The sequence below is a fragment of the Mesoplodon densirostris genome, chromosome 2, assembly GCF_025265405.1.
Source record: "Mesoplodon densirostris isolate mMesDen1 chromosome 2, mMesDen1 primary haplotype, whole genome shotgun sequence".
NCBI lineage: Eukaryota > Metazoa > Chordata > Mammalia > Artiodactyla > Ziphiidae > Mesoplodon > Mesoplodon densirostris.
In genome coordinates, this window is record NC_082662.1 from 116,507,980 (window position 1) to 116,576,331 (window position 68,352).

Genomic DNA, 68,352 nt, shown 5'->3' on the forward strand with positions numbered 1-68,352 from the left:
CTCTGTGCAGGGAGTGGGAGCACCACAGAAGACAAAACCCAATCAGAGCTTCCTCCAGGGAGGTGGCTAAGGTCATTTGCACCTGATCCTGCCTCCAAAAAAGAGACTCCCTCCCCCATTTATACGTGCGTGTGATGTCTCTCCAGAAGCAAAGCCTCCCTCCCATTCTCCCTTCATCCTTTTCCCTACTGTCTGAGTCCCTCCTCCTCTCCCCTTGACCAACGGGAAGTCCTTCCGACTGTCTAACTTCCATCCCTCCGGCTGCAACATCATCCTCTAGCTCGGCGAGCGCTCCCTGCCCGCCCCTTCTGCCCTCCCTCCCTCCCTCCTCCAAGTCATCGGCTTCTCATCCCCAGGACGCTGTCCTACTTCTCTCGTCCTTGCTCTCGCGGCTGCCGCCTCCGGGAACCGACGCAGAGAAGGCAGCGGGTCCCGTGATCTTCCTGAGCCCCCCGCGTTCCCAGACCGAGGGCGGGGGCAGCCTCAAGGAAGGGCGGGGCGGGGCGGGGCGGGGGCGGGGGCGAGGGGGAAAGAAAGGGGGTTTTGTGAGGCGCCCGGCCGCCCGGCGCCCTCTTTCGAGCGTCCTGCGGGCCCAGCCTCTGCTCGCGCCCGCGCAGTCCCCGCCGCAGTCTCGGCTGCAGCTGCGGGACCGAGCCGTGGACGCGGAGGAGACCCCCGGAGGAGGCAGCAAACTTCGCGGTGCCGCACGCCCACCCCGGTCCTCCGCCTCCCGCCGGTAGGTGAGTGCGACCGCATCCCAGACCTGGGAGGGAGAGAGAAGGGAGCGATCCCCGGCTGCCCTGTGGTCCGCGCCCCCGACCCCTCAGGCCTTGCCTCGCGTGGCGCCGGCGCACCCAACCCGCCGACCCCTGACACCTCGGCGAGGTCCGCTGTCGGCCAGCCCGGAGCGCCTACGGCCCCTGCTGCCGTCCTGCCATCTCCAGCTTTGCCTCCCAGCTCTGCCGCTGGCACCCCCATTGCTGTTTGCAGCCTGACCCGCAGCCCCCTTGAGTCCGCGGGCTAATGGGAACGCCCCTCTGGGTCCTTGCGTCTTCCCTGCTGCTGCGGGCTCCAGTCCCAGCACCACCGCCCGAGATTTCCGACCTTGTCCTGGGCAGGGCGGCGGCGGTTCGAGTCAGCCCCCGACTCTGTACCCACCGTGCAGGCAGCACCGCGGGAAGAGCCGCGGCCGGCCACCCTAGGGGTACCTTCCCGGAGCCCGCAGGACAGCAAACAGGAGCCGCTGTTGTGGGTGGTGCCGGCGCCGACTGGAGCTGGAATCCCAACTCTGCCACTTACTTGCTGTGTGACCTTGGGCAAGTTAGTTCACCTCCCTGAACCTCGGATTCCTCATCGATGTAATGCCTAATCTGTATTTTTCTCAAAGTTGAGGTTATACGTGGGAAGCATTTAGTAAGAGGCCTGGCTCAAGTAGATGGTCAGGAACTGTCAGCTGGAATTCCAGTTACCACTCCTGCTTTCCTTCCTAGCACTGCTGTTGGGCCGGGAACCCCTCTCCCCCCAGGTACTTCCATATCCCCTTCCTATCAGAATAGCTCTGCCCACTTGGTTCTAACAGGACCAAGATTTGCCATCAGTTTTGTTAGCACCATTCATATCTGCATGACTTCTATTCCAGATAATACCAGTGAGATCAAGGGACAATGATCTAACCCATAGAACCACTCCCAGTATCACCAGTGCCTGTATTGTCATGGCTAACTTTGCTGTTGATAACAGCATCATCCACATTTCAGATTTTATACTAGGAGGAGTTACAATAGCTCAGCTGACGATGTTGCTAATCATATTGTTAGTTGTGCTTCCAATAAATAGGACTATTTATATTGTTACCGCAATTACTTCTGCAGGCCCTGCTGAGGCCTCACTGATATCGTGTAGGTTCCTGTTGCCCCTCACACAGCCACTAAGGGGATAGCTGAAAGCTTCCCTCCTGCTGTGACTGAAGCTCTGGGCTCTTGTGCATCCCTGCTCACCCTGCTGAGTGCTGGAGCTCAGATCCCATGGGGCAGACCTTGAACTGCCAGCTGGTGGGCATTCAGCATAGAGATGGTGGGCATTGGGTATGTGTGCATAGGTGCATGCACATGCATGCGTGTGCGCGTGCACACACACACACAGCTTGGTCTTGATTCTCTGTGCGCTGGGTTTTTGAAGGCTGTGAGGGGATAGACATCCATGGTCAGACAGGAATGATAATGTAACAAGAGGGAAGTTTCCTGAACAGCTGGGGAAACTCAAGACAAGGGGAGAAATCCAGAGTCTGTATCAGAGGGATGGTGTGGCATCAGGGAAAGGGACAGGGAGACTGCTGAGCTCTTGAGGATAGAGATGAAGTGGTGGTGTGTCCTGCTCTGGAGGATGAGAAGATGGAGTGGAGGTGGGTGGGTGTGTGCTATGGAGACCAAGGCTTGGATCCTTGAGTCTGAGTCTGGTACCAGAGGAGGGGATGCCTAAGTTTTCTCAGGACTCCTAGCTATACCAGGAAGGGGCTGAGGCCCAAGCTTGGTGTGATTGGTGCGGGGTTGGGAGGTGTGCAGAACTCTGACTGTGAGAACCACACAATCAGGCCCACTCTCTTGGCCCCTCTGGTCAGTGACTCCAAATCTTGGAGGTGAGGGTGGGATACCCTCTATGATTCAGGGCATCCAGGTCCTCATCAGACTCAGACTTTCTCCCTTCATTCCCCCACTTACATAACAGAGGTGAAAGGCGGGGTCTAGAGTGTTGGTCCCAGAGTGGCTCCAACGATATGGGTTTCTGGGCCGCCCATCAGAGAGCTGTGAGTAGCTCCAGCTCCAGCCCAGGGTGAGGGGAGGGAAGGCGCCAGAAAGGGGTCTGGCTTAGGACCTGGCACAGCTCAAATGCATGGCAAACAGTCTCCCAAGCACCCGGCAGGCACTGGCTGTTCATACCAAATGGTCCCCACTCCAACCCCAGAAAGCAGTCCTCTCAAGTGCCCCCATGTCCAGAGTTGGTCTCACACCCTCTGACTGGGCCCCATCAAGAACCTTCTCCCTCTCAAAGGTCGAAGAGAGGCCCTGGGCATCTGGCTTCTGCCACTCCTCCCCCACCTCGGACCTTGAGGGAATGATGCCCAGACACAATGGGGGAAATGGATGTTACCGTGGTGGCGAGGCATCCTTCAGAGGATCTGGGAGAAGAGGGAAATTTCCCATCAGCTCAGGCTCAGAAAAGGGCGGACATGTACGAAGGCAGAGCCTGAGTGGTCAGGGAAGATGGAAGTGGAACAATGGGCCTGAAGTGGGAATGAGTAGACAGCAGGAATAAGCCTGATGTCTAGGAAGCCTTGCCTGCAGTCTAACCTTCATCTCTCTTGCTGTACCATTGGCCTATTCCATGGCAGCCTTGGCTCTCCATGCTCTTTTGAGTCTAAGCCAACCATTAAAGATGACGTTGGCTCTGCAGCCTTCCTTCCTGGGGGCACACTGGCCTGGTGCCTGACTTGGTTTCACTGGGGACTCAGGTTCAATCCCTCTCTGGACCCATTTCTCAATGTCCCACCCCCATCCGTCCATTATGAGAGTGTAAGAGCTTTGAGATCTTCAGAAGAATAGTTCAAGCTCTCAGAGCTTCTGATGGCCAAGGGCAGGAGGGAAATGGTCCTTTTCATTTATTCTCACACACCCCCCTTAGCCCACCCCCCAGCCTGGGGCTGGGGTGGGGGGAGGGAGAGGCTGGAGGGAGGCCAGACTGGCAGAGACAGGAGCTTTGTCCCAGCTGGTTTCTGAGCCAGGAGATCCTGTGGGAAAGCCCGTGCCAGGCAGAAAGGAAAGGCTGGGAGGAAGGAGGGAGAAAGCAGCCAAGGATGAGGGGGTGGAGGATGCTGGGGGGTAAAGAGAAGAGTTTCCTTATAAGTAATGGTGCAGTGGGGGGAGGTCAATGAGGGGTTGGGCTGGAGAGATATTGTTCACTGCCCAGGTTTAGTCTAGAAAGGCTTCCCAGAGGAGGCTAGGTGGGTATGGTACTCAGGAAGGAAGGGACAGGAAGGAAAGGTTGGAGGGGTACTGTGGGAGGAGGAAGGTTCAAAGAAGTCTGGTCCTGGGAGGGGCAGAGGAGACTCAAGCATAATAGCACCCACAATTCATGCTATATGCTGTAAGCATTTATTGAGCTCTTACTGTGCGCAGGGTGCTATACATTTGTACCGGGTTTTTTGTTTGTTTTGCTTTGTTTTAGGATAAAAAGCACCCTCGAAGCCCATAGCCTCACGACAACCTGTGAGGAGGTAGTAATAGTGCTCCTTTACAAGTAAGAAAACAAAGGCTTAAAGAGGGTGAGGAACTTGCCTTAAGTCACACAGTGAGCTGACGGAGGACCCAGGTCTCGGTTCTGAATAAGAATCCCTTGGTGGGGGGACCTCCCTGGTGGCCGCAGTGGTTAAGAATCCTCCTGCCAGTGCAGGGGACACGGGTTCGAGCCCTGGTCCGGGGAGATCCCACATGCTGCGGAGCACCTAAGCCTGAGCGCCACAACTACTGAGCCTACGCTCTGGAGGCCGTGCTCCACAACAAGAGAAGCCACCGCAATGAGAAGCCCGCACACTGCAACCAAGAGTAGCCCCCGCTCGCCACAACTAGAGAAAGCCCACGCTCAGCAACGAAGACCCAAGGCAGCCAAACATAAATAAATAAATAAGAATCCCTTGGGGGGAGACAGAAACAGTGTTAATTAATAGTGAGGTGGGGGCAGTGGGCTTCTGGAGTCAGGATATGTGTGATCCATGTGGACGTGGTAGGGAGTCAGAAGTCCATCCTGAGGTCTAACCCCGTCTTTCCTCCTCCATTCCCCCCACCTCATCCTGCAGCATGGCCCTACCATCTCTGCCCCTGCTGGCAACCCTGGCTCTGGCCTGGGTCCCTGTGGCCTTAGCTGATGCTCTGGAAGGAGACAGCTCAGGTAAGCAACCTCACTCAGGGTCACTGTCAGTCTCCTGCATCTCCCCTGTGGTAGGAAGGAGCCTCTTGTTCAGCCCTAACCAACCTCTGTCAGCCTTGAGGGACCCAGGGAGGAGACAGAATTGGGAGCATTGTGGGGGAGGATCAGGGCAGGGACACCTGAAAATAAGGGATGATTTGTGGGCCGCTGGTAGGGTGGCGGAATCTTGGGAGTAGGGCTGGGGAGGGGCACTAAGTGCATGGCTGCCAGTCTCCAGGGTGGAGGATGGCTGACCCTTGGGGCACGATGAATGGGGCTGGGAGGCAGAACAGAGGTGGAATTGGGAGAAACCGTGAAAGTGACTGAAGGGAACAGACTGGGAAACTTTGAGGACAAGGCTGCACGACCCAGGGGGTGAGGTTAGAAGACCCTGGGGTGGAGGCCAGGGATCCTGGGGTGGTACTGGGAGACTCTGGGGGTGAATTTGACTGGGAGACTTTGTGGACCGGTCTGTAGACCGTGAGGGGTGGGCCTGGGGGACCTAGAGGTGGGTTTGCAGGACTCAGCGGGCCCGAGTCCAGGTTCCTGGGGGCGGGGTTACGAAAACCCCCGGGCAAGGCCCGGGAATCCTAGGGCGGGGCGTCGGGATCCTGGGGCGGGGCTCGGAAACCCTGGGGCGGGTCGCGGCAGATCCACAGCACGAAGTTCCAGCCGGCCCCGCCCGCCCACAGAGGACCGGGCTTTCCGCGTGCGCATAGCGGGTGACGCGCCGCTGCAGGGCGTGCTGGGCGGCGCCCTCACCATCCCGTGCCACGTTCACTACCTGCGGCCTCTGCCAAGCCGCCGGGCCGCGCAGGGCTCCCCCCGGGTCAAGTGGACCTTCCTGTCCGGCGGCCGGGAGGCCGAGGTGCTAGTGGCGCGGGGGCTACGCGTCAAGGTGAGCGAGGCCTACCGGTTCCGCGTGGCACTGCCTGCCTACCCAGCGTCACTCACCGATGTCTCGCTGGTGCTGAGCGAGCTGCGGCCCAACGACTCGGGCATCTACCGCTGCGAGGTCCAGCAGGGCATCGACGACAGCAGCGACGCTGTGGAGGTCAAGGTCAAAGGTGAGAGGGCAGAGATGGAGAGAGGTCCCCGGAGAGAGGGAGGGGAGCCCACAGTCTGAAGCGGAAGCAAACACCTAGACGGCACAGGCTGAGTTGGAAAAGGAGTGGGTAGCTACAGGCCTCTGTTACCTCCTTTCTCTCTTCAGGTGGAGGAAATTCTACCCACAGTCTAACTGAAGCCCCTCATGCTGTAGAGTGGGCGCAATTTGGACTTTACCCTTTGTTTACAGGGGATTGACAAGGAGGGGAAGGGGAAGTCAGTGTGCTGGGTGATCCTGCCTCAGGATCCTCTCTGCCCCTCAGGGGTCGTCTTTCTCTACCGGGAGGGCTCTGCCCGCTATGCTTTCTCCTTCGCTGGGGCCCAGGAGGCCTGTGCCCGCATCGGAGCCCGAATCGCCACTCCGGAGCAACTCTATGCCGCCTATCTTGGGGGCTATGAACAGTGTGATGCTGGCTGGTTGTCCGACCAGACCGTGAGGTGGGCTGGGGCTGGGGCCCAGGAGCTTCTGGCTGTTTCTGAGGTGGGCTGTGGCCTCTGGTTCTGCCAGGGGCTGCCTCAGGCTGCCCATATAGGGCTCCCTGCCTCTGGCGGATGAAGCTGGTGTTTGGAGGGTGGGTTAGGACCCCGCCTTGGTGGGGGGGTGTGCATTTCTGCAGAGCTATAGGAGGACAATTGGCTGCACTGAAAAGCAATGTGATTCAGGAGGGTCACCGTGGGATGGCTCCCTGGTGAAGGCATTTGTACCCCTTCCCCAGGTATCCCATCCAGACTCCACGAGAGGCCTGTTATGGAGACATGGATGGCTTCCCTGGGGTCCGGAACTATGGAGTGGTGGACCCGGATGACCTCTATGATGTCTACTGTTATGCTGAAGAACTAAATGGTGAGTGGGGGTAGGGAGTTCCCAGGGGAAGATCCCTCTCTCCAGTGCTGCCCATAGGTCCTCCTGGGCCTCTGCTGGGCCTTATCGTCCTTTATCGTCCTGTATTTAAGTGGGCAGCCAGCGGTAAGGAAACAGTCAGTGTCTCTCCTTCCAAACAATGTCATAGAGACAAGTTCATGGCCAAAGCCTCAGACAGGTGGTAGGAGACTGAGTTTGACTCTGCTGTTACCTGCTGTGCATCTCTCTACATTTTAGCATCTCTGAGCCTCAGTTTCCTTCTTGGCAGAATTAGGAAGTTGGGCCAGATTCCTTTGAGCAATATTATCCACCCTAAGGTTCTATCAAGACTTCAATCCTATAAAGTAGTGTGATGGACTGCATGTCGCAGATGAGGAGACTGAGGCCCAGAGAAGCTTGCCCAGAGTCTCTGTGGGAGCCCAGGGTGGAAGGAGCTCCCTTCCTGGTAACCCAGCCTCTTCTTCTCCCCAGGAGAGCTGTTCCTGGGTGCCCCTCCAGACAAGCTGACATTGGAGGAGGCACGGGCGTACTGCCAGGAACGGGGTGCTAAGATTGCAACCACGGGCCAGCTGTATGCAGCCTGGGATGGTGGCCTGGACCGCTGCAGCCCAGGCTGGCTGGCTGATGGCAGTGTGCGCTACCCCATCGTCACACCCAGCCAGCGCTGTGGTGGGGGCCTCCCTGGTGTCAAGACTCTCTTCCTCTTCCCCAACCAGACCGGCTTCCCCAACAAGCACAGCCGCTTCAATGTCTACTGCTTCCGAGGTGAGCCCACCTCCCTGCAGAGGCTGAGACCAACCTCAGGGAGACAGAGTCGAGGCCTACGCTCTTACCCCAGCCCCGACCAGTTTCTCTTGGGTCTTTGCCATTTGCCTCAAGGAGCTTTGGGTGGTGCTCAGCTTGTCATTTAGGGTTCTAATTCTGGTTGTGCCCTCTGACTTGGTCTTTATGGCCTCAAGGAGGGCTCACCTCGCTGCATCTCCTCACCTGCCTCCACACCAGTAGTCCCTGCCTTGTCTCTTCCTGTTGCAAAGCTGCCTCTCCCTTACTGGGCTGCCAAATATGTCTCCATCTCTGGTCAGCTCATGAGCAGACCAGAGATGACTGACATTCTCTGAATCCAATGAATGATCTGCTCCAGTTAACTAAATATGCTTCAGAGGGGTTTCCAGAACCTTCAGCTTGAAGGTATCAGATTTTTACCACCAAATATTGAGGGACAGACATAATTCCCCCCACAGGGAGCAGGTCCTTAAAGACAGCTGGGTGTAGAGATGGCTTCCTGCCCACATCTTATATTGGGAGCTGGAGGGGAGGCAGTGCCTGTGACCCCCAGAGGCACAGGGCCCAGGCCAAGGATGACTGACAATCAGGGAGGCATTGCCATGGAGTACTGGAGTCCCTGCCCCAACTGTGAGCCTGCAGTACTGGTACAAGGGCTGGAGGCAGAAATGGAAAGAGAAGACACAGCCTTCTAGGAGCCCTTAGTCTGAAGGAGGAAGACACAGTTTCTGCCACGGGAGCCCCCAGTCTGACCAAAGACGAAATGCTTCACTCCCAGAGCAAGGAAAGACTGAGAGAAAAGTATTACTTCCCCTGGGACAGATCTCCAGATGGCTTTGGCCTGAGGCTGGGAGGGATGGGGAAGGGAAGTCCACAGGAAGACAGGTCCATCTGGAAAGACTTACTTGAACACAGATAATGATGATGATGATGATGATAATTATAATAATAGTAGCTAACACTTCAAGCACTGATTATAATTATGTCCCAAGCACTGTTCTGGAAAGAAATTGAAGGAGGAACTGAATCAGGAGAAGAGGGGAAGGAAGAGGATGACTATGGCTGGGAGCAGGTGGAGGGCAGACGCAGGCAAGGGCACAGGTTTGCTTGTCTGGTATGAGAAAGGCTCACTGAAGCAGGTGACAAAGGCAGGATGTGCTGTCCTGTCTTGTCTGGCTGAACACAGGTGGCCCTCAGGGCTTTTCTTAGCCCAGTACCACCTTTGCTTCACTGGTTTTCTGCTCTTGGTTCCCTTCCCCTGGGACAAGGTAACTCATTCTAAAACTCTGGTTATTTGAAGAGAGCAGATCCTGGAAGGATGGGGTGGCCATTTGCCCTTTTGCCCCAACACCGAGATCATCAGGTAGTGATGGTTGACTGTCCTTTCTGTACTCTACCCTTCAGCTCTCCTGTGGTGATGGCAGCCTGTCCCCTTCCATTTCTAGAGTCTTAGGATGACTGGGATCCCTCACACCTTACCCTAAAACCAGGGTCCCAAGGTGCTGAGGCCATTCTGTCCATCCTTCTGCCTCCGTCTCCTTACTCAAGGGACGACCTCTCTCTTGAGCCTTCCTTTACCATTCTATCTAAAGTAGTACTTCCCATCTCCTTACTAAACTTAATTGTTCTTTATATGGTAACATTATATGCTTATTTGTTTGTCTGTATCTAGAATATAAATTCCCTTGAGGGCAGGAAGCTTGCTGTTTTGCGCTGCACTGTATCCTCAGTGCCCAGGAGAATGCTCGTCATGGCACATAGCAGGCACTTGATTAATGCTTGAGGAATGAGTGATGAAGCCCCGGGGTGCTCCCTGGGCCCCATGGGTGCTCCGTAGGGAAGATGAGAGAGAATTAAGAGAATTCCATGGTCTCTGAGTCTAACCCAGAACCCTCACATGCAGGCCTGTGAGGGCAGAGGCACCTCCTTAACCTCCCATTGGCACTTTCCTCCTGCCACAGACTCTACCCAGCCCTCTGCCATCCCTGAGGCCTCCAACCCAGCCTCTGACCTGGCCTCTGATGCACTGGACGCCATTGTCACAGTGACAGAGACCCTGGAGGAACTGCAGCTGCCACAGGAAGCTGTGGAGAGCGAGTCCCGGGGAGCCATCTACTCCATTCCCATTATGGAGGACGGAGCAGGTGGAAGCTCCTCTCCAGAAGACCCAGCAGAGGCCCCTAGGACCCTCCTAGGTAACTTAAATCTCTTATCCTGGGGATGTCCGCACCTGGGAGAAGTTGGGGCGGACGGGGCAAGCCCAGGCTGAGGCCGGGGCTGTCGCTGCCATGATTCTACCCTGGCCTCTCTCAGCAGCACAGTCGTGCAAAGCGCCTCTCCTGTTCCTCTCCCAACCTTTGCCTTTCCAGCAAATCCCACTCCCACATAGCTGGGTCTGGAGATGCTTGGACTAAGGAGCTGCCCTCTGGGAAGGAGGGATCTCCTTTCTTTGGTCTCTCCTCCCCCTCACCTACCCAAAATAAGCAGAGAATTTTAACAGACTGGGAGAGGGAGATGCAACCACCAGGTTTTCCTGGGCTAATGACAGCTCACAGAGCCTTCTCAAGGCTTGCCTCACTATTGCAGCTCCAGTTGAAATTCTTCTGGTGTGGAGCAAAGACAGTTCCTCCCCAGGGCAGGCTCTTCCCTCTCCCCGAGGGCTCACCCTCCTCAGCCCCGCCTTTCTCCCCTTCCCCTTCCTTCTTCCTGTCCTCTGGTGGGTGCTGTCCCTGGTGCTGAATCATCTGTGCTTTGCCTAGAATTTGAAACCCAATCCATTGTACCTCCCCTGGGGTCCTCAGAAGAGGAAGGCAAGGTGTTGGAGGAAGAAGAGACATACAAGGATGAAGAAGAGAAAGAAGAGGAAGAAGAAGAAGAGGAGGAGGTGGAGGACGAGGCCCTGTGGGCCTGGCCCAGTGAGCTCAGCAGCCTGGACCCAGAGGCCCCTCTCCCCACTGAGCTGGCTCCAGAGGAGTCACTCTCCCAGGCATCCCCACCAGTGAGGGCAGTCCTGCAGCCTGATGCATCACCACCTCCCTATGGAGAGCCAGAGGTTCCCAGGCCTCCAACGGTCCTTGGACCACCCACTGAGACCCTGCCCACTCCCAGGGAGGGGAACCTGGCATCCCCATCACCTTCCACTCCGGTTGGGGCCAGAGAGATAGGGGAGGAGACTGGGGGTCCTGAGCTGTCTGGGGTCCCTCGAGGAGAGAGTGAGGAGACAGGGAGCTCCGAGGATGCCCCTTCCCTGCTTCCAGCCACACGGGTCCCTGAGGGTACCAGGGATCTGGAGACCCCTTCTGAAGAGAATTCTGGAAGAACTGTCCCAGCAGGGACTTCAGTGCATGCCCAGCCGGTGCTGCCCACTGACAGTGCCAGCCGTGGTGGAGTGGCCGTGGCCCCCTCATCAGGTAACTTTGCCCAAGGCTCAGCCTCCCTCTTTATCCTCCTCCTCTTTCTCCCCCTGCAGCTCTGGATCACCTGACCTATAGTCCTTTAACCCACCATTGCCCCAGACTCTCTTGTCCTTTGCCTACCCACCTCTACTTGTGGGCTTCCAATCTTGGATACCCCACCTTGTGACTTCCATTCCAGCTCTCTGAGTCCTCACCCTGTAACCCCCAACTCCATGACTCCCACCCTGTGACCCTATCCCTGTTTCTGAAATCCACACTGTGACCCCCAACCCTACCACCAAACACCTGGAACTTTTTCCTACCCGCGGCTCTCTACCTGTGACTCACATCTCACTGGCCCCACAGAGGACCCTCCTGCCTTGTTCAGTGGGTGCCCTCATTGCCTTTTGAGTTCTTCAAGGCCCAGGCCCATCCTCCACTGCTCCCTCCCCCTCCTGTGTGCCACCTCCCTTCAGCTGCCTCCCACTGATATCAGGGATGCTCGGGATCCCATGCCCACCCCTCAACCTTTGGGGTCCAGGAGAGCCCTATCCCCACAGAGCCTTAAGCAACTACTTCTGTGAAGTACTTTTTTCGACTGTTTCATGGAAACAAGCCTTGGAAATAAATCTCTATTAAACCGCTTTATAACCAAAACTCTGGCACCCTCTGTCTCCACCCCCAGCTGTTTGCCCCTTTCATTCCATGGAGTTGTGTCCTGGGTACCTCTTTGATGGTTCTTTTGGTGCCATCTCTCTCTCTGTGTCTCTCTTTCTCCCCCTGGGTCTTTGTGTGTCTTTGTGCCTCTTCCTTTTCCATCTTCAGCCTGCACCCTTTCCTGTCCTAGCAGTCTAACAGCCCCTGTTGTTCGCTTGTCCTCTCCTCAGGCCTGTCTCCACCTTCCTTCCTGACTGCTGAGATTCCAAATCTGACTGTACACTTTACCCCAGAGAAGTCTTTGTCTGTCAGTCTGCGGGAGTGCTGGGAGTTGTAGTCCCTCGCTCCTGATGGAGAGAAACCTCTGCAGGCCAGAGTGTGTGTGTGTGTGTGTGTGTGTGTGGTGTGTACACGTGTCCCTTTGTATTCATTTCTGATCCATCTTGATGGCTCCCATCTAGAGCCATACATACAGAGGACTGACAGAGAAAGCCCCTCTTAGCATGAAGGCCATTCCCTGGTGTCCAGGTGTCCCAAGGCCCTGTTCCCCTCCCCCACATATCAGCAGGGGAATGGTATCTCGCTTTTATCCCACTGCCCGTGGCTTCCCCCTCCTCCACTAACTCCTGCACTAATGACCACCCTCACCCACTATTTCACCCTTCCTGAACCCAAAGGATCTCAAGGTTCCTATTGCTGGAGAAGAAACAAATCAGGAGGGGAGGATGGAGAGTGTGGAGGGAGGGGGAATGGGGAGTTAGGTTCTGGGGTCTGAGAGAAAGAAGCCCTATCTATTCAGTGAAGGTTGAGCTTCCAAATGGAGATCTCTGGAGAAGGCTGGGACCCTCCTAGTCCCAGGGCCATTCTCCTAGATGGCCCAGGGTGGGCTAGGGGGCTCTGCATCACACCCAGGCTCACTCATTTCAACTACTGGCTCCCTGCCCAGCTGGCCTTGCAAGAGTTCAGTGCTGTGGGGTGAGGAGGGGCTTTGGTGGGAGAGGGACACCATTGGAAGTATGTGCGGTGTCTTAGTTACCCCACCTGGGGGATGAGTGAGAGGTCCTCCAGCCTGCTACTGCAGCAGTAAGTAAGGAAGAACTTTCTGATTGTGTATAGTAGTTGATCCAAAAGGGGGGGAGGTGGAAGAACAGAAAGCCTCAAGAGGAGTTCCTTCACCGCCAACACCCACCCCCCACCATCCTGGTTCAGGTTCTGCCACCCACAGCCAGGGGGAGGGACCTATGGCTTGGGTATGGCCCCAGGGACCAAGTTTGAGAGTCTTTGGCCCCCAGGGTTAGGGGGTTGGACAGAGAGGATCACGGGAGGAGCAGGAGAGTGTGAGGAAAGGAAGGGGGTTCAGGACTCCTACCCTCCATAGGACCTGGTCCTTAAAGGGTTAAATAAAACACTTCCCCTCCTTGCTTTGCCCTAGGAGGTAGAAGTACCAGCTTGAAAGAAACTATTGGCAGAGGGGGTGATGACAGGGGGAGTGGTGGTGGAACAGCTGATTCATTTTACCCAAAACAGCTAGGTCATCCCAGCAAAATTCTTTGAATCACCTCCAGCTTCTCCTCCCCCCACCTCTGCTCTGATCCCCACCAGGCAGTGGGATCTTGGGCCAGAGTAAAGCACTGTGGGCATGGGCCTTGGCTGCTAGGAGTGGATGGCTTGGTCTGAGGGGTCCTGCCCAGGGCTGGGCCGAGAACCCTGACCTGCTCTGTCAGTCTGTGGGGCCATCATCTCCGGGTCATCTGGATCAGAAAGGAGTAGAATCTGACAGCCCCTTCAGCACCTAGGCCCAGTCTAAGGGCAGCCACCCAAGATCATGAGAGAGAGTCCAGAAGAGAAGGCAGATGGCCTAGCCAGACGGAGCTGGATCTAGACAACAGCTTGCAGGCCTTCAGAGTAGTGTGTTAGTCCAAGAAGACTGCCTGGAGGAGAGGGGGCCAGAAGGAAGGAACAAAATGGACTGAAGGGGTTTCTAGGCTGGAGAACCTGCAGGAGGCCCCAAGTGGAGGGGGAAAGGGGAGCCTGGTAATGGGGGGAGAGTCCTGGGAGAGAAGAAGGGGAGGCAAAGAGGTTGGATGCTGTTGACAGAGTGTGTGGAGCCAGTGCTACAGGACAGTGGGAGCTGCTGCAGCTCCATTCCTGGGAAGGGTTGGGGGGGCGAGGGAGTAGGGCATAGAGTGAGGGAAGTGCATTGGATCTTCACTAAGAGCTTCTGGGCCTGGCTCTGCCCAGTGGACAGCAGGAGGAATGGTTAGCTCCCTCCTAGACCACCCCAGTATCAGGTCCCAGAAGCAGTAAATGACAGGCCATACCTCACTGTTGCTATGGTGACTCTCCTCTCCTTCAGTTCCACCCAGCCCACCTAGACTACACAGAACTGTGCTAGGACCTGGCACAATGACAAGGGGTGGTAGACTAAACTCTAGGCCTAGAGAGGTAAAGTGACTGGCTCAATGTACCCGGCAGATCCAGGAGCTAGGTAAGAGTCCAGGACGCGTGACTGACAGCCCAGTATCTTTCCCCTTCGTGGGGTTAAACCCTGAAGGCCTTCCTGGACACTCCTCTCGGACCCTGTTAGACGTGGCCCACACTGGTGGGCATGACAATGACGAGCACTGGGCTGAGCCAGTGCTGAAGTGGGGGACAGTGAGGAGGGGAAAAACCCAGAACTCAGGTCTGGGCTGTGACCAGAGGCAGGCTCCAGGGAGAACATTTAGGGTGCTGTGATAGCCTCCAGGACAAGGGGGTCAGGGTTGGGACCCCTGAACCCTGTGCTGCAGAGCTGTGCTCCCCTGGCCCCCCACCTCACACCTCTCTCCCTCTCAGGTTACTGTGTCCCCAGCCCCTGCCACAATGGTGGGACGTGCTTGGAGGAGGAGGAGGGGGTCCGCTGCCTATGTTTGCCTGGCTATGGGGGGGACCTGTGCGATGTTGGTGAGTGTGCTGAGGGGCTGTGGTGGGGGGAGAGCTGAAGCCTAGACCCTGCCACAACGCGCTAGTTCCAGGGGGGTGGGACGGGACACTGGTTTTGGCCTTGCCATTAATGAATTTCCATTTGTTGTTGTTGTTGGATGCACCCCGCAGCCTGTGGGATCTTAGTTCCCTGACCAGGGACTGAACCTGGGCCTCCTGCAGTGGAAGCACGGGAAAAGAATCCCCATTTCAGACAAATCACATAACTTCTCTGAGCCCTCCCCTCAATTTCCTCATCTGTTAAGTGGAATCAAAAATGACTCTCGGGCTTCCCTGGTGGCGCAGTGGTTGAGAGTCCGCCTGCCGATGCAGGGGACACGGGTTCGTGCCCCAGGCCGGGAAGATCCCACATACCGCGGAGCGGCTGGGCCCGTGAGCCATGGCCGATGAGCCTGCGCGTCCGGAGCCTGTGCTCCGCAACGGGAGAGGCCACAGCAGGGAGAGGCCCGCGTACCGCAAAAAAAAAAAAAAAAAAAAAAAAAAAAAAAAAGACACCCCCCCCCCGCCCCGCCTCCAACCAGGGCCCTTCCAGCTCCTAGCCGCTCCTTCTCTACTCTCTCTTTGGCACCGCCCTCCTACACTTAGTCCCGCCCCCTCGGTCTGAGGTAGTGGGAGGAGCCCAGTCCCTGTCTGGGGACCCAGCCTCTCAGAGTTTCGGGGTCCTCCCGCCTAAGCTGCCTGCCCTTCTGTGTCCTAGGCCTCCGTTTCTGCAGCCCCGGCTGGGACGCCTTCCAGGGCGCCTGCTACAAGCACTTTTCCACACGAAGGAGCTGGGAGGAGGCGGAGAACAAGTGCCGGATGTACGGCGCGCACCTGGCCAGCATCAGCACGCCGGAGGAACAGGACTTCATCAACAGTGGGCTGGGGACAAGGCGGGAGGCAACCCTCGTCACCTGTTCTCTCACTCACTCACTCATCAATCAATCAATCAATTAATGAGTGTGCTAATTAACTCCCTTATACATTAATTGAAGTATTCATTACTTGGTTTACCTCATTCATTCATTCATTCACTTTTCTTTCCTCTCTCCCTCCTTCCCACTCCACACGTGGGTAGTGGGGCTTCAGGCAGGGGAAGGCTGAGATTCGCGCAGGAAATAATCCTGCATCAGCCTGGCGGTGGCTTGGGGGCTTATCTTTAGTCGCTCCCCACCTCCCTGGCTCTCCTGCCTCCGTCTACTCTCCCCGACTCTGACCTTGCTGAAAGTTTTTATTTTTTCCAGAGTTTCCCTTTTCTAGCCCTGGTGATATTTTTCTTCTTCCCTCACCCCCCACGCCCCTGCCTTCCATCCCGCCCTTGTGCAGATGTTGGAGGGATAAGGATACCGGGAAGCGTGGATTTGGGGTTGCGGGAAGGACTTCCCCCCGCGAGCACCCACAGACAGCCCGATGACAGGGAATGGCCGCCATCTGCTGGCAGCGAAGCTCACTGCACACCTTCGTCTCCCCTGCGGTTCTTCCCCAGATCGATACCGGGAGTACCAGTGGATCGGGCTCAATGACAGGACCATCGAAGGCGATTTCCTGTGGTCAGATGGCGTCTCCCTGGTGAGAGGTTCCGGCCGCCCCTCACGCTGTCTAGGTCGCTTCTTCGAAGCATTTCTGCCCTCTACCCCCAATAACCCCCATCCCTCCCTCTCCTTTTACTGGCCCCTTACCTTTCCCTCTTCCTGGCCCTCCTCCATTCCTTGTGTCCCCTTCTCTTCTCTTCTGGTTCCCATTATCCTTCCCCCCAAAGCCCCTGACATCTTTCTCCTCTGGGTCCCCTACTCCCCATCCCTCTAGCCTTCCCTCTCCTGGTGTCCCTCCCCCACCCCCTTCTCCTCAGGTCCTCCAGTTCCATTCCTCCCAGTGCTCCTGGGGCTGGAGCTCCTCACCACCTCCTCCATCCTCCCCCCACCCTCCCAGCTCTATGAGAACTGGAACCCTGGGCAGCCAGACAGCTACTTCCTGTCCGGAGAGAACTGCGTGGTTATGGTGTGGCACGATCAGGGACAATGGAGTGATGTGCCCTGCAACTACCACCTGTCCTACACCTGCAAGATGGGGCTGGGTGAGGGCGGGTGAGGGGGAGGAGGGGTGGGGGCTAGAGAATCCTGGAACTGATGTGTGTGCCGAAGGAGGGTGCAAAGCTACACAGAGAAATCAGAAATGTGTCCTGGGCCGTGGGCATGGGTGGGATAACAAAGTGACAGGTCCATTTGGAACCCCTACTCTTATTTATTTATTTATTTGGTTGCACCAGGTCTTAGTTGCGGCCGGTGGGCTCCTTAGTTGTGGCATGCGATCTCTTAGTTGCAGCATGTATATGGGATCTAGTTCCCTGACCAGGGATTGAACCTGGGCTCCCTGCATTGGGAGCTCGGAGTCCCAACCACTGCGCCACCAGGGAAGTCCCTGGAACCCCTACTCTTTTTGTGTGTCAGGTTATGGCCTACTCCTCTCCTCCTTCATCCCAATTCTGGGAACTGTTACCCCCAGAGCCCGGCTCCCAGTTCCTGACTGTGTCCCCCCTGCAGTGTCCTGTGGCCCCCCACCAGAGCTGCCCCTGGCTCGAGTATTTGGCCGTCCACGGCTGCGCTATGAAGTAGACACAGTGCTTCGTTACCGGTGCCAGGAGGGGCTGGCCCAGCGCAACCTACCACTGATCCGCTGCCAGGAGAATGGTCGCTGGGAGCCCCCCCAGATCTCCTGTGTGCCCCGCAGGCCTGTGAGTGCCAGGAGGAGGCAGGTGGGGGGCACTAGCCAACACAACCCTGGGCTCCAGTCCTAGCTCTGTCCATCACTGGCTGTGTAATCTTGGAGTTATCACTACCCCTCTCTGGGGCAAAGAGGAGGTGGGCTGAATGCTCCGGGGTCCCCTTCAGTGCTGCTCTCTGAGAATATGCAGCCACACTCTGGGCTCTTAAGGGCTGAGCCAGGGAAAGTGTTTTGATGAGGTCAGAGGTCAAGGAGCAAGAACACCAGAGGGCAGGCTCTGAGAAGAGAGAGGAGGAGGAGCCCAAGGGTGGAGGGTGAGTGTGTGTGTCTTTCCCAGGCTCGAGCTCTGCGCCCAATAAAAGCCCCAAAAGGACATCAGAGGAGGCTCCTGGGGAGCTGGAAGGCACGGTTGACACCCCCTCCCAATCCCGCTCCAGGTCCCTAAGGGTCAAGGCCCCCAGCACTGCGCTCTGCCCCCAACCCTCCCTCGAACCCATGCTTTTCCCATCACAGGGAGTGACAAGAGAGGGGTGGAGCTGAAGTCCAGGTGATAGTGCCTGGAGGGGCTTCTGTGAAATACCTGGGTAGCTCCAACCCTGCCTTACGCTCTCTCACCCCTATCCTGGGCATCAGGTTTTTCCCTCAGGGCCTTGAGTAGGTCCCTAAGTGCCTCAACTGCCCTCTCCTTGCCAGCCATTCTGTCCTCTCCATTCCCCTGGGGGGGGCACTGTGCCCACTCATTCTTGGTTTTCCAAGAGAATGGGTTCGCAGGATGGAGTACCTGTAAAACCAGCAGGAAATAAAGCTGCATTTGAGCCCAAACAAGTTTGATGCCTCTGTGTGTGTGAGAGAGAAAAGTGGAGTTGGGCCGGGCCTCACAGGATAAATAGACCTTCTGTGTTTATGAGCTTCTGAAGGTCAGAGAAGTCCTCAAGATGTCAGTGCCTGATATAAGAGTGCCTGGCACAGAATAGCTGCCCAGTAAGTATTTATGGAATGAATACGCCCACGGGGGTTGGGGAACAGCATAAGGATATTTAGAAGAAGCTGGAGTGCCCAGAGTGTCCAGTCAAGCAGACCTGGAGAAGTTCAGTCTGGGAAGGAAGAGGGGCTGAGAGCCCAGAGAGGAAGGCAGAGAGGTGGGTGCTTTGGTGTCCCCATTCCGAGGTTCCAGAGGGGGATTCTCCCAGGGGGTGTGAGGGTGAAGGGAACGCAGAGGGTTAGGCTTCAAGAAGGCTTACTTTCAGCAGAAGAAGCAGAGATGCAGGAACAAGGAAACAAGGGCAGCGGAGAGACCCGCAGCCCGGCCGCGGGCAGGGATCTGGGGAACGACCTGTGAGGCCCGTAGGCTGTGGTCAGCAGAGGGCGCTGCGGCTGCAAGCACGTCAGCCTGAGAGTGCCGTGTGCGCGTGCGTGAGTGGAGCCGAACTGGAGGAGTCCCAGGACACCGCCAGGGAGCGCTGGGGTCTGTCTTTCTGAGGAGCCCAGGGAAGGGAAGCGGGTTGCGGCCTGTGGGGCGGGAGGAAGGTAGGACTTCCGGCCAGGCTGAGCTGGCCCTGGGGTCTGTGAGTCAGCGGAGATTGAGATGATGAGGTCACTCTCTGAATACTGGAGAGAGAATGATCAGCTGCGCGCGCGCGCGCGCGCGCGCGGGATGTGTGTGTGTGTGTGTGTGTGTGAGTGTGTGTGTGTGTGAGTGTGTGTGTGTGTGAGTGTGTGTGTGTGTGAGTGTGTGTGTGTGTACCTCATCGCAGTCACTGAATTGTGCCTTCTTGTGCCTCCTGGTAAAGTGTTTTGTCAACATGCTGTCTGTCTTCTTGATGGGGGTGAATCTTACTGCTGCAGATCCTCACACTTAACCACACTGGTTCACACACATGCACACACGTGTGCACACTGTCATGTGTACACACCTGCTTGTGCCCACGGTTACAACACATTCACGCACATGGGCAGTTCTTCTTTTTGTAGAAGTCAGTAAAACCTAACAAAACTAAGGGATAGGGAGATCCAGAGGAGCAAAAAGCTTAGAGAGGGCAATGTGAAGAGACCCGGACAAGTGAGACAGGACAGAGAAGGACAGGTGATTGCTGGGGGGAGCTGGGGGCTCTCCCAGGCCACCCCTGCCCAGGCCCATCCTGGGCCTTCTCCAGGTATGTAAACCCCAAACCAGCTGGTCTCTGAGACACCAACACTGACCTCCCAGACCCAGCTCCCAGCCGATCACCAACCACCACATTCCTCTCTTCGCCCCAGGCTCTCCTGTCCCACCTTCTGCCTGGCCCACACTCCACATGACACAGCCTAGCATGGCTAGGGAGTGGGACTGTTTCTTAAGCAGCTGCAAAGAAGAAGATGATCCTGGGGCCAGAGCAGAACCCCACTTTATCCTGTATTACCCTGCAATTGCCCACTCATTGCACTTTTAGGGATGTCAGAGCATTAAGCTAGAATTGTAAGTGGATCAAGACCAAAGTGGGCCTTTGAAGGTGGGCTCTGAAGAGGAGAAGGCTGAGGAGGGGGCAGTGTCTGTCCCTGGGTTCTTTTTTTAAATTTTTAAATTAAGTTATTTATTATTTATTTTTGGTTGCATTGGGTCTGTATTGTGCGCGGGCTTTCTCTAGCTGCGGCGAGCGGGGGCTACTCTTCCTTGCGGTGCGTGGGCTTCTCATTGTGGTGGCTTCTCTTGTGGAGTATGGACTCTAGGTGCGCGGGCTTCAGTAGTTGTGGCACGTGGGCTCAGTAGTTGTGGCTCACGGGCTCTAGAGCACAGGCTCAGTAGTTGTGGCACACGGGCATAGTTGCTCCGTAGCATGTGGGATCTTCCCGGAGCAGGGTTTGAGCCCGTGTCCCCTGCATTGGCAGGCAGCTTCTTAACCACTGCGCCACCAGGGAAGCCCTGTCCTTGGGTTCTTAAGGGAGGTTGTCTGAGAAACATATCCTCACAGAGATGGAGTTTAGGTAGCAGATTGGATTTCCTGGAGAGACTCTGGTGGTAAGCTGGAAGGGGCTTTGGTTTCCCAGCCTTGTCATCAGCTTTCTCACTGAATCTCCCTGCAGCAGTAGGCAGGGATCTACCATCATTGATCTGTGGATGAGGAGAGTTCCAGAAGAACTAGAATCCCCCCTGTTCCCCTGACACCTGCTGAGCTGCTTGGGCAGGGCTGCCAGAAACGGAAGCCTTCTCCTGGCTTTGTTGGGCTTCCTGGGGAAGGGAAAGCTGGTCCAGTGATGACTCAGCACCCTGCACAGAATCTAACCCCTGGGCCAGTGTGTGTGTGTGTGTGTGTGTGTGTGTGTGTGTGTGTGTGTGGCCTCTCTTGGCCTGAATAGGGGGAATCGGCCCCTCATGGAGTGTCATCCCTATCTCTTTGGACAGCTGGAGTAGGGGCACAGCTGTATCTACCTCTGCCTCCAGGACACAACAGAGTGCCCTGGGTATATAGTTAAGCTCCCAGCCTCCTTCCCACATATCTAAAATGGGGGTCCCCCCCTCTATGTGGAGAGAGGAGGCCCAGCTTGGGTTAGGGGCTTGGGCATTGAAAAGGGGACTGAGAGCCCAGGGAGATGGGCCTTCCAGAGGTCCTCCACCTGCCAGGGTCCCCAGCTTTTCCCAGGCTGCTCTTACCCCCATCCCACCTCCCCATTCCTCCCCCACTCCCCACCCCCCCACCCATAACTCCCACACACTGCCCTGACCTCACTGAAGCCTTTGTCCTAGCCTGTCTGTGGGCCTGTCTCCTGGGCAGGGAGAGAAAGGGCCCCATTGTCCTGGCTGCCTTCTGCAACACAGTAGCTCCCAAAGACTTCCAAAAATGCTCAGCCTGTCAGACCCCCGAGGGTGGGAGGGCTTTCCTTAGGGGCTGCAGTCAGATCCTGCCTGGAGTGAGGATCCAGGTGCTGTCCCTCCCAGCAGTATAAAGGTTCCTCTGTTCCCCAGGCTAAAGGTCCTTCCTGAGATCTAACTTCCCGTCTGCCTCCTGCAAAGCAGCCTTCTTCCTCCTGGGAAGGGAGAACTGAAAGATTCAGGGACAGAGCAGGAGAAAAGGACTGGGAAGGAGAGGAGAGAAAAGAAAAGAGGAAAATGGAAGAAAAATGTGAGGAAATTCCCCACTGAAAGACTCTAGACTCCTGTTAATCGTCTGAGTGTGTAGATCCTGTGGCCTCTGTGTTTATTTCCTGATGATTCTTCCTTGGCCTTTAGAAGTTGTTAACAGAGGGAAGGCTATTGGTTGACCACTTTGGACTGGAGCCCTTAAGAGGAACAGCCCACAGACCCCTGGTCCATGTTCTATGGACCCCGAGTGGCATCTAAGGATTCTTAGTATCGTTGGCAAGAATGTCTGTCTGTGCCTTTATCCCCATCAAGGTGAAGTGAAGTTCTCTTTTGACACAGAATTTCCTGGCAAACGAGGTGAATAGAAAGAGAGGGAATCCAGGAGAGACCAAGAGATTCAGGAGTTGGGAAGGGGCCAGGGAGGAGGGAAGAAAGGAAGTGGAAGAGTGGAAGACAGAAGAGAGGTGAAAAGGGGGAGACGAGGAAGGAGAGTGGGTCTGTGAGTGGTGAGTGAGGCTGACAGGGAGCGGGTGTCTCTCCTTAGCAGGGAGGATGGAGGAGGGAGCCAGAGCCAGCGAGACGTCTCCCCACCCCCAAAATTGAAGTCTCCCAGCCACCCCTCCTGGGACCCTGGGGCTCCACTTGTCAGCAGTTGAGCCCACAGCTGCTGGGAGGTGCTTCCTCGACAGTGGCCCCCTGGCACCTGCCTCGGTTTATTTCTGGTGCCACAGCTGAGTCATGGGGCGGGGAGAGTGAATAAAGGCTGGGGGAAGGGGAGCTTATGACTGGAAGAGGAGAAGGCTGAAGGAGGCTTTAGGACCTGGGACTCTGGGGCCCAGGGTCTGCCCCTTTGGGAAAGAGGGGCGGGAGGCAACAGCATGAGAAACAGGAGTTAGGTTACAGGAGGGATGTCCTCATTGGAGACCCCGGATTAATGGGGTTGGGGCAAAAGGGTGGGAGTGGGAGGCAGAGTCTACTGCTTCTGAATTGTTGGAGAAGAGACATGATCCAGGTGTGCTAGTGCTGCATTAGAAAGAGTGGGGAGAGGGGCCCCCAGGGTGGATGGAGACGTGGATATGGGATCTTCGGATCGTGAGAGTGGAAACGGAGAGGACCGTGTTTTCCTCTGCTTCTGGTCGCAGACTCCGTGGACCCTCACCTGAGGCCATTCTGTCCCTCTTCCTGCCCCTGAGCTAAAAAGTCCCTTCCCTGGTGGCTCACTTGAGACTCTCCTTTGTCTTTTTAAGGTGGGCCTGAGGACACGGGAAGGGGAACGGGTCCCTGGGTCTTTTCCTTATCTACTGGAGCTGCATTCACATGACACCTTCTCTTTTCCCACCTCCTAGGAAGACCCTGTGTCTAACTTCCATCCATCCTGCTGCAGCACTGTCCTGGAACTTACCATCCCCTGTGGGGTGGGGTGGCCTCACAGGGACCCAGGGGCCTGTTGCCAAGCCCAGAGCCCTCTTGGGTTTCTTGGGCTTAGGTGGGCTTAGTCTCCATTCCCTCCCCTTTCTAGGGGCAGCCCCAGAGGGCACATTCCAGCTGAAATTAAATCACATTCCTCCATCCCTGCCTGACAAGGATGGCATTTCTGACAGCAGCTGTGACACCACAGGGTCAAGTGGCAGCAGCTGGTCCCCCAAGGAGGGGCCGAGAGGGGGAAACTAGGGGAGCTGAGGGGCCAGGGCCTTTGGAAGCAATGAATGAACTCTGAGTCTTTGATCTCAAGAGGCCAGAGCAAGAAGCATAGACCCTGCAGTGGGAGGGATACAGGTTAGATGGCAGCGTCTCCTAGCTGCATGGAGCAGCAGGGAATGATCCAGTCCGAGCAGTATTGTGCAGATGGGAAAACCGAGGCCCCCGGCATCACCTTCTGAGAGGACCCTGGAAGAACACCCTCTCCCAGCCCCGGACTGGGCTCCCGCATAGACGTGAGGCTGACGGGGCCCTTTAAGAGGCCACACTCTGAGCTCCTTGGCCAGAACCCAAAGCCAAGGCCTTTGATTTCCTCTGAGCCTCTGGCGGCAGCAGCAGCAACAGGGACAGCATCAGGCTGGGCTGGATGGAGAGCTCAGCCCCTGACCTCACCCTCCCAGGCGCCTCGGCCTGCACAGCCTTATAAGGAAGTGCCCCAAGCAAACTGAGGAAGTCACCTCCAGCCCCCCCACCCAACCCCCCCCCGCCCCGTTCAGAGGCTATATTTACCCAGAGGAGGTCCCAGAATAACCTCCCACTTGCCTCATGCTGGGAGGGGGGGGACGTGGCGGGGGCTGCCTCCTCAGTCCCTCCCCCGGGACTCCACCCTCCCAAGTGCTTCCTGTTGTCTGATCTCATCACAGTCGTTCATTCATTCATTTATTCATGGATTCAGTCCGTGTTTACTGAGCACCCTTGGGGCCCCAGACCCCTCCAATCCTCTTCTCCAGCCTGGTCCTCTCTCCTGAGCTCCACAAATCCACCCTCTCCCGGGGCAGCTCCTCCTAGAGGTCACAATTCCCTGCTGGGTTCTCCAGCTCAGAAGATGGGACCACCGACTCCGAGCCGCCCCTACTGCCACACTCACACTCCATCTCCCACAGTGGGTCACCAAGGCCTGAGACTGTGCTTCCCTTACCTGCCTCCTCTCCATCCCGCCGCCACCCTTGTCCCCCACCTGGACCACTGCAGTAGCCTCCCTAAAGCCCACCTACCTACCCCATTCCACTCTCACACAGCAGCCAGAAGGTTCTATTTAAAATGCAAACCTGGTCATGTCATCTCACTACTTACAACCCTTCAAAGCTCCTCATTTCCCTTAGGACGAAATCCATATTTCTTGGCTGCCTGGCGACGCCTTGGCCCACTGGCCCCCAACTCCTTTTAGTCTTCTTGTGGACATTTTACCCCTCATTCTCCACCTTCTGGCCACACAAGCCTACTTTCTGTTCCTCAAATGCCCAGACTTCTCTTCCCGCCCCAGGATTTTGCACCTGCTGTTCCCTCTGACTAGAATCCTTTCCTCCGCCTCCTCCTCCCTCCTCCTCCCCCCTCTTCTTCCCTCCTCCTCCCTCCTCTTCCCTCCTCCCCCCTCTTCTTCCCTCCTCCTCCCTCCTCTTCCCTCCTCCCCCCTCTTCTTCCCTCCTCCTCCCTCCTCTTCCCTCCTCCCCCCTCTTCTTCCCTCCTCCTCCCTCCTCTTCCCTCCTCCCCCCTCTTCTTCCCTCCTCCTCCCTCCTCTTCCCCACGCGGGTCAGCTCCTGCTCATGCTTCAGGAGCCTTCCCTGACCTCCTCCTCCCAGCCTTCCCCAGCCCAGATCAGGTGGGACCCCTGCTCTATGCTCCCATAACCTCCTGCCCTTCTCTGTTTTCAAATATGATTTCCACTCAGAAGCCCTTGTTCGGTTAGCAGGTAGAGCTCTTGGGGCCAGGAACCTTGGACTCCCAGCACCTGCATGGTCCATGGCGCATAGGAGATGCCCTGTAAACATCTGACAGTCCCTGTTACTGTCCAACCCTCATTTCTCTTGCTGCACGGATGGACTACCATTGCCAAAGAGAACACACCACCCACCATATATGTCTTTTAGAAAGTCTTCACTTCTGTCTGACTGATGTCCCTCCACCTGTTTGGGACTGTTGGCAGAAATGGCTAGTTTGGGTAATTCTGCAGGGGACGAGGGATCTTGGTGTGGGGGGCAGGATGGGCACCAGACACAGGGAAGGACTGCTTGGCTTGGCCTCTGTCCTTGGTCCCTCGTCCAGGCGGGGTTGCCCGAGGGCCTAGGGAGATCAAGCACAGGTCTCCTCTGTCCCATTAGAGGAGCAGGGAGTGGGCCTTACTTGCCCAGATGCCAGTGTGCTGGCCCCCAGCCTGGCAGCCTGGCGGGAGCCGACATGGCCTTGTTAGCAGTGAGTACAGGAAGGATTATGGAGGCTTAGGCTGCCAGGAGGGCTGCCAGCATCCTGGACCCCAAGGGCAGAAGAGGGGGCCTGGGTACCTAATGCAAAGACTCTTAGGTGGAGGAGAAAGGCATGGGCAGAGAAACAGACAGTGAGTTTCTGTCAGGGGGCCTCCTGTCCACCCTTCCTTGTCCAGAGGATGAGTTGAGGTCAGAGGGCTTGAGACTTCATCTTCTCATCTTCCCCAGCCCTCAGCCTTGGGCCCGAGGAAAGGAAGGGCCTGCCCCTGGCCTTGGGACTGTCCCCAGACGTGGAACATTTGTCTGTCAGCCCCTGCCCCACCCCCACCCAGGATATTTAGAGGTGTCGCCAGCTCTTTCCTTCCCTGCAGAGCTGAGCTGGGGAGTGGTTTCTATTTGGGTATCCTGACTTCAAGGTCTTCAAGCCCCGCCTAATGCAGGAACCCCTGGTGTCACCCTGCCCTACACAGGGACCCAGAGAACTCCTGGGAAGGGGTGTACTCTTGGGAAGAAGCTGTGCCTGGGTGCACCCCCGATCTAACCCGTTATCAGCACACCCCCTCGCTCTTTTGTTTCACCCCTGACAGCTTCAGTCTATACCGGCCTCACCTCCACTTTCCTGTCTTCTCTGTCTCCTGCTTTAGCATGGAAGGGAAGTCCTACTGAAGATCTAAACTGTAGCCCTCCGGCTTTCCCTAGCCTTCCTCCTGCTCTCCCTGCCCTGGGAGGCCCCGGAGTCACCTGGCCCAGCATCCCTCGCTGTGTGGCTGAATCTGAGGTTCAGAGAGGTTAAACGCTGACCTGAGGCCACACAGCCAGACTGAGACAGAATAGGCCTCCCTCTTCCCTTACCCCGCTCTGACCCAGCCAGTCTGAGACGCTAAGGCCATACAATTGTTTGGGTTTGGAGGCGAGGGGGCTTATTATGTTGGCGGCACTGAGGGGCCAGCAGCGAGGACATGCGCGGGTGAGTGTGGTCCCAAGGCTTAATCCCTGTAATCAGCCCTGTGGGCAGAGATGATGACAGGCCTGACTTCTGCAGGCGCCAAGGTCACCGGGGCTGGCCCCCCTTCCCTGGTCAAGCAGCAACCCCAGCCCTCCCCAGGTCTCCAGCACTGCTGCCTGCAGCCTTTGTCTGCCTGCCTTATCTCCCCCATGAGGCCTTCCAGGTCCTCCTCTCCTCAGGAGGCAGCCCCTCCCTAACACTAGCATCTCCTGCTTCCTCCCCCAGTTTCTTCTGCTTCTGTGTCAGCCCTGAGGCCCCCCTGAATTGAGGAAGGAAGAGTCCAGACTTTACAGGCGGAGGCATTACTTTATTCAGGCAGGGAAAAGCCAGATGGGGCTACAACATGGCAGGCATATGGGGGGTCAGGACATAGGAGCACCCCCTTACCCCCATTAGCCACCAGCCAGACATCCCATGAGGGTGCAGTGAAGAAGGGCAGAGCTGGTGAGCCCTGGCGCATGGACCACCACGGCCCCCTCCCCATGGAGGAGCCACTGGGCCCCTGGCCTTTTCCAGCTGATGGGATGGGGAGGAAAGGGAGTGCAAGGAAAAGGGGGTGCCTAGTCCTACAGAGATTCAGCTGGCTTCAGCCTCGTGGAACAGTGCAGGCCGGATGTCCCCTTTAGCAGGGTCCAAGGGGCTGGGATCTATTCCCAGAGCCTGCATTCTTGGAACGGGTCCCTTTGCCACACCCATTGCACCTGGCTAGCCAGGCCTCTCGGACAGAAACCAAAGGGTCAAGAGATAAGTTAAGGGTGCTGCCTCCGAGCAGGGAGGGGCTTGGGGATACCCCCCTGCCAAGGACCTCAGTGCAGGAGGGGGTGCGCTTCCTCTAGTCCTCCCCTGAGGACCAGGAGTCTCCATCTCCTTCTCGCTGATTGAACTTCAGGAGCTGGCCTTGGCCCAGGTGAAGAGGAGCCCCTGCCCAAGGGGTCTTCAGGGCACCCCCCTCCTCCTCCTCCTCCAAGGGGCTCCCTTGGTCACCCTCAGGGGGCCCCGGTTTCCCCTGCCTTACTCCCTCAGACTGCTCCAGCCCGTTCACCACACCCCCATTCACATGCTCCAACTCTTCCTTCAGGCTGGGGCCCTGACCATTGACACCAAAGGTGTCCCCTACCTCCAAGCCCGTGTCCTCCACCCCACTGAGGGTACCCAGAGGGCCAGGGGCTTGGCCCCCCCTCTCCAAGGGAATAGCACCAGACTCTTCCTCTGATCCTGAGGCCTCCGTGCTGTCCTGGGACTCAGTCTCCAGGGCAGTCATGGGGGCGTCAGATGCTGCACCCCTCAAGCCATCATCCCAGGGGACACTGACATCCATGGTCTCAGACCCCAGGAGGTTCCCTCTCTGAGGGCCACTCAGGGCCGGGAGGCTGCCCACAGAGGGCCCTGCCCCCCACCGCCCTGCCCCTGGCTCCCTCCCCTCTTCTTCGTCTTCTTCCTCTCCCTCCTCCCCACTCTCTTCCTCATCTGCAAATCCATCAGATTCCCCATCCCGATCCCAGGCTGCAGGCTCCAGTAGCAGCTGGGGCACCTGGCCCAGAGGTTCTGCCACCTCCCCAGGGACCCCAGGAAGAAGAGAAGCCTCAGTCCCCAAGTCCTCAAATTCTTCCGACAGCTCAGAGTCAGGGCCACGTTCCTCCTCCTCATCTCCCCCCTCCTCCTCCTCTGAGGGATGGGCCCCAAGGCCCTCAGAGGCCAGGACTGCAGGACCCCAGCCTTCCTTTCCAGTCTCCTCTTGAGGGGAGGACCTCTGCTCTCCAGCCAGGTCCCACTTGGGGGAAGCAGGGGACCCGAGGTAGAGGCCCAGGGGAGTGGAGTCGGGAAGGGTCTCCCCTAGCTCATCAGCCTCACTCTCTTCTCTGCTCTCCTCCCCCTCCTCCTGGAGGCCTTCAGGGATTCCCCCAGAACCCATATCCTCCTGCTCACCCTCCACCTTTCCCAGGACCTCAGCCCTGCCTGCCAGCCCCCAGCTAGCCTCTTGGCTCCCCTCAGCCAGGGGCTGGGGCCCAGGGGCATCTTCAGGGATTGGGATGGGTGAGCAGGACTCAGTGGGCCGTGGGCTGGGGGGCCCCAGCACTGTTTTGGCATCCTCCTTTGCTCCCTCGGAGCTCAAGGGCCTGGGTTGAGGGGTATCACTTCCATCGCAGCACGAGGTCTCAGCAGGGAACATCTCCTCTGCTTCCTCAGGGGCTTCAGGCTCAGACTCCTCCCAGCCCCTGGCAGTCTCCAGTGGGTCTCTGCTCTTCCTGGGCAGTGTGGAGAGCTCTGGCTCCAGAGCAGCTGCCTCCTCCAGCTCCTTTCTGAGCCCTTCCAAGCCCTGCACCCTCTTTGCCTCCAAACCTTCCTTCCCCAGGGGTGGCTCCATCATCTCCTCTCTGGCCAGGCCGCCTGGGTCCTCCAGCCCTACCGCCTCCTGCTCCGGTCCCTGTTCCGCTCCTGCAGTCTCTAAGCCCAAGGTGACCTCTGGGGAGGCTCGGCCATCCCTGGGGGCCACATCTTCACCTTCCAACACTGGCTCTATCACCTCTGACACTCCCTGGGGAGCTGGGAGGCCCGGGGTTCCCACCTGCTCTGGCCGCTCTTCAGGGTCCTGGAGGCCCTCAGTGCCTCCCACCCCACTGGCTCCCTCAGCTGAGACCCTCTGCTCTTTGGGCTCAGAGCTCCCTGGCTGCCCCTCACCTGGGCTCCAGGCCTTGCCTGTGGCTGTCAGCTGCAGCTCCCCCTGGTCTACAGCCTCCCCCTTCCCAGCGAAGCTATCCCGTTCCCTAGGTTCCATCTCTGCCTCATCCTCACTGTCCACTTCAGGTCTCCCAGTGGGCGTTTCCTGATCCAGTTCTTGACCCCCCTGCACCATATCTTCCCACTTCTGCAGATGTGCAGAGAGTGGCAGCTCCTGTCCCTCCTCCTCCAGGGACCTCGGTGGCTCTGGATTCTCTCCCTTCTCCACGTTCTCTTCCTCTTCCAGATACCTCTGACTTCCCTTGTCTACCTCCTCTGGAGATCTCATATTCTCTACACTCTGCCCTCCCAGAGAGCTCAGTGATTTCTGAGTCTCCTTTTCTAGGGGTCTCAATGTGTCTTGGTTCCCTTCCACAGACCCCAGTGGTTCTTGACTTTCCTTTTCTAGAGGTTTCAACGTTTCCAGGTTTTCTTCTTCTGTAGGCTTTAGTGGTTCTAGAGTCTCTGTTTCTAAAGATCTCACTGCCTCTACACTCTCTTCATTTAGGGACCTTAATAAGTCTTGATTCTCTTTTTCGAGAAGTCTATCTATCTCCTGGTCTTTTCCAAGAGACTTTAGTGCCTCTGGTTTCACCTTTTCCAGAGGGCTCAATGTCATCTGGTCTTCTTTTTCTAGAGACTTCAGTGGCTGATTCTCTTTTCCTAGAGATCTTGATGTCTCCTGGTCTTCTTCTTCTAGAGATCTCAGTGACTCTTGATTCTCTTTTGCTAAGGGTCTCAATGTTTCCTGGTTCTCTACTTCTTGACATCTCAGTGGCTCTTGCCTTTCCTTTTCTAGAGCTCTCAATGACTCCAAGTTCTCCTCTTCTAGAGACCTCACTAATTCTTGATTTTCCTTTCCTGGATATAAAAATGCTTCTACATTTCCTTGAAGAGACCTCATTACTTCTTGACTCTCCTTTTCTAGTGATTGCAATGTCTGTGGGTCCTCTTTTCCTATAGGCTTAAGTAGTTCTAGAGTCTCTTTTTCTAGAGGTCTCATTACCTCCATCTCCCTTCCTTCTAAAGACTGCAATAACTCTTGATTCTCCTTTTCTAGAGTTTTTAGTGTTTCTAAGTTCTCTTCTTCCAAAGACCTCAGAGATTCCTGATTCTCCTTCTCTAGAGATCTCATTGTCTCATGGCGCTGTTTTTCCGGAGAAATCAGTGGCTCTTGAATCTCCTCTTCCAGAGACTTCAGAGTTTCTTTTTCCAAAGGACCCGGGGAGTCTTGGATTTCTTTCATGTCCTGATCCCCCTCTTCTTGCCATGTTTCCTGCTGCAAGCTGCTTATTACTTTGACCTCTACAGCTGTTTCTTTCTCTGCCAGCCCCCAGATTTGTCCTTCCCCTTCCTCCTGGAATCTGCTGGACTCTCTAGACCCACCAGGTTCTCCATTTTTGGCCTCTAAACTGGGATGGTCAGGGCTGAGGGCTGGAGCCAGGGAGGCATGATCTTCAGAGGACTGGCCTGGACTGGGCTCTTGTTGCTTGCCCCCAGGCTCCTCTGGTCCTGGCAGGACGCTGGCAGGGATGGCCACCTTGGCTTCAGCCCACACAGCTTCTGGAACCTGTTGCATGCCAATCTGTGGCTGGGGCAGGGAGAGAGGAGCATCCTGGGCTCTGATCTTGGCATCTGTGGCAGGGCAGGGAGCCTGAGGTGTGGGCGGAATGGGGGTGCTGGCCGAGGTGGGGGCATGGGCCTGAAGGAGTTCCTGGCTCTTCAGAAAGCCTGGCACAGGTGTTTCAAGGGTATCAGGCAAAGGTGAGGAGAGGGGAGTAGGGCTCAGGACAGAAAGCAAAGGTCCCAGACGCCGGCCCTCTGGGGTCCCAGGGAAATGCAGCTCCAGCTTAGGGTCTGGAAAGGTAGAGGAGAAGAAACGGTGTCAGCACATACAGGGTTGGGGTGGGGTAGGGGAGCAGCTACCACTTCTGGCAAGAGTGTCCTGCTCCTGCCTTTTATGGGCTGGGCTAAAAGTATGCTCGCTGCCATGGGGGACCACGGCGTCAAGACTTAGACTGCTGCTTTTCAGGAAAGGCATCGTTCTGGGTGTGAAGAGGAAAGCAAGGTAAAGTTTTGGGGGGACCTTGGCCCCTCCTCTTACCCAGGAAGCTGAGGAAAGCCTTGGAACCGCTGCCAGGTGTCTGCAGCCGGGAGTTCTCTGCCTCTAGGAGGGTTCTGGGGACAAGAGAGGAAAAGCTGGGTCAGCCCTCTGCCCACCGGCCAGTCGGCAAGCCAGCCGGGGAAAAGTCACAGCTGAGCATGCGCGTCCCTGGCCTGGCAGGCTACCTCTTCATTTTCACCACTATCACACAAAAGCCACACGCATACTTGGCTCTGCGCATGAAATCACATGGTCACATCCCACAGATATCACCCACTTGGTCACACAGAGTCACACACTTATTTGGGACACACAGCTGGACTCACAGACACACAAGCAGATTCCCACACCGTTGACACAGTGTACACACACACCCACACATTGCTTAGACTAGTCCCCTCCCAACCCCAGGCCTATGACCTCATCCTCCGTGTGGGGGGCCGATTCTCATGCTAATTGCTGCCTTTGTCCACACTGCCATCTGGAGGGTCTGAGAAGGGGGCTTCCCAGGGGAAGTGGGAATTCTCAGGCCGTTCCCATGGGATAGGCTCCCTCCTCCTTCTCCCCCAGGGCCCCCAGAGCTGGTTACAGACAAAAGGCAATGAATTCAGCTCCCTCTCTCCAAATCCTTTTCATGCCTCAAAACCCTGGTTAAGCCTGCGCAGTCCTTTCCCCTCAGTGGTTTGATTTAGGGGTCAAGGCCCTCATCTTGGGATCTCTAAGTACTCTGGATTCCAAGCCTTTCAGGGCAATGGAGGCTTTCGTGTACATGCCCCTGCCTTAGTGCCCCATGGGGACTGAGGAGGAGGGGACCTATTGCGGGGGAGGGAGGACCAATCAATTCAACAAGTTATCCTGAACATCTAGCTCCTCTGTGCTCTTCTTCATGATCTGAGTGTGGTTAGTATTTTCTATGGTCTCACCTCTGTCCTTCTCGATGCAGCATCATGCTCCCTGAGCTCTGTGCCCCATGGAGGTGGAGCCCCTCTCTTCTTCATCCCTAGATCCTCACCGACCTTCCCTCTCTGGGCACTGCCTCCCCTCCCCTCCTTAACCTGTCCCAGGGCCCCTGCCTTTGTTTGCCTGTGGATTCTGGGGGCACTGTCCTCATAGCCTGTCTAGCCCTGGCTCCACACTGCAGGGTTGCGGTACGCAGCCCTTCACAGTAGCAAAGCCCCTTCCTCAGGCTTCATCAGTGGACCCTTGGCTAACCAGGCCAGTTTCCCAGAAACTGGGTTTGCCCAAGGCCACAGAGCCAGAGAAGCAGCACTTCCTTGGTCCCACCCTTTCCTGAGCCAACAGGGAATGTGCTCAGTAGAAGGGCTGGGCAGGGCCAAGGGCACTAAGGCTCGAGAGAAGCCAGGCCCCAGGACATTCAGGATGGAAGGGACCTTGGCTGTCACCCAGCCCATCTCCCATCCTCCCGACAAGGAGACTGAGGCCCAGGTCAGGTGGCAAGTCAGTGCCACCAGCCCACACCTGCAATTCCTTCTTCCTGAGGCTGCTCAAGGACATCACCCTCTCTGTGTGAGCACACACACAGAGACTGGGCTTTTCAGCCCCTTGGGGTAAGATTCTGGATATGGATGACCCACACGTGTCCAGCCCTCTCCTTTGAGGCTGTCCCACTCAGCTATATCACCTCTCCTTGGGGGATCTCCTGGGCACAGGACGCTTCTCTGGCCCTGAACCCACGAGAGAGCAGGTGGGCTTAGGTGGCACACGTCGTGGTGTGGAAGGGATCAGCCTAGAGTCCCGGGACCGAGCAGTGGCAGAGCCTCCACCACCCGTGGCTCTGGGCCTCTTCAGCCAAGGAGTCTGCCCCTGCATGCATGTGTGCATCTGTGTGCCTGCATGGGTCAGGGTCAACCTGTACCTGTATGTGGCCACCTCCAGGCTGAGGGACATCTTGAGGTGTGCCAGCTGCTGCCGACCTTCCAGGACCTGGGCGATCTGGCTCTGTAGGCCCTGTTTCTCCTGCTCCAGGGCCTCCACGGACAGCTGCAGAGCAAGCCACAGGCAGTCAGTGAAGTGACGGGGTCCTTCTGCTAACTTACCTGCATCCCCCTTGGCTGCTACAGCAGCATCTTCTGCTCCCTGACTAACTTCTCTGCAGAGCGAATTCCTGCCTCCCCTACCCCACTTCCCGCCCAGAGAACCCCCTTCTGAAGCCCCCGAGAAGAGGACAGTGGCCCCTCTCAGCCCTCTCCCACGGCCTGGCTCCTCCTCTGAGGATGCTGATTAAATGGTAGCACATGCTGCTCAGAATTCAGCTCCCACAGGAAGGGGGAGGTGAGGGAGGAGAGGAGATGGCTTACAGAGAGGAGGAGAAGGAAAAAAGTGGAAGCAGAAGGAAAAACAATTAATCACCAGGCCTGGAGACTGCAGGACTGGAAGCCAAACAGCCCGGGTCCCAGTCACTGTCTCCTGCTCCCCATGCTAGGCCCCCATCCCCTCCACTTCCCACATGTTCTGGAATCTTTCTCCTCTGAAGGGGGGGGAGCATGGTGAGACCTCTGTCTGGCCCAGGCAGGAGGCTGTTTTCTCAGCTGCTGGTCACATCTGCGCAGTGTGAGGGGGAGCAGCTGTCCCAGGCCTCTGGAATGTGCTCAGGAGCCGAAAAGCCCAGACAAGGGAGAGAAGGGCTGGTGGCCCCCCATCCAGGGCCCCTCACCCTCTCCTGTCAGGGGGAGGAGGGCGGCTGGGAAATTGGAGACTCTTGAGTGGCCAGACCATCAGATCAGCACTGAGAGGGAAAGTTCTGAGCGTCTTCTGAGCGACAGTAGGGCCTAGGGAGGGGTCCAGGGGGCATCAGGGTACGAAGGTGCCATTTAGACAGTGAGGAGGCTGCTGCAATGTCTTGTGCCTGTCTGCCCTTCGAAGGGGTGTGCTTTGAGGTCTGAACCTCCATCATTCCAGCCCTACACTAGACAGAGTTGTGAAAGTCTAGGACAGTGGCACCAGGCATGGTTTTCTAAGAAGTGGCCCCTGAATCTGCAGCCACCACACCCCCCACTTCCCACTCCCTTTCCCAGGTCTCTGATCCCCAACGGGACTTCCTGAAGCCTTGTCTTGCCCAGGCCCCCAGGCTTCCTCACCTGGAACTGCTCGGTAGCCCGCAGCCGCTCCTGCCAGCGGCCCTCCAACCTCTGCTCCAGCGCGGCCCTGCGCTCCTGGAGGCCGCTGCGCTCCGCTTGGAGCTGCTGCAGCTCCAGGCGACCCTCGCGGGCGCCCTGCAACGCGTGGCCCAGCCGCTCGCGGGCCTGGCCCAGCGACGTCTCCATGTGCGCCACGCGCTCCTGGTAGCCGCGCACTGCCCCGCGCCACGCCTCGCCCAGCCGCCGCGCCAGCTCCTCAACCTCGGGGGCCGGCACGGGGGGCCCGCGGGGCGGAGCGGGGCCGCGGGGGGCGCAGACAGCCTGAGCGTTCAGGCCCGCGCGCTCCTCCTCGTGCGCCGCGCGCAGAGCCTCCAGCTCGCGCTCCAGCTCCGCCGCCTGGGTGCTCAGCCAGGCCTGGGCGCACTTTTCGGCCTCGACCGCGCGCCGGCTGCGGGCCGTCTCCTCCGCGGCCCGCTCCCGGGCCAGCCGCAGCTGCTGGCACCGGCTCGCCACGCCCTCCACCTCTTCTTCCAGGTTGTCGCGCGCCACCTCGGCCGCGCGCTTCTCCCGCCAGCGCTGGTCGACGAGGGCCCGCAGGGCCGCCAGCTCGTCGTCGGCACGGGCCCTCCAGGAGGCGTCCCCGGCCTGTGCCCGGAGACCCCCGAGCTCCGCGCTGAGCAGCTCATTCTGCTCCTCTAGCGCCTTGACCCGGGCCAGGTAGGCCTCCAGGCGCCGGTTGAGCTCCCACATCTGAAAAGATTCCTCCCCCAGGCAGCCCTCCATCCTGCCCGTCTGATCCACCGAAGGTGGAGAGAGGCGAAGCACCGGGAGAAGCCAGCAGCTCTCAAAGCTTTTAGGACGGAAGGGTAAAGAAGACGGATGGGGACAATGACGGGGCGGGGCGAGGAGCAGCTGAAGCGACTGAGAGTCGGGAGTGGGAGCGAGGCTATTCATACTCCCGCCAGCCTGGCGGGAAAAGGGGCGGGACCCAGGCCTTAACCCCTTAGAGTTCAGAGAAACGACGGCAGCCTTTGTCCCCGTGCCCCCGGTATGCTGGAGAGTGAAACCAAAGGAAAAGCCATGCCCGGAGAATCCGATCCGATGGTGGCTTTCAGGGGGAGGAGGCCGTGAGGCAAGGTCAGAACCCCAGATAAAAGCAGATTATACACAGAACTGAGCCTGTGGAGGGGGTGCCAGGGGATTCAGGCCTGCGAGGGGGTGCGAGTCTCAGTTACTCAGCGCATCCAAGAGAGCTATCACTTACTGAATTCCTCTAAGACTCAGTTTCTTCATCCATAAAATGAGAGTGATGATGGAACTGTCATGGGACTGTTGAAAAAATAGATGTGGCCATGTTTTTCGTAAATAGCAAAGGCTCACCCTCCTGAAATACTGGAAGAAGGCAGCATTGCAGAGAGAAGTTAGAAGAGACATTGCCTGGAACACAAGAACAAATGTGTCCTACTGGGAAACACCCCATATGCACACACACCCTATTTCCTCAGTCTCCACCAGAAAACGAGAGAGCAGGCAGGCAAAAGGATGTTCTCCCCATTATTCACCTCCATCCTTTCTATTCATCTCTCATATAACCTGAGGTTCTTATACCCACTTTTTAGGTAATGGAAGCCCCCCCGCCCCTCCCGTTTGCAGGGAAGGACACCCCATCCTGGCCTCGTTGTCAGGGATTTTTGGGCAGAGGGCGCCCCCTGGTGGCTCACAGACCGGGCCAAGAAGAAGAAGCAGAAAGAAGAGGCATCTCTTGTCACAACTAGTCCAAATTTATCGAGCCTTTGTAATATGCCAAATCATGTTCTAACATTTTATTTACGTTATCTGACTGAATCCTCAAAACATCCCTTTGAGGGTTCCACAGTTCAGGAAACGAAGAGCTCACTGAGGGCGGGAGTAGCTGGGAAGGCCTTCTGGAGGAGGAGGGGTCCTTGCACTGGGTAGTGAGGGAGGTGGGATTTGGGGTTTGTAGTGTAAAGGGGAAGCAAGGTCCGAGGGAGAGGGCCAGGGATAATGAGACTGAGGGGGGTCTTTGGAGAAGGAATTTCTGCTCATGTAAATCCAATTTAGCTCTACAAGTGTTAATTGAGACCTACTATGCGTCAGCACTCTGTCCCAGCCCTGGGACAGTTTGGTAATGTGAGGGCAACAGCAATGGTGGTGGAGGTAATATTATCATAATACTTAGCACCTGAGGTATCCACAGAGACCTGGGGGAGCACAGAGAATGGAGAAGGTTTTCTGGAAAGGGGGTACAGCAGGGTCAATGACCAGGAGGCCATGCCACCAGGCCAACTGGACTTTGAATTCACTAACATATGTGGAGCAGGAAGGGAGGGGCCGGTGGGCGTTGAGTGGGGGGATTGACTGAGACTTAGTGCAGACCGGGAGGCTGAGGCTTCTCCATCCCCACATTACCTCACAAATCCTGCAGTTTGGTTTGGGCTGGGGCATCCCAAAAGTTGTGTCCAGGGGAGGTCACTTGGCATCTCTCCCTCCTCTTTCACTTCCTGGCTGTGGGGAGAGAGAAGCTGAATACTTGAGATCCCTGGGATCGTCCAAGGGGGGGGGGCGTCCCCTGGAAATGTGGGGTGGCACTGGTGTGGGGAGTTTCCGGCCTGGGCCTCTCACTCTCACCCAGAGGGGAGACATTTGGACTATGTCTCATGCAAAGAGCACTGGGTCTGACTTTTACACTTTCTAGCTGAATGACCTTAGGTAAATCACATAGCTTCTCCAACTGAGCCTCAGTTTACCTGTTTGGTAAAGGAGGTTAATACTTACCCATCCCCAGGCGTTTGTTCTGAGCATCAGCTAAGACCGGGTATGTGGATGTCTTTGTACAAAGCCTTTTTGAGGACCATCACCATGAAAGCCATCAAGCTAGAGCAAACCCTTCTCGTGAACCACTCTTGGTGAGTTTTGGGAATCTTGGAAGGCAGAGATGATCTGAAATGCTGGAGAAAAGTGGGATGTTGATTTTTTTAAGGCAGGAGAAGGTGGGTCCCAGCAACCACAGCTGGTGGAGCTGACACCAAGGCCCAGACAATTCTAAACAGATAACTGCTATTTGAGGCAATGAGAAGCTGAGGAAAATGAGGACTTCCATGGGACTGGGGGACACTCAATGGGCACAAGGTGGGCCAGGTGTCCTATCCTCCCTCGGGGGGTTGCATTGTTACTGGGATTTTTATGAGGCCTTTGCCTGCACTTCTTATGTCCCTGTGCCCAGGACACATGGACTGTGTGATACTACACTGGGTGGATACAAAGTTCAGTAGCCATCCCCAGAGATGTCCATGAGAAAGCTGAAGAGGGTTCTGTGGGCCCTCAGGGTTCTGTCCTTGGTCTGACGATCACAAGTTTTTATTAAAGACTTGGATGAAATCATAGAAGCCATATTGATCAAATCTACATATTATGCAAGAAATGAGAGGGTTTGACAGAATAGGAAAAAAAATGAACCAGATGACATTTAATAGGGATAAATGTAAAATTCTGCTTTAGCTTTCAAAAAAAAAAAAATCAACAGCATAAGAAAAGAAAAGAATAAAGCCTATCTAGTGAAGAAAACCTGGGGGTTTTAGCAGACCAAAAGCTTGTTATGAACCAACACTGTGATGTGGCCACCTAAAAAAGTAAAAAGGTTATAAGTGATTCATAGATGCAAGGCGTCCAGATCAGGGGTGGTGACATTCCCTTTGCCCTTCCATATTTGGAGTATTGTTCTGGACACAGTATTTGAAGAGGGACCTTGGCAGGTTGGAATTGATCCCTGAGGAAGATGAGCAGATGGTAAGGCAACTTGGAATAATGGCTGATGAAGAATTTCTGAATCTACTCATGTCTCAGGACTGCAGCTAAGTTCCGAAACTAAAAAATAATAGCCTCTGAGCACCACACGTATCCTAAAGAAAGTTGCCAGACTCACCTGGAAGGCTTCACCCCTGCCCCAGTCCCCAGGAGAGAAGGCAGGCGGAGTGCAAAGAGGCTGCACACCGCAGCACTGGATTGCAGGGTGGCCAGCCCTGGAGGGCAGGCTGCGGCTTCCCCTCCTCTGCTCAGAGGGGAAGGGTGATGCCCAATGAGGCGAGTGGGTGTGGACTTCCAAGGGGATGACTCCTCAAGGCCGGGCATCCGCATGAAGGGCACATTGGTGTCCGACCTCTGGGCAGCTGTCTTTTAGGGCACGGGGTTTGTTCATCTGGGTCTCACTAAGAGACACAGACACTGGAGAGGGATGGCTGGGAATAGAGGGGGCCACAGGGAGGAACAGGAGAGTTCTGTGTGCCAAGAGGACTCTGTGAAAGGAGCTCCCCATGGGGAGCAAGCTTTGGGCATCACCACCCCCAAGGGAGGTATGCATCTGAGGAAGGCTGACTGTAGCGCTGGGTAAGTGGCACTCACCCCTGTCTCCTCTGTCCTGCAGAAGAGAAGGAAGCCTCAGGGCGGGTCTGCCAAAGTGTCCTTAAGGGACAGAAGAGGGAGACCCAGCAGAATGTCATTGCAGGCAGTGGTCAGAGAGATCTAAAGCTGTTCTTTTTTGTTACCTCCCCTACCTCTCACTTCTTTGCCTCATAATACGGAGGCTAGGGCAGGGGCAGGACATAACTCTTGCCCCATCCCTAACTTGACCCCTCCTTTTTATCTCCCTGTCCCCCTTCTCTCTTCCCCTCCACTTCCAGGACTAGATGGGTCCTGCTGGACATGTGTGGCAAGGGGTAACGTCAGCAAGGGGTCACAAGTCTTTTGACAACAAGAAAAGAGACGGGAAGAAGGAAGTGAGTAGGTTGGAGACCAGATGGTAAGAGAGACGACAACTTTGGGAAGCTCTGTACCGAGAGATCTGGAGACATAGAGAGAGGGAGAGAGCGGGTGCCGAGGAAGCGATCAACAGAGCAGAGAGCTGGCCCAGGGACCCCTCCTGGGAAGTCTGGCTTTGGCCTAAGAGCTTTGGGTACTTACTGGCTGGACCCTGCCTTTCCATCCTGCTTTTCCCCATCCCCATGAGGGAAGCTTGGAGCTGGAGCTGGGTCTGGGAAGCAGAAATGTTCCTTCTCTCTTCATTTAGTGCACCATAGGCACTAAATAAATACTGTGAAGGAATCAAAAATGACTAATGTGGAGCCCTGTCCTCCGGAAGCCGATGGGCACGTTGGAGGACAGACGTGGGAACCATAGAGTGCGATCCGGGTAGAGAGGCGTGATAAACTGGAGGAGGGGGGAGGGGGCAAAGGAGGTGGCCGTGTGGTTAATTTGGGGCCTTTTCCCTCCAGGCAGCGAGGAGCCCTGAAAAGGTTTTAACCTCAACCATGGGTAACCTGGTGAGATCACTGTGAAGGACTGGGGCGGGCTGGGGGGAGATAGGCAGGATGGCCAATCAGGAGGCAGTTGCCACCTTTGAGGTGGTGAGACCAGAACCTAGGGGCGGAGTGGAGGGATGAGTGTGAGAATACTTAGGATGTATCGGTTCCAATAAGAGTTAGATGTGGGGGCTTCCCTGGTGGCGCAGTGGTTGAGAGTCAGCCTGCCGATGCAGGGGACACGGGTTCGTGCCCCGGTCTGGGAGGATCCCACATGCCGCAGAGCGGCTGGGCCCGTGAGCCATGGCCGCTGGGCCTGCGCATCCGGAGCCTGTGCTCCACAGTGGGAGAGGCCACAGCGGTGAGAGGCCCGCATACAAAAGAGTTAGATGTGGGACGGCGGGAGGGGACAGGGAAGATTCCCTTACTCGTGGCTTGGCCCTAGGGTGGGTAGGGAGGGAGGCGTGGGGAGAGGTGCAGTGGCTGCAAGATGTGCAGGGTTGGGGGTCACATTTAGAAGGATGATGCCGGAGTGGGCATCCTTTCTCTCTGTGACGCTCTGGGTCTGTGGTTTGATGAGCAGCTTGCAAAGCAGCAGCCACCCGCCTGCTCTGGCTCAGCTCAGGTTTCCACCCCTGCAAAGTAAAGGGGGCTGCAGTGGGGCACGGCCACCAGGCGCCACTATTGCCACAAGAAAAGCTACATTCCCTGGGGAAATCCTGTGATGATGATGATGATGATGATGATGATGATGATGATGGTGATGATTTTAAGCTATAATATCTAGGTAGTGGGGTAGGTAATATTATCATCATTATCTTTCATGATTTTCTAACAGAGGAAACAACCTAAAGAAGCTAAGTAACCTATCCAAGACCACACAAGTAGAACTTGAACTCAGAGTTCTGGCTCAGCCTGCACCTCCCTCTCTCTGGGAAAGAAGGTGATGATGGGGGGGGGGCGGGGTCAGGGGATGAGTCAGAGAGGACCTTGTGGGAAAGTCTTTAATCTCTACCATCCCTCATGCTTCTCCTAGCATCTCACTCAGGGCCACCTTAGGACACACAGAACCAACCGGGAGATGTCTAACTTTGGACCCAAAACACTCTCCTCCCCTGGTTAAAATCATCCAGTCTTCACCCCACCAACACCCGCCCACCCACCCAGTTTTTAGGAGAAGTGGACAGAGAAGGCCAGCTGGGGCTGGACTGGAGCTGGAATCAGGGAGCTAGGGTTGGCTTGGTCTGGGATCCCAGGGCAGATGCTGAAGGTGCCATCTGTGTTTGGTGGTACCTTGATGCCCTGCCTACACTGAGCTCCCATCAGGTGTTTGCTGACTGACAGTCCAACCGCACGCTGGTCTGGCCACACTCCAGGGCTGAGTTTGACTCCGAGCACCCTGCTGAAGGAGGGCACAGACACGCCGTAACGTGCCCACTGAAGGACCAGGCACTTGGACGAAGTGTGGTGAGGATGTCAAGAGCATGGGCTCTGGTGGCAGACCTGAGTCCTGGAGAGACACTTAACCTCTCTGAGTCTCAGCTTCCTCATCTGTAAAATGGCGGCAATAATACCCACCCAACCTGAGCACAGAGAGCTTGCCTCTCAGTCTGTCCAAGCGCCTGGTCCTCCACAGGTGTTCAGTGTGTGTTTGTGAAATGAATAAATGAGTGAATAAGGTGGGGTGTGTTAGGTTGTTACTACCCATGCTGCTGCAAACATTCTTGGCCGGGTCTCCTGGGGCCTGTGTGTGTCCCATTCTCTTCGGAGCCATCTGGAAGGGAGCTGCTGGTTGGAGGGAAGGCACATCTTCAACTCCACTGGACAATGCCACAATGCCACATCTTTTTTTTTTTGGCCACGCAGTTTGCGGGATCTTAGTTCCCCAACCAGGGATCAAACCTATGCCCTTGGCAGTGAAAGCCTGGAATCTTAACTACTGAACCACCAGGGACTTCCTGCCACACCTTTTTTTTTTTTTTTTTTTTTTTGCTGTACGCAGGCCTCTCACTGTTGTGGCCTCTCCCATTGAGGAGCACAGGCTCCGGACGCGCAGGCTCAGCGGCCATGGCTCACGGGCCCAGCCGCTCCCCGGCATGTGGGATCCTCCTGGACCGGGGCACGAACCCGTGTCCCCTGCATCGGCAGGCGGACTCTCAACCACTGCGCCACCAGGGAAGCCCCACATTGTTTTTTAAAGCGGGCATACCAGGTTACTCTCCACTAACAGTGTGCAAAGAGTTCCGATTGCCCCACATTGTCTTGGTACTGTCAGGTTTTTTAATTTTTCACAGTCGTGAAGTGTGTTCATTCAGTACAATTGTGGAAACGCACCAGCATGGATGAACCTCACAAACATCATGTTGAGAAGAAAAAGCAAGCTGCAGTAAAATCCACATGGCAGATGCCTTTTCTATCAAAGTTCAAAACCCTGCAAAACAATGTGTTATCTGGAGATATGTACGTATGTAGTAAAAACATTTTTGAAAGGCAAAATCATGGTAAAAATAAAGGAGAGGATAGTAGTTCCCTCTGGGGAGAAGGGAGGAGATGCAAGGTGGGTGGAGAGGTACACCACTGTGCGTAATGTAGTTCTTCATTGATAGAGTATGTGAAATATTTGAAAATAAATACATACGGTGGGGTCATCTGAAGTGCCTGAGGGGCTCTTGGGTAAAAGGGCCCAGACTTTTCTTAGTGGGTCCAGAGATCAGAACCAGTCCTGATGAGTAGATGCTATGGGCCCAGATGCCAGCCCAGACAAAGGAGATGGCCACAGGACTTGTTTCTGTCCTGGAGCAGGTTGCCACCAGAGGGAGTGTGAGCCCCGTTACTGGGATACAGGACAGCTAACCACTCTAGGGTGATCCATTTTGTGATCTGTCCTAGAGGACCTTGGTGGCTTCTTCAACCCTGGGGATTCCAACACTCTAGGAATGAACAACAATCCATCTGGACCCCAGGGCCCCGCTCCTGTCCTCCCTGGAGAGCTGCAGTTCCTGCCCTGAACTATTGCCAGAGGGTTCTCTTTATTCTGGCTGCACCGCGGCTCGCGGGATCTCAGTTCCCCGACCAGGGATCGAACCCAGGCCATGGCAGTGAAAGCCCAGAATCCTAACCACTAAGCCACCAGGGAACTCTCTGCCAGAGTTTGGTTCTTTGAGCCAAAACAAGAGGCCTGGAAATTAATTCCAGGAAGAACTTGCCTGTCTTGTGGGATCAAACAGAAATGGAGTGGGATAAGGGAGAGGAAGAGGCAGTGGGCTCTTGGCCACTGGCCCCTCCCCTGGTCAAATAAGAGAGGGGCCCCAGGGCTGAGGCTGGGGCCAAGGAGTGACTCCTGTCCAGTGCCTCCTCCCCAGGGCCCTCTGAGTCTTGCCCCAGCCATGCCAGCCGAAGGGGAAGCTCCCATGGAGCCCTTGTCTCAGGAAGCCACCAAGTGGAGGCAGGACACCGGGACACCTCCCGCCTCATCTATGGGGGTTTGGGGGTCAGGCTGTCTTCCTGCTGAGAGTCCAGGGTGGAGGGACCCACTAGGGAGGAATGTGAGGGGAAGGCATTTAGCAAGTCTGAGGAGATTGGATAAAGGGTGGGAGAATGAGGGAATCTGGAGGAGGTGTTGGTCTATGCAGGGCAGCTGGGGGGAGGGGGAGGTATATTTATCTTCTGAGCTTGTGGCATTAAAAATAACCAGGGCCCCTGAGTAACCCAAGCTCCCAGATTTCTATGGCAGGGTGGAGGCCATCAGTGGGGACTAGAAGGGCAGAGCGAAGAGGAAGCAGAGGATGGAACCAGAAAGGTCTCCCACCCTGCCCCCCCAGCCTGGGGCTACTGAGGGCAGGGACTGAGCAGACTGGTGCCCCTAGGGCTGGCTGGAGGGGGCAGGGAGGGAAGGAGGAGGGGAGCGGGGAGCCAGGCAGGAACAATGCTGGCACTCAGCCAGGAGCTGGAGTGGGGACTGAGGAGAGAGGAGGGAAGGGGAAAGGATGAAGGGTGGAGAAGAGAAAAAGAAAACAGAGCTTAGAGAGGTGGAGAAAGTGTCCCCACGTGGGTGCGCCCACACTACTCCTCTTCTGAGTCCCTAAAGCTACTTGAGGAAAGGAGCCTGTCCTCTGAGTTCCAGCCCCTTGAGGAGCTGAAGCTACAGCAGGGGGAACTTCAGTTAGCCTTTAGGAAGGACTTCCCTGGAGGAATGGGGGCAAGGGAAGGAGTGAGCCAGAGAGGATTGTGGGAGGGTGCAATCTCTCCTTCTCTGTTAAGTCCTGGGACTCAGCTGGGTTGTGGCCCACGTTCTTGCCCTGAGACAGGCTGCTGGAAGGATGACCTCACCTTTCTGCCTCTGTTTCTGCAGTTCCTTGGCTGGTTTCTGAGTCAGGGACTGTGATGACAGAAGGACAATTACAGGAAAGTTTCACTGAAAGATTAGCCTCTATACCCAGCTGTGAGGAAAGGGGCTGGAGCTGAGACCTGGGCAGCCTGATGGCAGAGGCTGAGGATGGCACGAGAGGGCCCTTCTGACACCTTGTCCCACAGAGCTTGCTGTGGGGCGTCCCATCCCGGCTCAGCTCTGGAACTGAGGGCAAGGAGCGGGAATGACGTGCTTGGCACATACTAGGAGGCCGGGAAATATTTCCTCAGTGGATGAGAGGATGGATGAAAGTCAGGGACTGCACTGGTCCTGCTCAGCACAGGGTCTGGCGAATAGCTGATGCTCCATAAATGTTTGTCGAGGGCATAAATGCTGCCCATCTGGCCAAGGCCAGGCCTGAGTCCTGCCTTTGTAGGCATCCCCGAAAACAGTAATGACACCTGTGCTGTGGTTGAACCAAGAGGAGGATGGTCTGGTCCTTGGGTCTCCTTACACTTAGGTATACCCTGGGTGGGCTGAAATGAATTGGGGGCTGGATCATCAGGCCTCTGAGGAAGCTCCAGTGTCCCGCCCTGAAGCTGGGCCAAGTGAGGGTGGCTCTCCTTCCCCAGGCAGCTCTGGGCTGAGCCCAGGATCCCCTGCCCTTAGGCTCCTGCGGAAACTTTAGCCCATAATCCCCCACCTGAGCCTGAAGGGCTCCCACAGCTGTCCTGGCCTCATAATCTTCAGTCCAGAAGGAGATGAGAGGCCCAGCAAGGAGCAGAGGCTCGCCCCCCTTCCAGGGTGAGAGATGGAAGAGAGCCTATGGGGAAGACTAACACTTCTCCACCCTGGAGCACCCACTTCCCCGGCTGGGGAGAAAGAGGATGTGGAGGGGTCCTGCTGACACCTGTTGGGACCAAGTAGACCCCTCTTAATGTGACCAATGATTTCCCTGCTGCCTGAGTGATCCCCCAAGCAGGCCACACCACTTTCTGGTCCTCAGTTTCTTCTTGAACAAAGGAGAGGCATGATCCCCAAAGGCCCTTCCTTCTGGGACTCTGTTCTCTGGTTCTACAATTCCCAGCTTCTAAGATTCCACCTTGGGGCAGCCGGAAGGGAGGGCACGTTGCCGAGGACTGTGCAGCTGTCAGGCTGCTCCGGCTTGAGTCACCAGCTTGAATCCCAACCTGACCTGACACACCTGCTCACCTCAAGGAGTGGGGGTGGGAGCTGAGACCTGAGTCCCGTCACCTCCAGACACCCCCAGATCTCCGCTGATGGCTGCCAGAATTGCCTTCCTCTTTGCTTTTCTGAACTACTCCCCTGAAAGTGGCTGGATCCCCTGGGGGTAGCTGGGAGAGGCTGGCCAAACCTGTGGAGGGCTGGGACAGGAATAAGGTTTCTGGGGCGCTGGCCAGGGGCAGAGGTCAGGCAGACATTTGGTGAGGAGGCAGAAGAATGGAGGAGACGACCTTTTAAAGTCCCTTCCAGTTGGAGGAGTCGGGCATGCAGCTGCAAGGGATGAGCAAAGGACCAGAATGTCATGGGAAATGAATGATGGTTCACGAGGAGACCAGGGGCTGGGGTTAAGTGGGGTCCACCCTGTCTCATCCTACCCCCTTTGGTGCCAGTGACTGGGCAAGGGGCTGACCCTGCTGTCTGGGAGCTATTGTCACAGCCCTGTGGGGAGCGGGCGGGGAGCGGGGGAGGAAGGGGCAATTCAGGCAAACCCCACCAGCCCACCAGCCCAAAGGGAAAGGGGAGCAGAGACGGGAGGAGAGGGACCGGGGTTCCTGGGACACCCAAGGAAGAAGACGAGGGAGGGGCACTGCCCCCTACAAGCCTACTCTGAGGAGAACTTCTCTTTGAGTGGGAATAGGGCTGGGAAGGAAGGTGGGACTGGACTGTGGCAGGGATGACGAGGAAGGGGCCAGGCCACCCTCGGGTGGGCCTGGAGTGGGGAGCTCTTGGCAGCCCCGGCTGGGAGTGAGGGTGCTGTCAGCCAGCCAGGTTTCTGCCGCTGCCTGGGAAGAGCCCAGCCCAGAGATCCTTATCCAGGGCAGGGACAGAACTGGTTTCTCGTCTGGCAGCACCAAGGGGGACAGGGGCAGGAAGAAGCCAAGAGGTCAGGAGGGCAGTGGCAGGCTTGAAGGAGAGGTGGGAGGACCTGACCTGGGGACCCCTGACCCTCACTAGAGCAGCAGTCTCAACCACTGGGGGACCTCCGTAGGCATCGATTTTGCATCCTATTTGCATATGACGGATTCACTTTCTAGACAGATTGAAGGTCCCCCAGCTGTCCCTGTCCTGCTATCCTGTCCCTTGTCTTTCTCAGGTATGACTGGCCCAGGCAGGAGAAATCCCTGGGTGGACTCCTCCTCACCTCCCCACCCCAGTCTCTCCCTTTCCACTGACACCTGAAGGATCCTGAAGTCACTGAGGAGAGAGGCAGAGGAGCCAGCAAGAGGTGGGGGACTCTGGGGGACTCTCCTCAGAGCCTGCTCCGTTTCATCTTCCGCTACAAAGGGCCTGGCGGCCCCAGTCCCATCCATCTTGTGCCTGTGGCAGTCCTTAAGCAGCCCTTTGTTGGGACCTGGGGTCAGAGGGCCTGACCAGCATGCTGCCTCTCCTCTGAGCCCCACCCCTGGGGCCCTTTCTTTCCCCCTCTTCCCCTCCTCCTGACCCCCTCTTCCCCTCCTCCTGAGTATCTCAGCCTTCTCCAGCCTAGATCTCTCTCTCTCTCTCTCCCCCCCCCCCACCCCCGCTCTCTCAGGGCTTCCTGTCTCTGGCTCCACCTCTGCCAGTCCCTCCCTTGTGGATTCCTGTAACGTGGTTCCTCCTGTCACACACGGGCACGGAGCTGCCCTCAGGTTCTGGAGGCCTCAGAGGTACCCTGGGCCCTGACTTCCCCAGGGCTTTCTCCTCTCTGGTCTCAGCTGTGCCCTGATTCTCTTGGTTTTGACATTTCTAGACCTTTCTCTCAGCTCCATGCTCCTGTTTCTTGGTTTGTGTGTGTGTGTGTGTGTGTGTGTACTTCAGTTTCCCTAAGAAGTCGGTGTAGACTATCCCAGTGCCTGTAAGTGCCCCTGCCGTGTGTGTGCCAGCCCTGACCTCAGGAGAGAATCACACATACCCCCTCCCTTGTCTTTGCCCTCCCTTCCTCTCTGGCTCTTCTTGCTCTGGCCTTTGTTGGGACTCAGTGACCCAGGCCCCTCTGTTGCCCCAGAGATTTCACCCTCTCCCTCTCCTCTGAGAATCTCGGACTCTAGAAAAGGCTCTGCCCACAGATATCTCACAGATTTTCAGGATGCATGCAGGGGGTGGGGGGTCCTATGCATTTTCCCTCACATGCACTGCTGAGTAATGAGGGCAGGTAGGTAACAGAAGAAGAGCCCAAGAGGCCTTGGGTTGGGAGGGGAAGCTGGAGAGATTTTCTCACAGGCTGGGCTGGGCTGGGCCAAATGGGTGAGGTGGCCGCTCCCTGGTCCAACCTCCTGGGTCCAGGACTGTAACTTCCTCGTCATCTCAGGCTGGCAGGCAGGGAAGTACTGGAGAAGCAAAGCCAGCAGGAAGGGCCTGCCCAAGGGGAGCCTCCGTCTCAGGGTGGACACACAGCTCAGCTATTGCCTTCAGAGAACCCCCAGTCTGATGGGGGAGACCCAGTCCCTGCTCTCCGAGATCTAGGAAAAAGAAATGTCTCTTCTGTCTGCCATTCTCAACAACTTTATTCACAAAGAGACAAGCTAGGCAGAGAAACAAGAGCAGATACCCCAAACAGACAGACAGAGCTCCAGCTGCAAGGGCCTGGGAAAGGCTTGAAAAAAGCCCTCTCCAGGGTGGGAGTGGGGAATCAAGTTGAGGGGGGAAGGGTAGGTTGGGGAGCCAGCAGCCTGGATGCAGGCCAGAGAGAGCTGGAGTCAAGGATGGGGTGAGAAGGGAGGAGGTGATGCCGAAGATAAAGAAAGGGCTCAGGCTGACAAGTTAAGACTCTTCTGGGTTAAACCAAACACAAAACTGGCATCCAGAAGGCTCAGCCTGATTCATTCTTCCATTTCTGAAAATAGCACCAGCAGCGACCAAAGCCAGACAGCCATTCTTTTTTTCAAAAATAAATTTTTATTTATTTATTTATTTATTTATTTATTTATTTATTTATGGCTGCGTTGGGTCTTCGTTGCTGCGCACAGGCTTTCTCTAGTTGCAGCGAGTGGGGGCTGCTCTTGGTTGTGGTGCGCGGACTTCTCATTGCGGTGGCTTCTCTTGTTGCGGAGCACGGGCTCTAGAGTGTGTAGGCTTCAGTAGATGTGGCGAGTGGGCTCCGTAGTTGTGGCGAGTGGGCTTTAGAAAGGGCAGGCTCAGTATATGTGGCTCACGAGCTTAGCTGCTCCGCAGCATGTGGGATCTTCCCAGACCAGGGCTCGAACCCGTGTCCCTTGCATTGGCAGGCGGATTCTTAACCACTGTACCACCACGGAAGCCCCCAGACAGCCATTCTTGACACCTCCCTTCTAATGCATCACAGTCTGCACCCTCCCCCAAATTTTTCTCCACCTTCTGCCCGAGCATCTCACCAGTCTTCTGATGGCTTTCCTTCACTCCCCCTTTTCTCTGTTCCAGCTCCACCTGACTGCCAGCAGAAAATCCTTAGAACACAAATGAAATGCCACCCCTTTTTAAAAATCCTTCAATGGCTTCTCATTGCTCTTAGAATAAAATAAGAAATAGTGGCAATTCCCTGGTGATCCAGTGGTTAGGAGTCCGCGCTCTCCCGGCTGAGGGCCCGGGTTCGATCCCTGGTCAGGAACTGAGATCCCACAAGCCGCGCACGCAAGGCGCAGTCAGAAAAAAAAAAAAAAAGAAAGAAAAAGAAAAGAAATACTTACTGTGGCCCTCAGATCCTTCAGGTTCTGCATGATCCAGCCACTGATGGCCCCCAGCTGCCAGGCACTCCAGTTATGGGACCTTGAACAGCCCCAAACTGTCCTTAGAGACTTTACCCCATGGTTCTCTCTGCCTAGAATACCTTCCCCTCTGCTCTACCCCACAGAGTCCTCCAGGGCCCCCCAAGTGCTTTGTCTTCCAAAACACCTGCTCTTCTGATGCTCTGCCCACCCCCAATCTAAATGAGGTCTTCTCTATGGCACTCTCTCCCTCTACTCCACTTCTCCTTCATAGCACCTACCACACAGGTAATTGCATATTTTTAATTTTTTTTTTGCTGCATCGGGTCTTTGTTGCGGCACGCGGGGTATTCATTGAGGCGTGCGGGGTCTTCGTTGTGGTGCATGGGCTTCTCTCTAGTTGTGGCACCCAGGCTCCAGAGCTCGTGGGCTCTGTAGTTTGCAGCACACAGGCTTTCTAGTTGAGGCGCGTGAGCTCAGTAGCTGTGGTTCATGGGCTTAGTTGCCCTGCGACATGTGGGATCTTAGTTTCCTGACCAGGGATCCAACATGTGTCCCCTGCATTGTAAGGTGGATGCTTTACCACTGGACCACCAAGGAAGTCCCTTGCGTATTTATTTGATGCATTTACTTTTTAACCATCTTTCCCTACTAAAGGTCTGTTCCCCTCCCCCCCCACAGCCCCCATGAGGGCAGAGATCTTGTTCATTTTATTCATTTCTGTGTTTCCAGTACCTAGCAGGGTGCCCAGCTCCTAGGAGGCTCTCAGGAAACAATAGTTGGATGAATAAATGAAAGGGTCCTTCACCTCCCCCACCCCACCCTCAGAGAGGGGACTTGCTTACCCAAGGACTCTGCACACTGTCTGCTCGCTCCCTGGCCCTGACCCTCTGCCCTCAGCTGCCGAATGTGGCCTCTCTTGGGGCAGGAACAGGAGGCTCTGGCCCCAGGGCATCCTGGTCTTGCAGGGAGAGGAGGGTCCCCAGCGGACACAGAGGCTCTGAAGCGTGACCACTGACGGTCTGTGCCGATGGAGGGAGAGGCCGCTTCAGGCCATGTGAGGAGCTAAGCTTTGGAGAAGCAGCTGAATGCCAGTGGGTGAGAGGGTGGCATACCATGCAGGGGAGGTTGGAGCTGAGGCCTGCCTGGAGGAACACACACAAGAAAGGGCAGGGGCCATGTCTTGAAGGGCCTCTAATACCTGTTTGGACTTTATTTTGGACAAAAGGAGGGGGTGCAGCTAAAGGGATTTTGTGTCTTGTTTTATTGTTTTTTGAACAGGGCTCTGACATAATAAAACGTATATTTTGAAGGATCCTCTGGCAGCACTGTGGAGGATAAATCAGAGACACTAAGAGCTTACTATTGCTAAGTGCTATGTACATAATGAGATTTATTTTATTTAACTATTACAACACACTTGTGAGGTAGATGTTATATATAATTGCTGTTTTCTAGATTAGAAGCCTGAGACTCATAGCAGCCCTCTTCATTGGAAAAGTGCTCCTTCCCATCCCATGGGATTCTGATGGGATTGTTAATCACCGAGCCAGACCTGTTCCTTGGCCATGGGTGTGGCATGAGGTCCAGGCCTGGCCAATCAGTGGGCCCCTTGCTTTGCCAACAGCAACTAGACCAAGGGTCCAAGGGATGGTCATGTGATATAAGCAGAACCAGGCTGAGTCCTTCTGGGTTGTTAAAGATATAGACCCCGGGAGAGAGTCCCCACCCACTTCTTTTTGGATCTCAAGCGGTAACCATGTAAGCTTGGGGCATATGAAGCCAATTTCCTATGACTTAGAGAACATTTCTGTGTGATAGGATTGAAGGCGACCAATGCACAAAAAAACAGAGGTGAGCAGGATGGATGCAAAGGGAGAGGCTGATGTGCTTGTTTGGGTCCCTGGATTTAGCCACACCTGAAGCTAGACTCAGCTGAAACTTCCCAGTACATAAGCTATTAAATTACATTATTTTGTGTTTAGTTCAAAACTATACATGTACTCCCCCACCATGTTCAGAGCAGCACTATTTACAATAGCCAAGACGTGGAAAATAATCCAAGTGCCCATCAATGGACGATTGGCCTAAGAAGATGTGGCATGCATACACACACACACACACACACACACACACACACACTATGGAATATTACTCAGCCATAAAAAAGAATAAAATATTGTCATTTGCAGCAACATGGATGGATGTAGAGATTATTATACTAAGTGAAGTAAGTCAGACAGAGAAAGACAAATATTATATATCACTTATATGTGGAATCTAAAAAATAATACAGGCAATTCCCTGGTGGTCCAGTGGCTAGGACTCCACGCTTCCACTGCAGGAGGCCAGGGTTCACTCCCTGGTCAGGGAACTAAGATCCCGAAAGCCGGGCAGTGTGGCCAAAAAAATAATAATAATAATACAAATGAACTTGTTTACAAAACAGAAACAGACTCACAAACATAGAAAACAAATTTATGGTTACCAAAGGGGAAAGGGGATGGGGGAGGGATAAATTAGGAGTATGGAAATAACAGATACACACTAACATATATAAAATAGGTGAACAACAAGGATTTACTGTATAGCACAGGGAACTATATTCAGTATCTTGTAATAGCCTAAAATGGAAAAGAATTGAAAAATAATATATATATATATCTGAATCACTTTGCTGTACACCTGAAACTAACACAATATTGTAAACCAACTATACTTCAATTAAAAACAAAAACAAAAACAAGGGGCTTCCTTGGTGGCGCAGTGGTTGAGAGTCCGCCTGCCGATGCAGGGGACACGGGTTTGTAACCCGGTCTGGGAAGATCCCACATGCCGCGGAACGGCTGGGCCCATGAGCCATGGCCACTGAGCCTGCGCGTCCGGAGCCTGTGCTCCGCAATGGGGGAGGCCACAACAGTGAGAGGCCCGCGTACCGCAAAACAAAAACAAAAACAAAAACAAAAAATCCGGACAACTGAAGCTCAGAGACACTATGTAACTTGTCTGAGATCACACAACTAGCAAGCGGCAGAACCAGGATTTGAACCCCTCTTATTCTAACACGTGTGCTCATTTTGCCCTATCACAGCATGATAACGTAAAGCGCAAACAGGCAAACCAGTTAGGAGGTGAGCAATGAGAAAGCATGGTCTAGGGCCGTGGCCTGGGGAAGGAGGGCAGGCATTTGAGAGAGATCATGATATGGAATTTGGGAAGACATGGGACAGACGTGAGTGTGGAGGCTCAGGGAGGTGAGTGGGAGGAGGACCCAAGGGGCCTGGAAGACCCAGGAGACAGGGCAGATGGGGCAGAGTGAGGGATCTCAAGGCAGAGATGGGTTTGTCTCAGACACAGAGGGTACCTGGGCAAGAGCAAGGCCAGCCTGTGGGCAGTGACGAGCTCATCTGGAACCAGGTGGGAAGCCAAGGCCAGGCCCAGGGTCGCCCACAGATTGGGGTTGGAGGAGAGAGAAGGAACAATTGGAGGAGGAGGAAGCTGTGTCACCAGCATGGGAGAAGGTGGGAATCAGTTCCCCAGTGCCAGCTCAGAGTCAGGGGGGCCCTGGTGGCCTTGGAAGCCAGAGCAGGAGACAAAGGAGGCTGGGGGAGGGGAAGTGAAGGTGATGTTCATGGATTCAGCAGCAAATGAGAGGGTAGTGATGAGAAAGGTGAAGGGAAGGTGTTTCCCTCCCAGGTGTGTAAGTCGCACCGGTGCTGCTGAAACATCGACTCTCTCACACTGCAGTTTAGAGGCAAAGTTGAACTCAGGTGACTTACCCAACCCCTTCCCAATGAGCCAGAGACAGGTTTTATTTTCTAAAACATTTTAATAAAATTAACCAATAAATATTCTACACTGTATGGGCTACAGGGACAAAGAGTGGAAGACAGAGGGCCGGTCTTCCCAGTCGGGCCCTCGGGTCCCCTTGCAGAAAAAGAGAGAGACGGTGCTCTGGGCTGACTTGGGGCTGGGACTGCTGACTTGGGATGGGGGGAGTGATTCTGGAACGGGTGATCTGGGGTCCTGTCATCCATCCCACTTTGTTGGTGTATGGGAGGAGAGGAGGGGCCAAAAAAAGCAGAGCCCCTGCAGGAGGCATCCTAGCACCCCCAGAAATGACTGGGGTGAGGGGAGAGCTAGCCTAGAAGGAAGGAATGGGGGAGGGGCAGCCCATGGGGCAGTGAAGCAGGGAGAATGGGCTGGTGGCGGGCTCTGGCGGCTCTTGGGCCACAGCCACTCACTCTCGGACATAGACCCTGGTGCACACGATGTCGTCCGCCGTCATGGTCTGAAAGGGGAGAAGTCATTGTTAGCCCAGGAGGCCCCTGGGTCCTGTGCTTGGTTGCAGGAGGGTTGAGTGGAGGTACTCTGCTTGACCTCCAGGTCCAAACCTACTTCTTGGCTCAGGACTGACAGGTAAGAGCTGGTCACAAAATGCCTGGGCATCATGGGATGGAGGACAATACAGCCCCAGGGGTCCATCCTAAGTCTTTCTCCCCAAGCCAGGAAGATCCCCGCGGAGAACTGTTGGGACCTCTCAGTGCATGTCCTTTGCTCCACACGGAAGGGACACCCTTTTACGTTTGCACAAGGACACTGTATGGGACAGGGACAGTCTAGTCCTGCCCCAGCAGCCTCATAGGAGACGGGGAGACCAGCCACAGTTGTTCTTAAATCTCCTGCATCCTGGAATGTCCCGGAAAATCTCTGAAGGTAGCACTGGGCTTGCTCTGAGCTGAGATGAGGCAGGCCTTACCAGGATCAGCTCTCCGTCATTGGTCAGTTCTCTGGTCCAGGAGGTCTTGGGACCCTCTCCCTTCAAAAGCCTCTGCTCGCAGACCATTTTGTTCTCACTCTCCCATTTTACCAGGCTCTGCATGAGAAGGTGGTCAAGTGAGGTGGGTCCACAGCAGGGACAATGCTGTGAGAGGTATAGGGGATGCACCCCCTTTCTACCCACCACCACTATCTAGGGACTTTCTCCATTGGAACTGGAGGGAAGACTCTAGGAAAAGACTGGAAAATGTCATGTTGAGAAGCAGGGCAATAGATGCCATGACCCTGAGGGACCCCGTCCCAGCACGCACCTTACAGGGTCTCCCATCCACAGTCTGCTCCTCAAACTCTTCTCCGATATTGAAGTTGATCTCTGTGGTACGCACGGTGGTAGAGGTTTTGATGTAGAAAGTGTCTCCCTCCTGTTTGATCTCCACTGCTGGCTTGGATGCTGCAGCCACGGCGATCTTCCTCAGCATCACGTTCACCCCTGGAGGGAGAGGAGAGGCTCAACTTTTATGGGTGCTCCAGGCACCTGTCTCACACTCTCCCCAGGGACAGCAGGAGCAGGCTGAACTGTGAGCGGCTGGGAAGAGGGGCAAGCTGCTTGGGTGTCCAAGAAAGTACCTTGAAGGGAGGGCAGGTGGTACGGCCCTGATGGCTGGTGGTTTCAGGGAGAAGGGACAGAGAGGCAGTGCCCTGCCCTTGGGAGTTCTGCTTCTAGCTATGGCCCCACTTGGATGAGTCAGCAGCCCTGGATCGGGATCCCCAAGTCTCAGCTCTTCACTCGGTTCTTGGGGGCAGCTTCCCCCTATTCCTCTCATCCTGCTACAGCTCACCTTGGCTCAATTCACCTCACTTTTGGTCCTTTGTCCACCCTGCTGGAGACCATCTGCTGGGGTGGGCTCATCAGAGTCACTGCGTCTGCACCCCCGCCCAAGTGCAAGGCAGGCCTTCCCCAGCCAGGCCTCACTACTCACGTCCTGGAGTAGGGGCCACTTCCCTCTCTGCCCACTCACCTCCCCTGTCTTGAGGCCTTTATTTGCTGAGCCTCTGTTCCTCCCCAGGATGAGAAGGAGCAGGGATTCTCAGCAGGGGAAGAGGTGGGACAGCTGTTTCCCCCTACAGACTGGTCAGCAGGCTGGGGACATCACAGGCTGTGAAATAAGATCCATTAGGCCATGATTTCCACCTGGCTCACACTCCCTTGCAGGCTGGGTGACCGTGGGCAAATGGCTTAACCTCTCTGAGCCTTAGATTCCACAATTGTAAAATGCAGACAGTAACTTCTTCAAGAGCCTATCACATGGGATGATGTGTGTTTAGGCCCTAGCACACACAGTGCCAGGTACATCTTTATGTTTTCAGGGAACAATAGCTACTCTTATTGTTGTTGTTATTATCACTGATAAAAGGAAGGCAAAGAAAAAGCCAGAGTTGGGGCTCAGACAAAGTTCCCTGCATCGGACTCCTGCCCACCTGCCCTCCTGGAACAGAAAGGGACACTCCCCTCCCCTCCCCTGATGTGGGCCCGACTCCAGGAACACCCACCCCACTTCAGGGGTCAGGTCTTCTCATTCAGCCTCTGTGGATTCAGAGTCCCTGTGCCTGTCCCCCTATCCTTTCCCAGATTGGACCCCTTCTCTCTATTCCCTAGTTATTTAAAAGGAGTGGAGGATGGGCCTCCCTGGTGGCGCAGTGGTTGAGAGTCTGCCTGCTGATGCAGGGGACACGGGCTCGTGCCCGGGTCCAGGAGGATCCCACATGCCGTGGAGCAGCTGGGCCCGTGAGCCATGGCTGCTGAGCCTGCGCGTCCAGAGCCTGTGCCCCGCAACGGGAGAGGCCACAACAGTGAGAGGGCCTCGTACCGAAAAAAAAAAAAAAAAAGGAGTGGAGGAGCCGGAGAGAGAGAAGCCCTCTGACAGGAAGTCAAGCAGGCAGGGAGGCACCTCTAGTCAGGGCCCAGGTCCAAGCTCTGCACCCTTCACCTGGCCTGGCCTCCTGCCCTGAACTGGAGCAGAACGCTTCAGGGAAGCAATGGGTGGGATGAGGGGCCAAGCTGGGCTGGGCCAGGCAAGTGTGATTCTCTATCTCCCGATGCGGTCCAGACCCCCTGGCCCTCCCCCAAACCTGGGTCCCTAGAGAAACAAATCCCCTTTCCCCTCGGCACCAGAGCAGACACACTCTATTCCAGACAGAAGGGAGTGGGAGGAAGCCCTGTCCCTCAGGAGCCCCAGGAGCCCACTTCTTGGCTGCCGATCTTTTGGATCCAGGGAGAAATGACTGAGGTTCCCAGGACCAATTGACTTGGTAAAAGAGACATATCCCACTCCACCTCCTTGGACAAAAAGACTACTTCACTCTCTGGTGCTACCCGGGAAGTCCATCCTGTTATCCATCTTTCCCGTTATAGGAACAGGAGCTGCTAGCTATGTGTCATGACCATCATACTGGATGGGATGGGTATCCCCCAAATACCTGAGCATCCCTCCCCAGGAGAGAGACTCTTGCATAGGACAAAGAAGGGTGAGAAGGGACTGAGATTCCTGCGGAAGCAAGGCTAGGTCCAGAGGAGACACCCCTCCAGCCAGCTTCTGGTACCTGTGGTGCTGGGGCCAGGCTCAGCCAACGTTGGCTGATTCAGGACTGTGTTTGTCTAACGGGTCTGTTTTTAATCTGCCCCACAGCAAGCCCTGAGGAGGGCACGTGGCTCTGAGAGACCCCGCAGGGAGGACAAACAGACTGAAGACAGACAGACAACAGGGTTGGGTTTGGGATCTTATCCTCCAGCTGGGGCCTGGGGGTGTGCCAGGCCACTGCCTCCTCCACTGGGGAGAGGGGCCAGAATCCAGAGAAGTTGGGGGAGGGAATGGCATCTAGGCTTTCTGAAGGGAAAATTTTTATCCTTTGGCAGGATCTTGGTGGCACGCGGGATCTTGGCTGCAGCATGAGGCATGCATGCGGGATCTAGTTCTCCGACCAGGGATCAAACCCAGGCCCCCTGCACTGGGAGTGTGGGAGTCCCCATTCGACCACCAGGGAAGTCCCTGGATCTTTAATTTCAACAAGGGTAGGGCAAGAAAGGCTGACAGGATTACAAGAAATACTGTGGTCAGACTGCAAGCAGAACTAACAGTAAGGAAGGATGGAAATCCCTGCTTTCCTCACTGCATTCCAGCCCCTTCCTAGTTCCTGACTCATTTCTACAAGCCCCCTGCCCCACACAGGGTGCCCTCTGCTCATTCCAGCTGGGGTCTCTCTGTTCAGTTCAGAAATTGATGGCTCCAGGGTTTCCAGGTGGCTTCCCAGTGGCTGGGTCCTTGACTAACCTCCATCTCTTTGCAGAGCCCTCTGTCCAGCCGGCCCAGGCTCCCCCCCACACACACACTCCCCAGACACCAGAGGGCGCACAGGAGTTGGGAAGGGGAGTCTGGGTAGATTCAACTTCCTCCACCTTTAACCAACAGACCTAGCTGGGCTGCAGCCCGTCTCCAGGGAGGCAGGGAGAAGAGAATTCGGATTTTCTGAAAGGGAGGGGATGGCTGGGGTTTCACACGAAGCCATTTGTTGAAATCTAAGAAAGTGATAATTATCCAGAGCGAGTTTAGGATTCTGGAGCTGTTCGCTGTAGGAAAATATTTGTCTCACAGATGGAGGGTGGGGGGAACAGAGTGGAAAAGTTCTGAAAGGGGAAGAAAGGGGGATCTGGGGGCCTTGCGGTGACGATCACCTGGTGGGTGGAGCCCCGCGCAGAGAGATATGGAATCTGCCTGGGGATTGGGTTACCTGCGGGGGGCAAGGGGAAGGAGGCAGGAATGCCTGGGGTGGGGGTGGGAGGCTCGGCTGGGTAGGGACCCAGGCTCCCAGCCTGGATGCAGGGTTTGCAGCTTCCGAACTGCGGAGAACACCACTGCCTCACCCCAGGGAATACCGACCTCATGCTTCTGGTTTCTACTTGATTCAGAGGCTGAGTCGCCGCAGGAGTTGGCATCTGTGGGCGCCCCGCCAGAGGAAGAAGGGTTTAGGTGTTCGGGCTCAGCGCCCCGGAACCCAGGCGTCTGACCCCTATTCTTGGGAATGCAGGCGCCCCGCTTCCCACGCCCTGATTCCAACTTCCCTTTCTTTCTCGTACCCACCTCCGAGGCCTCGGAGCCCCCTCTCCTCTCCCGGGCGCTCAAAAATCTCCTTACCCAGAACTTTGAGCAAATCCTCGAAGTTCTCCGATCGGACGATCTTCCAGTTGCCAGAGAAGTTGGGCATGGTGGCGGTGCTAGTGGCGGTCCCCTTAGATCCTTCGGCTGGAGCACTGGACGCTGAGTCCTTTAGTCGAAAGAGATGTCTCCGCCGCCTTCGCCGGATGGTGAGACTCAGGAACCAGGACTCGTCCGAGGACAACCCTAAATCCGGCCTGGACTCTCGCGCGGGCAGCTTTTATACCCTTCGTGGACCCGCCCTTGCCCAAGAATGAGGTGGTCCCGCCTCCAGCTCCGCCTCCCCCTCCACCCCACCTGGGGGGCCTTGAGCCCCGGCCCTGCATTACCACCCCACCCCCACTCCCACCCCGTCCTCTGGATCTAGCCCAGTGGGCGGGTCGAGAATTCGCCGAGAGGGCCCGAGATGGCTGGCTCCCGCGCCAGTGGGTGGATGAGGAGGCCGACGGAGGGCTAGCCCTCGGACTGGGCTCTCAACCGAGAGGAGAGGGCGCTAGGCCCGGGGCACAGATGCTGAGCTCTCACGTCCTGCAGTCCGAGGCACAGGGTCGCACCTCGCCTGTTCCCCATCCCTGCCCAACCTGACACGGTGCGCTCGACTCCTTGGCGCCGGACACCCGGCGACACCACCGGCGGGTGAACCCCTGCTTGCAAACCGGAGCTGGGGAAGAGAATGGGCGGCCGAGCTCCGACTCCACTGAAGCTTGAGCTGGATCCAGTGTGACCGCTCCGAACTCAAGAGACCGGCTGGGGAGCCCTGGGGTTCAGGGGCCAGGCACCTAAGTGAGGCAACGGCGCCCCCTACTGGAACAACTCGCAGAGGCTGGGAGGGGGCTTCACCCCCTACCTACTACCCTCGACTCCCCACCCGGTATCGGGCTCCAGTAGCACCTGCGGACGCTGGAAGTTGGCGCAGGGAGACTCATTCTTCTTAAAGCGTTGGGCGGGCATCGAAGGGTTAAACAGGAGCCTGGAGCGCCAGGCTGGGGAGGGCAGAGGTCACAGCCAATCACTTGACACGAGCTCTTTATTACTGCGCTTTCTCTGTCTCTCGGCTCCCCAGACCCCCGAGGGAATCGCAGTAGGCGGCAGGGAGGGGAGGCGGGGACTGAGGCGCGGAGCCCTTGGCGCGCCGCGCTGCCCTTGGCGCGCCGCGCTGCCACCTAGGTTGGGGGGAGTCTGGATGCCCCGGGGAAGGGGCGGAGCGGGGTCTCAGGTGTCACCATTCTGAGCCGTAAAACGGGCGGAAGGAGAGGCCGCCCCTCCGCGAGCGGCTTTGAAGTGGGAGATCAAAGGAGGGGGTAGGGAACGGCTCCCCGCGGAGACCCAAGTGGGAGTGAGCGAGACCCCGGGGGAGAGGGCCGGGAGACAGAGAAACAGAAATGGAAGTCAGGCAGGGAACCTCGGAAACAGGCCGGGAGACTCGAGACCGCCGACCGCAGAGGATGCGGTACTCCGAGCGGGCGGAACCCAGGGGCCTGTCCAGCGCTGAGGGACACTGCGGCCTAGCTGCCCTCGGCGAATCCGTGCACGTGGCCCCGATGCCCGTAGCGCACCCCCACCCCCGCCACCCTGCCGGAGCTGTCCTCCCAGCTTCTTCCGAGGCGGGGAAGAAAATCCCCTCATCTGGTCCCAGTCCTGGGTTCCTGCCCTGGCCCCTCCCTGCCAGCGTGGCCATGGGTGGAGCAGAGGACAGGCTCTCCGAGATTCTAAGCCCTTTCCCTTAGAGCCCTGGAACGGTCTAAGGAGGTAGGGGCCTTAGTTGGGGAGGAGCCCGGAGGAGGAGAGCCAAAGGAGAGGGGCTGGAGGATTTAGCAAAGACACACTGGAGGTCGAGCCTCTGTGCTGTAAAGAGGAAAATCTCTGAATTACGGGTGTGTAGGGAAAAAATAATGCAACTAGGGTGACTCTGGAGCAGGAGGGATGGAGATTAGACTGTAGAAAGGACTTCTTGACAGAGTCCCACCCTGCAATAACCAATAAAATGTCAATTCTGAAGAAGGGAGCTGGATGCTCCAGCCTGGTTTTAGGGTGCCAGGTTTGGTGTGGGAGAGTTGATCTGGGGGTGCGTGTGGCCTGGTCTTCTGGAAGTGAGGGGGCAGCAGGGCGAAGGGCTCTCGGAGGATGGACAGACAAAAGCAGAGGTGGTGGAGGGAAGGGGGTGGTCCCTGGGGGGTGCTTAGGGCCTGGGGTTAAGGCACTGCCTGTGCTCCTCCCCCATCCACCCGGCTCCAGCAACGCTGTAGGTAAAGGGAGGGGATTAGGTTCTGACAGTGAAATCAGGCTCCCAGCCAAAGGGATGAGGAGAGGCTGGGGGAGGGAACATGGTGGAAAGCAGACTCCTGCTGCCTCTCCTTCCCCCTCACTGCCCCCTATTTCTTCCACCCAGGTCCCATGTTCATCTCCACTCCAGCCCTCTTGAGACCCCAGCCAGAACAGTCCAGTCTCCTCCTCAATATGCATCCCTCCTGCTGCAAAAGAGAAGGGCCAGTGTTGGCCCTCTCCCCCACAAGCCTTGTGACGAAGGATGTAGAAACCTCGCTCAAAAGATGGTCACCAGAATGAGGGAGCCTAGACCTGCAGGAGCACAGAGGAGGGCTGTGGTCTGGCTGAGGAAACTGGAGAGGCTGGAGGTGGGGGCTCCCTAGGGTGGAGGAAGGAGGCCTGGGCCCACTCCCCTCCCTTCACTTCCTCACTCCCCCCACTGGCCAGGCAGCCAGAATTTCCAAAAAGACAGAAGTAAGACAAAGGAAAGTCAGGCTGGGAGGGGAATTTTTTCCAGATGTGCTTGTGGTTTGGCAGCTCTGGGCCTGAGCTTCAGCCCCCGCACCCCAACCCTGGCTGAGGGAGGTGGGCAGAGGGTCCAGAGCATGGTGCCGGGCAGCTAGGCTGGATGTCTCAGCCTCCAGCAGCCCTGTTACCCCACAGAAGCATGGAGGCTCATGTGTAAGGGGTGCTTAGGGGAGATTCAGGGGAAGGGGGTTGGGGGACTGGGGTTGGGGGCAGTGGGGTGAGAGGGCTGGGGGTACCGGGAAAGGGGGCTAACAGAGGAGGCTGGGGGAGCCTAGGGGCAAGGGGCAGGGGCTAGGGCCCTGGAACCAGGGGATGGGGAGGAGTTTAGCCAGCATCAGTCATTCAGTCACAACTGGCTTTAATTTCCTGCTGGGATCCATAAGGAGAAGGAATTTCCTAGTGTCTCTGGCCTTTTAATTACGACCAAATCTGCTGCAGATCTCCTGGGGCAACGCGTTCCCCTTTCTAGGAGCCTTGGTCTTACTCCTCTTGGGGTTCCCCCTAGGAATTTGGAGACTCAGGTGGGGGAGGGTGCCTAATTGGTGGGAAAACCTGGGGGAGCAGAGGCAGGATGGGGGTGGGGTGGGGAGGAAACCAACCGGCTTGAGAGAGTTAGGAAAGAAACACTCTGGGGCTTTGTTCCCGTTGCAATGTGGCTACGAGGAAAGTGGCTGGTTTTGCAGAAGGAATGGAGATGGGTGGGCTCTGAATGGTTGCAAGAGTGTGGGTGTGAGTAGATGTAGATGCGTGCACGATTGAGGGGTCTGGGGGCTTGGGAAGAGGAGGCTCCCCCACTCCTCTCCATCATTCCCTTGAAGCTGAGTGGGGGAGGAGTGATGGGAAGAGTGGGGGTGTCATGAACCCCTCACCCTCACCACCAGGACCAAGGAGATGCTCTGGCCAAAGCCAGCACTTGTAGAAGGGCCTCACCCTGACCAGTGTTATTGCATCTGCTGGATCACAGAGTTTGTTGGCTGGGAGTCATGTAGAAATTAAACCCAGGTGGGGCTGGACACCTGGGTCTCTGCCACTCAGGGTAGGGGCAACAAATAAAGCAGGACTTCTATAGAGGGTGGGGAAGTCGGAAAGTAGAAGAGGGGAGTTGGGAGTGCCTGGGGCAGGACAGCTGTGTCTCCTGGCCTCCCTGAGCCCTCAGGATTCCACTCAGCACCAAGCGTACTTAAGCCTCCTGCCTCCTAGTCTGCTCTGATCCTCGGTACCGAAGGGGATGTTCCATTCGTGTGTCTCCCTGGGTTTAGGGACCAGCCCTTTTCAAATCTGGTAAGGCCGGCTCTGATTCTCCCCAAATGAAATTGCCATTGCAACAGGATGGATGGCAGTTAGACCAAAAAAGAGCTTCCAGCAAGCTAACGTGCAAGCTGGGAGACAGAGAACTAGAAAGGAGGCCACTCATTTCCCAGGAACATCTGGGCACACGGGAGAGACCCTGAGAACTAAGGAAGGCGTGAGCAGAGAATCCGAGTGACCGGGGGAAGGGGCAACTGGACTCAAAGGTAGGGGATGACAACTTGCAAAGAGGGAGGTACGTAAGGCCCGGTAGGGTCAGACCCACAGGGTGTGAGGAGGGGACTGACTGCGATAGGAGGGATTACAGTGAGACCAGGGGAGGATCTGCACCGCACCCAGGCCGCCAGGCGGCTCCTCTGTTGTTTTTGGCTCTGCTACCTGGTTCCCAGCTCCTTCCGCCAACGCTTTCCTCAGGGCTGGGCCGGGCACACTGAGCCGTGGGCAGGCTGAGCAAGGGAGGGGAGAAGGAGGAGGTGGGGATGCACTGGCTGAAGACGTGTCCGGATTGAATCTCTTTCGCCTGAGAGAGGCCCCTGGCTCTGCTCGCCTTTTCAGGGGGCAGGCGCAGAGGTGTGGGCAGTCACTGAAGAGCCTGGAGAGCCCCTGCACAAGGCCTGGCCACCACTGCACTGATTCTATTCCTTGACCCTGGGCTCTTTGTTCCTCTGTCCCTCTACCGTGGCTCCACCACCTAGACTTTGCTTCTTGCCAGTCTGGCATGGGAGGTCATCCCTTTCTCCACGTAGACCCCTGCTCAGTTTTCTCTCCTACTGAAGTGAAAGGCACCACATTCGACTCCCCTTCCTCTGGAGCCTCCATGCTTCTCAGAGAACCTCCAGGCTGAGGTGGGGATTCAGTGTGGCCGGGACTGTTGGTGGCAGTTGCCAACATCTGAAGCTGGATGGGCCTGGACCTGACTCTGGCCAGCTGTGGCCCCTACCCGCCTCCTGAAGGAATCCCCCCAGGGCAGCACTGCTGGATGAAGAAGTCAGTCAGCACTGAGACCTGCAGTTAAACTCCTTTTAGCTTTTATGATGCAGTGACTAGGAGCAGACCCCTCTGCCATTTCCACTCCCTGCCCTGCACTGGCCCCTTAACCCCTGGCAGCCCAAGGCAGGAGGGAGAAGGCTGTAGCTATGACAGGTTTGGCAGGCTGGACACCTGGGTTTGCATGGCACCTGGGGACAGTGGCTAACCCTGGAAAAGATGAACAGCCTGCAGTCTAGCCCAAGACTGGTTCTGGGGAGCCTGAGCCATCTCCCAGATGCCTCCTCTCCCACTCTCTGAGGATGGCAAATGGAAGAAGAGCCAGGGGTCTAAAGAACCCCTCTCTCCATTGAGATGATCTGGAGTTTCTAGAGGAAGAAAGAAATCGGCAAGGCTGCAGATTGGATGAGTGCTATATTCCTCCTCTGGCCTGAACTGCAGAAGGTGGGCCAGATAATCAGACTCTGGGATTGAAGAGGAAAGAGGGAGGAGGGAGGCGAGAAGGGCGAGGTCCCAGAGAAGAAACTGAGGGGGCCCCAGGTCTGGGCTTTGAGGTTCTGGATGGAGACAGAAAGAGGGTGTTGGACTCACTGTCCCTGGGGGGTGGGGGGGGCAGGGTAAGGGAGCTGATGGGTCAGACTCAGGAACGTCGGCCAGATTGGGGAGAACACCTCTTCAAAGCTCCTCAGCTCTCGCATTCCCCTCCTGTCTCTAGCCCCCAAATGCAGCTACCGTCTCCAGGTAAGACCTAGTAGCTTGGGACTTCCCTGGTGGCGCAGTGGTTAAGAATCCGCCTGCCGGGCTTCCCTGGTGGCGCAGTGGTTGGGAGTCCGCCTGCCGATGCAGGGGACACCGGTTCACGTCCCGGTCCGGGAGGATCCCACATGCCGTGGAGCGGCTGGGCCCGTGAGCCATGGCTGATGAGCCTGTGCATCCGGAGCCTGTGCTCCACAGCGGGAGAGGCCACAACAGTGAGAGGCCCGCGTACCGCAAAAAAAAAAAAAAAAAAAAAAAAAAAGAATCCGCCTGCCAATGCAGGGGACGTGGGTTTGAGCCCTGGTCCGGGAAGATCCCACATGCCGCGGAGCAACTAAGCCTGTGCACCACAGCTACTGAGCCTGCGCGCTTAGAGCCGCAACAAGAGAAGCCACCGCAATGAGAAGCCCGTGCACCGCGACGAAGAGTAGCCCCTGTTCGTCCCAGCTAGAGAAAGCCGGCGCACAGCAACGAAGACCCAACACAGCCAAAAATTAAAAAAAAAAGACCTAGTAGCTTGGCCCCAGCCTGGCTCCTGGGGTCCTATGGAAACCAGCTCAGCCAAAAATTAAAAAAAAAAAGACCTAGTAGCTTGGCCCCAGCCTGGCTCCTGGGGTCCTATGGAAACCAGCTGTGCTAATGGCTCCAGGAAGGAGGCTGAAGCTCCAAGAGTCGGGTAATAAGGGCCAGCTTCCCCAACACCAGGGCCCTTCTTGCTGCAGAGCAGACCCAGGCCAGTGGGCCAGACTCCCTGGAGACAGAATCAGAGGTGCAGGGGGATTAGAGTAGAGTAAAGGAGGGCCCCAGGAGCCCACATTCCTGGTCCCTGCCCCCATCCTCCCATCTTGAGCAGGCAGGGAATTAAGAAGGGATACAAGAGTTCAGAGTCTGGCCCCTTTGCCAGGCTAGGGCCTTGTCCTTCCAGTGACCCTGCCATCCCACCCCTCCTTATAGCAGGGCTGGAGACATGGGAGGGTGGGGGAGGCCCCAGACTGACCTAGCCCTAATGGCTTTCCCTGGGCAGCATGAGCAAAATGGGAAAAAGATGTGTGAGGTGGGAAGCTCTGATTTCCTTTCCCCTGTAGGCTCCAGCTCTGGAAAATGTTAGCTGTCAAAGAGAGACTGTACAGTCTCCCTGCCTCCCCCAACCTAGTACCCCTTACCCCATCCCATTCACCAGGGCCCCCCAGCCTCCCTGGATTCCCAAAGGGCACTGGGCTAGTGCCTGTGAATTTCAGCTCACCAGGCTGAGGACACACTGTTGTGACAAAGCCCCCCACCCCGCCTGCGTCTTCTCCACCAACCAGGGAAAGACATCCAAGCGGGAGCTTTGGCACTTGGGATCCTCAGGGACACGTTCCTGGGGGATCAAAGGAGCCGGCAGCTCCTGGATTTCACAGCTTCCCACCTCTCACCACGGTCTCACGCCTCCTAAATCCCAGCACTCTAGGACTGTCAGCCACACATTTCCACGTTTCCAGATGATCTGGATTTTTGGTTAGTCTTCCCACTGAGCTTGCAGTAACTGGCCTAGAGAGGGAGCCAGCCTGAGACAAGGACACACAGTGTGTGCCTTTCTCCCTGCTTGGGGGCAGTGTGGTCTCGTTGGGCCAAGTCTCCTCTGATGAGCTAGCTCCCTGACCCACGGGTGCTAGGTTCCTAGGAGCCCCAGGGAATTGATTCCAAAGCTGGCCTTGGAGTGGAGAGTGGGCATGGGGGTGGGTTCTCACCTAGCAGAAAGGCAGCAGAACACTCTGCCCTTTCCCCAGCCCAGGGCCCCTTTGATCTGACCCCAGATCCACCCTCCCACCCTTCAGGAAAGCTTCCCAGACCTACCCACTCTGCCAGCTCAGCCCCGGCATCCAAGCCCCAGCCTTAGGTCTCCGGCTGTCAGGCTGGATTATTTGCTTCTGCCTCCCTGTTGGTCCTGGGTGTGGGCTCCATCTCCCTCCCCAGCTCCCAGGGCAGGGACAGTCTGCCTTCTTCCTCCTTTGGTTATGGTTTGGATCCGTCTCATGGAATCTTTCCAAGAAGCAACCAAGCAGGATTCCACAAGGTAGAAGGGAGTGAAGAACCTGCCCCTTGGGGAAGCTGCCTCTGGTCTAGGGCTGCCAGACAATTTAGGTTCCTGGTGCTGCATTGGGACAGGAGGGTCAGGGTCACAGGCACAGGGCCCAATCCTCAGTGCCCAGGTCTGGGAAAGGAGTGGCTCTGACTCTGAACCCACCACTGTGCAACAACTTTCCATGTACTGTCTTGGGTCTGTTTGATTCCAAAGCTTTGCTCTTAAACACTTCAGAGTGGAATTCAGTTGAACCTGGAGGAAGATTAAGATGTACTTGTCTTTCCATGGCAAATTCTTAAAAATATCTTCTCTCTCTGCCTCTTCCCTCCACCCCCATCTCTCTCAAAATCCTATGCATTATATACACTCTTTCAAAGAAAGCACAGAGTTGATGGTATCCCTAAATAAGGCTAGAAGCCTTACATACTAAAGAAAAAAACAAACAAAACCAGCAAGTCAGCACAGTTAAGCGGTGGGAGGGCAGAGAGGAGAGTGGAGCAAAAACCTGTGCAGCAGTTCCCACAGGCCAGGGGCTGGGCTGGAAGTGACTCACCAGGACCCCTCCCCTAGCAGTGCTACTAGATGTTACTTACCCATTTAGTCACTGCCCGAAAGAGATAGTGCAATCCTGACTGTCTGCCCAGAGTCTGCAGCAAATCTCCACCCCTGACCATCCTTGGGTCCCCAACTTCTGAGGGTGCATGTACTTCCTGAGCTCTCTTTGGTGGGCTAGTGTATACAGGAGCTTGGAGAGTTGAAAAGCCAAAGATGTCGGTCTTGGCTTAAACATTTGTTCAGCATCAACCACACCAAAGATCATCCATGTGTATGTAAAATTAGTCTCAAATGAGGCCACTTACCACATCCACTGCCTCAACTCCTATCATCTCTTGCCTAGATTACAGCAAGAGCCTCCCCTTTGGGTCTCTGTTCCCACTCTCCTCCCTTCACAGCAGTCAGGGGGAGCCCTTTAAATCCTGATTCAGTTCACACCAGTCTTCTCAAAACCCTGCATTTGTTCCGCATTTTGTGCAGATATTAAGCCCAACTCCTTACGACGGCCTACAAGGCTCTATATTATCTGACTGTATCTCCCCCTGCTCACTAACCCCAACTCCTACCCCCTTCCCCTTGGCTTCCCCTGTTCCAGCCACTCCGGCCTCCTTGCTGTTCCCTAAATACACCAAACATTCCTCCTGCCTTTGCACCTACCTCTTTCTCTGGAATGTTCTTCCCCTAGATATGTACATGACTTGCTCCTTCACTTCTTTCAGGTCTGCTCAAGTGTCACTTCCTCAGCGAGGTCTTCTCTAAACAGCCCATCTAAAATCTTATGTACACATATCTGCCTTATCCCCTTACTTTTCCTCATGTCACTTATCACCCCACTACAAGGGAAGTTCGTGCAGACTTCGCTAGCCTACAACAGTACCTGGCACATGGTTTGTACTCACTAAATATTTCTTGAACAAGTGAATGAAAAGTGAATGACATCAACCAAAATCAATGACTACTAAGGCTGAAAGAAATACCTGTCTTTCATTAATACTCTTGTTCCTGGTTTAATCATTTATTTAACTGTCCTTGATAGATGCATGAAAGAGGTACTCTGACAAAAATCAGGTCTGAAAATGAGAGTGATATAGCCCTGGCGGAGGCCATGACCGCTGCTTGGGAGGCCTCAGAACTCTGCATGCTTCTCCATGATGCCTCAGCCGCCCTCTTAGAAATCCCTGACCCAACTCTCTGAGGCTCACGCCATATGTTTATTGCATCTTCAACTCCTTGTTTGCTGCATCTATCTACCTCAGGTCCCTAAGGATCTAGCTCAGGCTCCCCATCCTCTTGTTTCTAATCCTGCTGCCAGGGAGTTCCCTGGAGGTCCTGTGGTTAGGACTCCGCGCTTCCACTGTAGGGGGCACAGGTTTGATCCCTAGTCAGGGAACTAAAATCCCATGTGCCGTGCAGTGCAACCAAAAAGAAATCTATCTATCTATCTATAGATATAGGTACAGATATATAGATATATAGATATGTAATCCTATGGCCAGCCACCTGGGGGCTTCCAGCGCTTATTCAACAGGTCAGCCTCTCAGGTCCTTGACTCCACGGACTCCAACAATCTCATCTCCATTTTAGTTCAGTCACTCACCTCCGGGACCACACGCTGTCCTCCCATTGTGGCCTATGCAGCCCCAAGCATTTAAACTCTCCACTTCTCTGTTTGGGCTGCCAAGTGACGCTAGAAAAAAACTGTGACAAGCAGCTTGCAGCTTGCAGCTTGCAGCGCTCCTGCAAATTCAGGTTCTGACCTCAATCAGGAACTCTGCCGTTGCTCAGAGGCCCTTCCTTGTGTTCTCGGTCGGCTTGCTCTCCCGTCTTCTCAGTGGCTGCTGCAAACTGTCTTTATTCTTCCCAAGCTCCTGTCCCCTGACTTCCCCCTCATACTCAGCAGACCACTCTGCCTCCGATTTAATGAGCAATCGGGGTCACCAGGTGCTCATCACTTTATTCCACCATCATCGAAAACCATCTCCATCTGCCCTACCCGTTCCTTTT

General features: G+C 56.0%; 3 protein-coding genes across 3 annotated transcripts; 1 reads left to right on the forward strand and 2 right to left on the reverse strand.

The window, feature by feature from the left end:
• Positions 1-4,850: 4,850 nt before the first annotated feature.
• On the forward strand, positions 4,851-17,890 carry BCAN (brevican). Its single transcript, XM_060088273.1, has 13 exons — positions 4,851-4,941; positions 5,652-6,026; positions 6,330-6,504; positions 6,783-6,910; positions 7,400-7,693; positions 9,673-9,906; positions 10,471-11,121; positions 14,599-14,706; positions 15,443-15,601; positions 16,211-16,293; positions 16,654-16,798; positions 17,265-17,455; positions 17,783-17,890. The coding sequence occupies exons 1-13, from the start codon at positions 4,851-4,853 to the stop codon at positions 17,888-17,890; spliced, it is 2,742 nt and encodes a 913-aa protein (XP_059944256.1).
• An 8,803-nt stretch (positions 17,891-26,693) lies between these two features.
• NES (nestin) lies at positions 26,694-35,272 on the reverse strand. Its single transcript, XM_060090757.1, has 4 exons — positions 34,328-35,272; positions 33,106-33,230; positions 31,230-31,303; positions 26,694-30,982 (listed from the first exon to the last, which is right to left on the reverse strand). Exons 1-4 carry the CDS (start codon positions 35,108-35,110, stop codon positions 27,240-27,242), a joined length of 4,725 nt encoding a protein of 1,574 aa, XP_059946740.1. The 5' UTR covers positions 35,111-35,272; the 3' UTR covers positions 26,694-27,239.
• A 17,431-nt stretch (positions 35,273-52,703) lies between these two features.
• On the reverse strand, positions 52,704-58,089 carry CRABP2 (cellular retinoic acid binding protein 2). Its single transcript, XM_060088278.1, has 4 exons — positions 57,864-58,089; positions 53,985-54,163; positions 53,654-53,770; positions 52,704-53,185 (listed from the first exon to the last, which is right to left on the reverse strand). Exons 1-4 carry the CDS (start codon positions 57,931-57,933, stop codon positions 53,135-53,137), a joined length of 417 nt encoding a protein of 138 aa, XP_059944261.1. The 5' UTR covers positions 57,934-58,089; the 3' UTR covers positions 52,704-53,134.
• Between the last annotated feature and the right edge of the window lie 10,263 nt (positions 58,090-68,352).

Excerpts from the sequence above, each read along its gene's own strand:
- BCAN (XM_060088273.1), top strand. The coding sequence starts at position 4,851 with ATGGCCCTACCATCTCTGCCCCTGCTGGCAACCCTGGCTCTGGCCTGG. Across the intron at positions 14,707-15,442 it reads GGGGGACCTGTGCGATGTTG|GCCTCCGTTTCTGCAGCCCC; the intron begins GTGAGTGTGCTG and ends TCTGTGTCCTAG. Across the intron at positions 16,294-16,653 it reads GGTCAGATGGCGTCTCCCTG|CTCTATGAGAACTGGAACCC; the intron begins GTGAGAGGTTCC and ends CCACCCTCCCAG.
- NES (XM_060090757.1), bottom strand. The coding sequence starts at position 35,110 with ATGGAGGGCTGCCTGGGGGAGGAATCTTTTCAGATGTGGGAGCTCAAC. Across the intron at positions 31,304-33,105 it reads CTGGAGGTGGCCACATACAG|AACCCTCCTAGAGGCAGAGA; the intron begins GTACAGGTTGAC and ends TCTTGTCCCCAG. Across the intron at positions 30,983-31,229 it reads GGCTTTCCTCAGCTTCCTGG|ACCCTAAGCTGGAGCTGCAT; the intron begins GTAAGAGGAGGG and ends CTACCTTTCCAG.
- CRABP2 (XM_060088278.1), bottom strand. The coding sequence starts at position 57,933 with ATGCCCAACTTCTCTGGCAACTGGAAGATCGTCCGATCGGAGAACTTC. Across the intron at positions 54,164-57,863 it reads GGATTTGCTCAAAGTTCTGG|GGGTGAACGTGATGCTGAGG; the intron begins GTAAGGAGATTT and ends CTCTCCCTCCAG. Across the intron at positions 53,771-53,984 it reads TGGATGGGAGACCCTGTAAG|AGCCTGGTAAAATGGGAGAG; the intron begins GTGCGTGCTGGG and ends CTTCTCATGCAG.